At 36.6% G+C, this 72,089-nt stretch overlaps 7 protein-coding genes and 1 pseudogene across 7 annotated transcripts; 4 read left to right on the top strand and 4 right to left on the bottom strand.

Annotated features, from left to right (window-relative positions):
• Positions 1-1,780: 1,780 nt before the first annotated feature.
• On the bottom strand, positions 1,781-3,697 carry LOC109008406 (UPF0481 protein At3g47200-like). The gene has a single exon (XM_018988488.2). The coding sequence runs from the start codon at positions 3,552-3,554 to the stop codon at positions 2,055-2,057; it is 1,500 nt and encodes a 499-aa protein (XP_018844033.1). The 5' UTR covers positions 3,555-3,697; the 3' UTR covers positions 1,781-2,054.
• Positions 3,698-16,906: 13,209 nt separating this feature from the next.
• LOC109004543 (putative methyltransferase DDB_G0268948) lies at positions 16,907-18,237 on the top strand. Its single transcript, XM_035689388.1, has 2 exons — positions 16,907-17,118; positions 17,390-18,237. The coding sequence occupies exons 1-2, from the start codon at positions 16,969-16,971 to the stop codon at positions 18,032-18,034; spliced, it is 795 nt and encodes a 264-aa protein (XP_035545281.1). The 5' UTR covers positions 16,907-16,968; the 3' UTR covers positions 18,035-18,237.
• Positions 18,238-29,342: 11,105 nt separating this feature from the next.
• Positions 29,343-30,827, bottom strand: LOC108981185 (UPF0481 protein At3g47200-like). The gene has a single exon (XM_035689295.1). The coding sequence runs from the start codon at positions 30,825-30,827 to the stop codon at positions 29,343-29,345; it is 1,485 nt and encodes a 494-aa protein (XP_035545188.1).
• A 16,076-nt stretch (positions 30,828-46,903) lies between these two features.
• Positions 46,904-48,004, bottom strand: LOC108999337. The gene is made up of 2 exons (XM_018976223.2): positions 47,956-48,004; positions 46,904-47,854 (listed from the first exon to the last, which is right to left on the bottom strand). Exon 2 carries the CDS (start codon positions 47,597-47,599, stop codon positions 46,904-46,906), a length of 696 nt encoding a protein of 231 aa, XP_018831768.1. The 5' UTR covers positions 47,600-47,854; positions 47,956-48,004.
• Positions 48,005-50,512: 2,508 nt separating this feature from the next.
• Positions 50,513-51,931, bottom strand: LOC108980531 (UPF0481 protein At3g47200-like). Its single transcript, XM_018951472.2, has one exon. The coding sequence runs from the start codon at positions 51,929-51,931 to the stop codon at positions 50,513-50,515; it is 1,419 nt and encodes a 472-aa protein (XP_018807017.2).
• Positions 51,932-56,354: 4,423 nt separating this feature from the next.
• On the top strand, positions 56,355-57,733 carry LOC108980530 (putative methyltransferase DDB_G0268948). The gene is made up of 2 exons (XM_018951471.2): positions 56,355-56,613; positions 56,888-57,733. Exons 1-2 carry the CDS (start codon positions 56,464-56,466, stop codon positions 57,530-57,532), a joined length of 795 nt encoding a protein of 264 aa, XP_018807016.2. The 5' UTR covers positions 56,355-56,463; the 3' UTR covers positions 57,533-57,733.
• A 1,652-nt stretch (positions 57,734-59,385) lies between these two features.
• On the top strand, positions 59,386-61,390 carry LOC108999327 (annotated as a pseudogene).
• Positions 61,391-65,024: 3,634 nt separating this feature from the next.
• LOC109020637 (UPF0481 protein At3g47200-like) lies at positions 65,025-66,437 on the top strand. The gene has a single exon (XM_019003145.2). It carries the CDS (start codon positions 65,025-65,027, stop codon positions 66,435-66,437), a length of 1,413 nt encoding a protein of 470 aa, XP_018858690.2.
• Positions 66,438-72,089: the final 5,652 nt, after the last annotated feature.

Here is a 72,089-nt window from a genome sequence, read left to right as displayed (position 1 = left end):
TGGCTCATAGTACTTGACAAAATGTTTGTGATCTCGGAGCAAGAATATAACCTTCTGTATTTTTGGTGTTTTTGATCTTCGGACTTCATTCTCCTTCTTCTCAAACATTTTAAACCCTTCCTCTCTGCTTAAACCGCTCTGCGTCTGTGCCTCCTGATCAACGGAAATGACAAGTTGGTCGCGGCCTTGGCTTGTTTCACCAACTTCTATTTTGATCACACCTTTCTTCAAAGGCAACTCCAGGACCTTGGAAACAACAGGCTTCGATTCGGCCATTGCAAGTAGCAACGCAGTACTTCAATCTGGTAATTAATATTAATTGCTGTTCTATAGTTCTTAATTTGGCAGTAGCACTTTTGGAAACCTTAGTTCGAGAAATTTGGGAATGTTGGCTTAATAAAGCTCGGAATATTTTCATGACTTGAGAAACAAGTCAAGTTTGGAATATTATACAGCACTTTTGGAAAACTTGAGTTTGATAAATATATAAATGTTGCTTTTACTCGAAATTAAAGCATGGAATCATATGCACACATCACTGAAGCAACTATTGTATTTCATGGCTTGACAAACTTAGCAAGCTAGGAATATAATTTACTATAGTATTGCATGGCTCCATATATACCAACATTGCCGAAATTAGATTATAGATTTCATCCATTAAATGAATTTATATACATGATCAAGATATCTCAAGTACTTGCTCAATCTTGAGTGCTTTAAGTGGAAGACAGATATACACACAAAATGAGTCATCATACAATACTTATTATTGTCCATTTAGATTTAATACAAATATATTATTGATATATATTTGTAAACAAGGAGAAATTAAATTTTAAAAATATAGGCTAAATTACTTTGTCGGTTTATAGTTTTGGGTTTGTGGCGTTATAGGAACTTTTAAAATAAGAGTACTGCTAGATAAGATCCTAAGGTGGGCAAGTCATTGGAATTTTATTTGAAAAAAGTGACTAAATATTAGATCTAATACCCACATAAAAGTTATTTTTTTTAATAATAGACTTCACTTTTTTCAAAATAAATGTGCGAGACTTACACACCCTAAGACTGTATCTAGCATTACTCTTAATAAATTATATAACTTTGCCTTAATTATTTATTTAGTTTTTCTTTATTTTCCTTCACAAAGTGACATTATCACCCAAAAGATTGTGAATTTCACAACATGAAAATACTGGTGAGATTTCATCATGCATCCTCTAAGTTCATTACATTTTCAAAGAATTAGAGATTTCAAGCATCTTATTTTTGGAACATGGATGTCTAAAAAATATATTAGATTCTTTAAAAATAAGTCCTCATTTGGGTAATCTACTAATATTTATCATTTTGACATTAATATTTACCAAATATAATTGAATTTGAATTTTGAAAGAAACGAAATGTTGGTGTTGCAAAATAAATGATCATTAATTACAACTGATAGCCATGGTTGGAATTTCCCGAAATATACATGATATGTTTGTTGGGACAGACACACACTAACGAGGACAAACAAAGCAATGATCAAGCAATCACACAATATATAATTTATGTGGTTTAGTAATGTGTCTACGCCTACAGAATTGTAGAAATTTTATTAATAAAAAAAGATTACAATAATACAATCTCATGATGATACATTGGGGGAGAGAGAGAGAAGCATGTCTATGGTTACACGATTAAATTACAAATAGTAATATTAAATTACAAAAATAGTTTTACAACATCTCTAAATAAATAAATAAGAAAAAAACAGAATGAGACATACTGACTAAAACATTGATCATATTTTCAACTTAATTTACAATACCCAGCTTTCATAATATCTCGCACACATTTCATCACATTTATAAGATTATTAAACACACACTATTAAATCTAATCCACTCCGCAAAAAAAATAAAAAATAAATCTAATCCCACTCCCAATTATTTAAGACTGACTTCACATTATACCAAAGTTACAGATCATTTCAAAAGTAAAAATTATAAGTCAAATGAAATGACAATTAGCTGATGGCCGAGCATGCAGAACCTTTGATTGATACCCTACTTTTGCTTCTTATTTTCATCACCTTTGACTGCGTAGAAAGCCTGTACGGCAGATAGACCAAGTCCTAATATTGCAGCAATAAAAGCCAGGATCGTCCAGGGGCTGCTGAAATGTTCGTGTATGGCTTGAGTAATCCAGACCTTCAACTGATTGCGGTAGTGACTCTGAATCTTCTTTTTGACATCTCCATATGCTGCGGAGTCGGGCACCAAGTCGGTGCCTATCTCGTTGAAGAGTTGAGCCACTTCTTCATCGCTGCCGAGCAGGTTGTAGAGTATGCCCGCATTCCTTAGCTCCTTCACGTCCCCAGGATTATCGATGAGTGAATCCAGGAAGGCTACGTATGAGGTGATCCCGTAGTCATTGTCAAAATCCGAACACATCTCGTAGGCTATCAAGTTGAAAAACTTGGGCCCCGTTGCGTCATCAACTGTTATTAGAGGCAGCTGGAGGTATCCCGCAAAGAATTTGAGGGATCTATCGAAACTTATCTTCGTCAACAAGCTAGTTTGAGCTGGCTTCACATATATTCCTGCTGCTCTGAGTTCCTGCACGTTGCGAAACGACTGCTCCTGTTCGCCGCCGCTTTTGCTTTTGCATGGGATCAGATCGGCAAAAATCGTCATTAGTTTCTTGAAAGAATTGATCAATCCATTCGACCTGCCTTTGTTCTCCGTAGTACTTTTGCCTACGAGTTTTGTCCGGAGGAGATCGAGAAGATGGATCGGCGTTCCATTGGTTTCTCCAGCTTTGCCAACGTATTCTCCCCTTTCATGCGCCATTCGACTCATGAAAGTTTCGATCGATTCCTTCAAATCTTCTTTCTTTGCGCTGGAATCCATTAAAACCAAGAGGAGTTGATAAGGAAGTTGGTTCTCCAACAAGAACAAATCCTGTTGCGCAAAGCCCATCTGATCATTTTTTATCTTTAACTTTTTTATGATCTCTTGATGAACTACAGAGTGTATGGATTGCAACACTGCACACCCGTCCACAAACAGCATCCAGGCGAGGGTCTCATCATCATACTTCTCGGCCACCTTCTCATCGAAGTACTGCTTGAGTTGCTTGATGTTCTCCGCAATTTTCCCGAGCAAAACCTCACCCGACTTGCCACTGTCCTCGACGAATTTGCATGCCATTCCAAGCTTGAAGTCCTCTGCTGCCTGGTATTCCTTCTTCCCATGATGGATAGGACCGAGTGATACCACCCTTGGCTCAAAGTACTTTTTGAAATTTCTGTGTCCTCGCAGTAAGGCCGGAACCTCTTGTATTTTTGGCGTAGTCTTCGGATCATCTGGATTTCGCGTAATCTTGGGCCCTGCTTCTTTTAGTTTCTCAAGATTTGCTTTCCTAATCTTGGACGTGGAACTCGCTTCCTCTTCGATTTCAATGCTCTGCCTCCGTCTGCTTGTTTCACCAGCTTCTTCTCTGACAAAACTAACCTTCTTGGAGAGTGACTCCTCCATGGATATAACATGCTCTGTTCCGGCCATCGCAAGATTGTACGCGCCAAAAAACAAGTACAGTAGTGTTATGAAAACTTAAACATTAACGTTCTTGTAATAGGATCACCTGAACAGATAAGTGACCCCCGACATTTATAAATGTCCTAATAAATTTATGAGGCAAGTAAGTGTTGTAAGACTGATCACTTTACTTTATGTTTCTACATCATGTCTCTCGCTCCAAACTTTATTATTCAGACTTTATAAAATCTAACTTCCTTGTAGTATACTCCATAGTGTACATTGGTATTACGTACTAGCTAGGCAAGCTTGGAAACTTTAGCCTGAGGAATTTTGTATTTCTGAACTTTATTCGTAATACCACGACGAACAGGAATCAAATCGTAGTCGCTTTTGTAAAGCATGCAGTAACTTGTTTTACACTACCAGTTTATGAAGCTGCATGGGCTGTACAAATTGGAGGAACCGAACTAATTTACTAATAAGCTATCGGTTGAATGTCCGATATTTATAGAGAAACTAACATAGTGGCAGATTTTCCGGCGAAGGAGGATGCAAAGGGTAGGAGTGTAGAGTTTCAGGATGTGGAATTTGGGGGGAGACATTTTCGTGATCTTGTACGTATTGATAAATGAGGCCTTCCCTCTATTAAGCGCTAATGTCTTTTTATATTTGTATCGATGACTTTCCTCCTCTTAGTGAGATTTTTCAATGAAATGTGGGGCTTCTGCCTCTTATATAAATAAAATAAAATACAAAAAAATTAAAGCTATCGGTTGACCCTACTCCACCGTGCATCTGCCTTTACGCAGCAAGCAAGCTTGGAACATGTTATTTTTTTTTCAAGAAAGGAGAAAAGATGTTACGAGGAGTCTTGCTTCAAACGATCAAGAACTATATAATATGTATAATGCATGGTGATGCACGTGAAATATTAGTACTTTATTAATACGGAAAGTAGTTTAGTTTTGAACTGATCATTTGCTAATTAATTAACACCTTTTAGTTATGATTCTATCCATCATAGATCAAGATCATCCTCCGTCAAGCCTGGTACGTTTCAGATATATCTGCGCATATTGTTGTCGATCGATTATAAAGTGGAAAACTCCATTGTACAAATATTTTTCGCGGCCAAGGTTTCTTTTCCGAGGAAAAGGTAAAAAGATACGATGCATGCTAACCGTTTTAATTAACATAATTACACCAGAAATAATAGTACTATATACTACACTTACATGATCTTAATATTTCTTGATTTCATCTCACTTTATAAATATGACACTTTTTTATTATCTTTGAATTATCTCTTAATTTATTGATAAAATAATTCAAGAGTTGATGGAGAATGCAGCTAGTTTAGCATATAAAACAAGATTGAGTTTTCACGCTGACGTGGCAGGGAGATTTTCGTTCTGCTAGGGTTTTCATTTTTTGAGGGATTCGATTGGGTTTTTGCGGTCATGGCCGCGCCGCCTCCGGTTGGCTCTGTTGCCGGAGGGTCAAGGGAAGGTGGGGAAGGTGATCAGATTGCAGGGGGTGGTTCGGGTGAGGCTTGGATGGGAGGACGATCGTTTGCTCAAGCTTTGAAGAGGCCAATTCCAGCAGCGAAGTTCAAAATACCTCTACGGAAACCGGAATTGATTAATGGGGAGTTGGGTTTTGTGTTTACGGAAGTGGAGATGGAAAGGGCTGCTGAGGATTTGAAGTTTGCTTTGGTACTTAAATTCCTCTCTGCAAGGCCGTCTATTGACGTTCTTCGGAGGCAGATTATTCAATCTTGGGGCTTATCGGAGGTTCCAATGATTAGTTTTATGGATAACTATCATGTGTTGTTGCATTTGGCAAATGAAAAAGACTACGTTCATGCGTGGGCAAGAGAAGGATGTCTAGTGGCTGGGTGTCAGTTTAGAATGTTCAACTGGTCCGTGAATTTTGATGTCAACAAGGAGCCTTCGATTGCGCCACAGTGGATATATTTGCCAGGTTTGCCTTTACAGTTATATAGATTGGATTGTTTACAGAGTTTTGCAAACAGATTTGGTAAATTTTTGGGTACGGATAATGCCACTTTATATCGCACAAGAGCCACTGGTGCTCGATTGTGTGTTGAGGTAGATTTGCAAAACGACCCTGTTGAGGGTTTTCCATTGGTAGTAGGACAAAAACAGAGTTGGCAAAAGGTTATATATGAGAAGAGGGGTTTCTATTGCAAGAAATGTTGTAGGCAATGGCATACAGAAGTGGTTTGCCGTGTTGGAGTGATGGTTAAAAGGAAGGAAGGCGTGAGGAAGGAGGGAGAAGGGTTAGTATGGAAAGAAGTGGGTAGAAAAGAAACTGAGGTAGTGGAAAAGGAGGGCCAGGTTTTGAGCATTCAGGGGCAGGGGGAGGTGGATAAACAGAATGAGGAGGTGAAAGGTTCTTGGATTTTTAATGAAAAAAATAAAGAAGTAGCTACGGTGGTTAGTGAGGAAATTAATTTTAGAAGGGAGGAAGTCGAATGTGGTAATGAACCTGGTTCAGGGTTTCTAAGTGTGTAGGTTGAGGTGGGAGGTTGTTCTAATTTGGCTCAGGAAAATGGAGATGCGAAAAGTATGGAAAGAGAGGAGGTTATCGTGGAGGATGGGTCAGAGATGGAGGGGGAAGAGGAGGGTGAGGTGGAAAAAATTAATTATGAGGTGTTATCTGAGGGAGATGTGGAGGTGGGTTTAGATCATCAAAAAGATTACTGTTCAGATCCAGGTATAGTGCAGGTGGGTGTATTGGAAGGAAGTAACAGACTTGATGTGCCAGTGAGAAGATCTAAGAGGGCGAAGGCTCTGCCTCAAAAATTGAAAATATGATTGATAATATCATGTATTGGAATGTTAGGGGGTTGGGTACGTCAAAGAAAAAATTAAAGCAAATGGTGAAAGAGTTTAAAGTTTCTATGTTGGCTGTTGCAGAACCTTTTCAAGATGTGGAGAGGTTAAGAAGATGGGCGGGGTTTTTGCAATTTTCAAACTTTTGTGATAATGTGGTGGATGGTGGAAAGTTATGGCTATTCTGGAGAGATGAGATGCAGGTAGATGTTGTGGGTAGTTCAAATCAATGCTTGACAATCTTATTAACAGAGGATAGAAGCTCGTTGCTTCTTACTTTTGTTTATGCTAAATGCTCGCCAATTGAGAGGAGGGAGTTGTGGGAATAGATTCAAGGCATTTCCAGTTTTGAGGTACCGTGGGTAGTTATGGGAGATTTTAATGTAATTAGATCGGATGCTGAAAGGGTGGGAGGAAGACCTCGATTGGGTTCCGCTATGGCTGATTTTAATAGATGTATTGATGGCTGTGGATTGTTGGAGCTCAGATTAGAAGGAGGAAATTTTTCTTGGTGTAATGGACACCAAGGTTTAGCGAGATGTTGGGCAAAGCTGGATAGGGTGTTGGTTAACAATGTTTTTGCTGAGAAACACAGTGAAGCTAAGGCATCCTTGTTGAAAAGAATTACGTTAGATCATTCTCCGATCCTGATAACAAACCTTTGGTCGTGTTGGTCCAAGAGTTGGAGGAAAGGGTGGAAAGATATGAGACTTTACTTCAACCTGAGTTTTCTGAAGCAGTTGAAGAGGAGTTACTTATTTCTAAGGCTGAATTGGAACTATGGTATAAAAGGGAAGAGAAGAGATTAGCGCAGCTAGCTAAAATAAAATGGGTATTTGAGGGTGACCAAAACTCAAAATTCTTCCATGCGGTGGTGGCACAAAGAAGACGGAATTCATGTGTGAGATCCATGACGATGCCTGATGGGTCTTTATTGGAAAATATGGAAATGGTTCACAATGGTGCTGTTAATTATTTTGAACAGTTTTTAGGCCAGGATAATACGGTGCAGAGGTCCATTTTGAGTAGTATTATTCAGCCAGTGATTTCTGAGGTTTCTAAAGCAAAGCTGATGGAGGAACCAACTGAGGAGGAGGTATTTGAAGCTGTTTTGTCTATTTCAGTGGACAGTAGTCCGGGCCCGGATGGTTTTGGATCTGCTTTCTATAGAACCTGTTGGAAGATTGTTAAAGATGATGTGATGGCAGCAGTGCGCGAATTCTTTACAGGTGAGCTGTTGCCTCGTTTCTTTTGTTCCTCATATATTGTCCTTATTCCTAAGGTAAAGGAACCTCAGTTTTTCGATAAGTTTCGGCCGATAAGTCTTTGCAATGTCATATACAAAATTTTCTCTAAAATTCTGGTGGGTAAGCTATCTTTGGTGATTAATGATTTAATATCACCTGAGCAAGGAGCTTTTGTGAAAGGTAGGAGTATTTTTGATAATGTAACGCTTACTCAAGAGATGTTGAAATTGTTACATAGACGGGTGAGGGGTGGTAATATTATGTTAAAAATTGACATGAGTAAAGCATATGATAGAGTGGAGTGGAGGGTGGTAGATCAGATTCTGCATGCTTTTGGATTTCCAGAGTGCTTCTGTAAGTTGATTCAGAACTGCATTGCTACTCCTTGGTTTTCTGTTATGATGCATGGTACCTATAGGGGTTTTTTCAAGTCTAAAAGGGGATTGAGGCAGGGGGATCCGCTGTCTCCGTATATTTTTATTATCATGGAAGAAATTATTTCTAGATTAATTAACAAGAAGATGCAAGAGAAGTGTATTTTACCGTTTGCACATCCGACTGGTGCTCCTATTATTTCTCATTTATTATATGCAGACAATATCGTTATTTTTGCAAATGCGTGCAAAAAATCTGTTAGAAACTTAATGGAGGTGCTAAGAGAGTATGAAAGCTGGACTGGTCAAAGGGTGAACAAGGACAAATCAGCCATTTTTTTCTCTAAGAAGTTGGGAGCTCAAAGGAAGGGGGAGTTATTGTCGGAGACTGGCTATACCGAAGGTAAGTTTCCTTTTACGTATTTGGGCGTGCCAATAGTGGATGGTAAATTGAAGTGTTGTCATTTTGAACTGTTGATTCAGAAAATAGGTCAGAAAATTGAGGGTTGGAAAAGTAAACTTTTGTCTCAAGGTGGCCGTGTAGTGTTGTTGAGACATGTGCTGTCAAGTATGACATTGCATTTGTTAGCAGTGTTAAATGCACTTATGTTGGTTATAAAAAAGATTCAGAGTATGTTTGCCACTTTTTTCTGGGGAGTAAATGAGGGGAAGGGTAAAATGAAATGGAAGGCTTGGAGAAAATTGTGTACGCCTGTGGAGGAAGGGGGTATAGGTGTTAGGGACATTTCAGAAGTTCAAAGGTCTTTATTTATGAAGTTTGGTTGGCAATTATTAACTCAGAATTCATTATGGGTGAGATTTTTTAGAGCAAAATATGTAAAAGGAGGACATATTGTTCTTTGTAAGGTAAGTGGATCAGTTTCTTCATTTTGGAGGAAAATTCTGCAGTGTATGCCTGAGTTATTGAGCAAATCAAAGTGGAAGATTAGAGAAGGAGAAGTTAGTTTGTGGTATGATAAATTTTTGGATTCAGGTCCCCTGTTTTCAGAATTTCCAGAAGGTGAACTTTCTAATATAAGATTAAAAGAGTTGGTTATTAATAACTCGTGGGATGTGGAAAAGCTTCAAAGGCTACTGGGTTTCATTAAAGCTGAGGAAGTTATGGAAATAATTGGTTCTCTTGGTAGCTCATTGGATATTCTATTATGGCTTCCTGAAAAAAATGGTTCCTTTTCTACAAAATCTGCATGGGATGTGATCAGATTCAAAGCACCAAGGTTTGAATGGGCTAAGTGGGTATGGAACAAATGGCTGCCTAAGAAAATGGCTGTATGTATGTGGAAAGCAGCTTTTGAGTGTTTAGGTGTGGACGAGAATGTGAGAAGGGTAGGGGTGTCTATTGCATCTGCATGTGATTGCTGCCAGTTGAGAAAAACTGAAGATTTGGAACATGTCTTGAATAAAGGAGAGTTTGCTACTGAGGTATGGAGGAAAGTTTCGGTGGAAGTAGGGGTGCCATTTCTTAGACAACAAAACTGGAAAGAAAGAGTGCAGATGTGGTTCAATAGGGCTTCAAGATTCTCTCAATTGGGGATTTTGATGGGGTTGATCCCTTGCTTGGTAGTGTGGAGATTGTGGAGAAGGAGATGCGTGGCGAGAATGGAGGGGAAAGTGGAGAGTAGTGTAGATGTTTGGCTGTCCATTAAACATTGGGTGGGGGTGCTGAGCCAAAATATAGCTAAGGTGAAACATTTAAATGAGGTTGATGTTCGGGTTTTGCAGAATCTGGAAGTGAAGATTGCTGAAACAAAAAGAAAAACTGTGGAGGTAGTGCACTGGACAAAACCGAGGCAGGGGCGTGTGAAACTCAATGTGGATGGGAGTAGCTTGGGGAATCCAGGGCCGGCTGGTGGAGGTGGAATACTTAGAGACTGTACAGGTTTGCTTATCTTTGGTTTTTCCAAATATTTTGGTTTTTGTTCTAACAATGAAGCTGAACTGAGAGTGGTGTTGGAAGGTATAAAGTTTTGTAAACAAATGGGATACTTTAGAATAGATATTGAATGTGATTTGAAGATTGTAGTGGATTGGATTAGATCTCGTAAATGCTCTTTATGGTATTTGTGGGACTTTTGGGAGGAGCTGAATGGCTTATTAGTGGGAGTAGAATTTTCTATAAATCACTTGTATAGGGAAGGAAATATGGTGGCAGACGCGTTGGCTAGGCAGGGTGCATTGGGGAGAATTAATTTGTTTACAAATAGTGTTCAGCTTCCTAGAGTTATCAAAGGGTTGTATAGATTGGATAAAATGGGTACTGCTTATATTAGGCATGGTTAACTGGTTTATTTTGGAGGTTAGTGGGAGTGTTTTTTGGTTTTTAGTTTGGGTGGTTTTTTGTAATTATCAAGTTTTTCTTTGTTACGAAGGTTTTTTCCTCGGCCAAAAGTGAGGGATGATGAATAAAATTGGGACGGATCTGCTTTGGGTGGCTACCGGCTCTTCTTAAAAATATATATATATATATATATATATAAAACAAGATTTAACTATACCCATTGAAAGAAAATTTGTTTCTTTTTCAATTATTATTGTTGTGGAGAATGTAAAACAATTTATGATCATGATTGCCATTACACTTACACACAGTTTAAGGTACAAACTAGAAATGTGAGACAAGCCTTTTAATATCGCACACGTACACCGGATTCAACATTTTGGAGATTTTCCTTTTCCTTTACTTTTACAAAAATTCTACTTGTACATGGGAGGGGTACCTCCGCATATCTGGGAGCCGGGAGTCCACGTGGGATTATTAAAACGGTGTGGTTTTAATAATCACTTCTGTCTTTCTTGCGTTTAGCTCCCAGAAATAGCACAGAAAGGCCTTTTGAAATTAGACTCTGGTCGATCATGAAATAAGGCTCCTAGTTCACTTGAACGCGAGTTTCACTTCAACAAGAAGACCATGGAACCCCAACGAAGACGATTCACGCGGCTTAGCTGGATGAAAAACATGCATGTATGTGCACGTTCATAAGAACCTATTCTTTGGATGAAAAACAGATGCTATGTGACGGAGGCTCACCGAGAGGAGTTGCGATGGGCTGGACGGATGCGGTGGTTGCGACAGCAAGGTGAGTGGCTGAGCACTGGTAAGAGAGAGAGGGAGAGAGAGAGAGACTGAAAATGGAGAGAATGGCTTGACGTGGCTTACCAGGAGGGACACGGCAGACCTGGAGCTGCGTGGAGTGACCGTCGAAGTTTTCTGTGCCGGTGGTAACAACGTGGAGGACCTAGCACCGAGAGGTGTCTCTGAACAGGTGAACCCAGGGCTGTAGATGCTTTGTTTTCGGTGTGAAAAACAGGGTTCTTCATGTCCCAAGACTTATCGGTGGCTGGGCATGGAGGTGCAGGGCAGCATGGTGGCAGCTATGTTGCACGATGGCTTTATGGCTGAGGAAAACGGTGACCCCGGTGCTGCGCTTGCGCTCGCTGGAGAGAACTCGGAGGCACTGGTTGTGAAACACGTGTTTCTCCATGGCATGGCCTCGGCTGAGCTGTAGCTGTAGCTGTAGTGGGATTGTCCAACGGTGGTGCAGCGGCTTAGCTGTGGAGGAGGAGTTGTGTATGGTGGTTCAGGAGTTCATGGTGAAGATGGGCTACGCTGGACTCATCAGGTGTTGTGGCGTGGGTCTTCGTAGGGTTGGGTTTCTTCGGGTGCGGTGGTGAGAAGCCATGCGACATGGGGGCCGATTGTCTACGTGCGACGTTTTTTAAGGAGCACGAGGTGGCTCCAGTACTCTAAGTGTTGCAGAATCGCCGTTCGTGACAGGTACGTGTGCTTCCGGCTTGGGGTGTGTAACATTTCGGGTGGCCTGCTGGACGTGCATGTAGGTTAGTGTTTCGTGCAGTGGCTGGCGGCAGCAACATGCCTTGGGTAGTTTCTCTCTATGTGCGTGTATAGAGAGAAATCAATTTGGCGCTCTAAAATCTGAAATTTCTGGGTTTCAAGTGGGTTTCTGGTTTGTTTTTGGTTTCTGAAATCTGAAATCAGAAATCAATTTGGCGCTAAGAAATCGGCTCCTTTCTGGTTTTTTTTTTTTTCTAATATAATATAAAGCTGACATGGCTAATGCCACAGCAGCAATTCCACAACGGGTACCCGAGGACGGGTACCTGTAACAGAATTGTTTATTACTTTAAATAGGCGGTCGTGAAGAATGATAAGTTGAAATGAAATTGAGAGAGAACAATTTGTATTTTTTTTTATATTAAAATGTACATTAAAAGACCCTATTTATAGAATCATGAAACCTGTGAAAGAAGGAAATAATTACAATAAATTAAATATACTAATTGATTTATACAATAAACTGAATATGGTAGAAAATAAGTCATATTATTATACGTATGCTAGATTAATATTATGAATATATTTTATCATAAGTATGGTACCATTCTAATTAACATCCCCTCCAACTCAAAAGGATGATGAAGACGTCATCTTGAGTTTGGAAATAAGATTACGTTGACAAATAGGTGGATGAGACTTAGTGAAGATGTTAGCCAATTGATCTTCTGATGAGACAAAATCTAAAAATAAGGTGCCTTACTAAAGATGATCATATCAGATGAAGTGACTATGAATCTCGATATGCTTGGCTCACCAAATTCAGTTTTGTAATCTCTGAGAAAGGTTTACTACCCTAATGCACATGAACTGTCTTGTTTGTCCGCAAGATTGTTGCCAATACTATTTTTCTCTTGCTATGTGTGGACAACATGATCATCACCGATGATGATATCACAAGCATACACAATCTTCAACATTTTCTTAGCCAAAACTTTGAGACGAAGGACTTGTGCCAACTCAATTATCTTATTGACCTTGAAGTTACTTCTAGTTCATATGGTATTATCTCTCTCAAGCTAATTATTTTCTCTAATACCGTGTGAAATAACCACTTGTCTCAAATGCTTAAATTGATAGAAAGATGTAGATTTAATTATTTGTATAATATTCTTAACACTTTCCCTCACATGTGGGTCATATGCCCCCTCAATGAATAGGTCTAACACGTTGAATATTTAATTACATGGGGTAAAAATCAAGAAGATAATATTTCTCCGCAAGACAACATGAAATATCATCAATATTAAAATATTTATTAACATCATTTGGATCCAAAGCTAAGCTAAGTGTCAAAAGTTCAATCACTCCTTCACCAAATCTACTATCAATATCTTGCAATTGAAGGTCTATAATAGTATTAAATATGTCAAAATGATAATGATACTCTATTGTAATATGATCTCATTGGTGATGACCACGACTTTGTACATAACAAGTGCTCAAATTTGGAATGTCAATATCAAATTGATTGGAGAAAGAGATAGCATTCTCAAACAAATTTTCTCAACCTTCATCTTTCAACTTTTGAATGAGTGTTTTTATGGTAGAAACCATATCATGGCATTCAAAATGTCTTGAGACTTTTGCAGCAAAACTTGATAAAAAAAAATACCATTAATGCCCATGATTTTCATAATTAAATACAAAATAAATAGAAATTGGAATGATATAATCATTTTATAAGCAGCATTTGCATCCCTGCGATGAGAGTAAGATGATCATTCTTTTATTATGCTTTCAAATACTGAGCGAGCAACTCCAAATATTCGTAGTAGACTAAAAATAGAATAAAAATGAGAACCCCAACGAGAATCACCAGCTCACTAGACAATGCCAATTTGGTTAACTCATTTTCCACTTTTAAGTTCATCAATTGCTCGCAAATGTGCAATTTGTGTTGCTTGAGCAACTTGTAGCTCATCATGATGTTTACATGAAGCACCAACTACTTTGATAATAAAATTCAAATTTGAGAAAAACTCATGAACATGAACCACCTCTCTAGATGCAGCTACTAATGCTAACTATAATTGGTAAGCAAAATAATGAACATATTATGCATATGAGCTATTTTTAAGAAATAATGCTTTAAATCATTTCCATTCACCACACATATTAAATGATTTGATGGAGAATACTCAAGCCAAGATGCAGATTATATGAACCAAGAAGCTTGAAAGCGATGAGGATGCTTTTCTGAACTAGAAAATGTGTATTTCAAGAGTCATATTTGATATGGACCCATTTTCAAATAAGTCATTTTTTCATCACGTTGATTGATTGGATAGTCCCAAATAGGAGGACGTAATCCTGGATCCCGTTGTAGAGAATATATATCAACCTCTTTAGAATCAAGCGTTGAAAATGTAAAATGAATCTCTTAGGACTCCACCATTGAAGAGTTAAGAGGATTTTCATCGGGTTCAACTTAGAGTTTAAAAAAAATAACCTAGAATGACAACTTCTTTTCTTTTGAAAAATGAGTCGATAGTTTTTAATTTGGACATAGTTCATAAACCTAAATTTAAAGTCTAGTTATAACCACTAAATAAATAATCATTCAATAGATTTAATCATAGTTGGAAGGGATATTCTCTTCCCCCCCCTCCCCCTCGGGCCCACTAGGTTGGGCCTGGGCCAGATACTAAGGCCCTTTTCAGACTGGAACATCCCCCCCCCTCCCCCGACCCAAGAATCATCAAAAGGGTCTGGCCCACAAACTGTGTTAGCAAAATGGGAATGCTTTGCGCTGGAAATAAGTGGAATGGGAAAGACGGGACATGTCAACTCTGACACTCGCCTATGATAACCAGCATTAAAGGATCTACGCTGGTAAGCAAATGGAAAGCATGGGCAACCCTCCATTCTCTAACGATGGCCGATGGGAACAAGAAGTGACCGCGTTGATCGCTAAAAGTCGAGATACTACCCGAGAAGTCACGCCGCATTAATGACGCTATCTCAAACACCACACCCCATTAAAGGCAGTGACTAACACAACTGTTGACTTGACACAAACTCCTTACACAAGAAACGAGAATGTCCCCGAAATCTTGTATAAAAACCATGATCCAAGTACAAATGAATGTCTCTAAACTCTACGTTTCTCCATCAATTCTCTCAAAAGAACTATTAACTTTAGTATCAGAGGCTTCTCGGACCACCATTGAGCACATCTTTGTCTTTATGATCGTAGGTAGAAACATCCCAACCTTGGTTGTAGGAACTCAGCCTAGGCATACCGAATTACATCCTTAATAATAGCCAAATCAAGTACTAGAGGTAGCAAGACAAGATATATTAGGACTTAATATCATAAATAAATTTATGAAGTTTTCTATATACAAAACTATTACAAAAATACAAGGGATGGATATTTTTTTTATATAAATAAAATAATGTATATTTTCTTGTTAAACAAAAGTAGATAAGATTGATGTTATGAACCTGATGCGGTGCCGTTTTGATTTGGAAGTCCTTCATCCATACGATGTCTTTCGATGCTATGTGGTGTTGTTTTATTTTTATTAAAGCCTTGAGTTTTGCTGTTAGAAGAGTTCTTACTTATTTGTACTCATATAAATAGAGGATGACGAGAGGAGAGAATTCATTCTGGTTTGTTGTCTCTAGAACTTTCCTTTTCTTTACATTTCTGCTACTTAATTAATGAGATCCATAACAATTCGAAGTATGTTGCATCGATATATGAAAGAAGGGAAAAAAGAAAGAAAGCCAAACCTTGTAGGCTGCCTTGTACGTTGTTCCACATTTATTCTAAGTAGGTTCCACCTTTGTCAATGTAGGTTGTAGTTTTCTCCAAAAAGTGAATGAAAGAATCGTAATGAGTAGACGGCACGGCAGAAAAAATGTCCCAGCGACCCAACTACACCAATTTACAAAGACAAAAATCACGTACCTAAATTCTTCTATTCGTCTTTAGCGGTAGATAAAATGTGTCGTCATCGTATAGCTAATTTTATTTTATCTTTTTTGTTTCATGTCCAACAATAAATTTGGTAATTTATATTTAAAGTAATTTTAAAAGGTAATATTAATATATTTAATGCTATTTAAAATTTTAAAGATTAGGCTACGTTTAGTTGTTTAGATACATAAATTAAATTAAGTTGTAAACAATAATATTTTATGAGTCTCATTAATATGAATTTAACTTTTTTATAAAAAATTAAAAAATATAATATAAATCATCGATAATTGATTTGAGATGTATGGAAACGTCTACTTCTTTATCATATATCTCATTATCATCATCTTTCATCTATATTTAATCTTTATCAATTTATCATTAATAGTTACTCAACAAATCAGTCGCGTAAGTGAGTGAGTTTACAAATCGAAGTGAATGACTTCCAAGTTGCAAGTCCAACTCATGGAGTCGCCGATCGGTCTCGGCCCCACTCATCGTTCAGAGCCAGAGCCAACCAAAAAGAAGCAGAAGAAAAGCCGCTTACTGCCATCTGACATGCATGCTGCATCTTCTGTTTCCACAAGCCAAGTCAAACCCCCCCTTCTGCGGTCCAAATCCCCTCTATTACAATGGTTTCGACAATGGTTTTTTTTTTTTTTTTAATATAAAATAATGTTTTCTCGCACTTTTATATATTTAAGTAGTTATATATCAAAGATCTAGTCGAGAACAGACCACGAACAGAGAAATTAGATCCGTCTCTTCAAATATTTAAATCCGAAAACAGTTCCTCACTCCCCAGTAGATTGGATTTTGCTACTAGTGATCTCGATGGAATAATATCTAAAATTTATATTTAACTTAATTTTTTCCTAATCTTTCATTAAAGTTTAAGTAGCGGACTGTACAAATTTCGTGTAGTCTTTTTTCAACCCAAAAAAAAAAAAAAAAAAAGAAGAAAAAGAAAAGAAAAGAAAAGAAGAACTATAAATTTTTGGTCAATAATGTCTGCATTATTGCCGTAAACGAAACTACCACGATCGATGCTTTCCCACCCCATGCAGATAGCCCTGCTCCCCATTTATATATAAAGATAGCTAAGATTGAATATATCTGACCTGAAGGCTTGGAGAAACACAAGCACAGACACACAGATGGCAGAATTGTTCATTAAACAGGCGGCACAGTATGCGGAGGGTCGGCCTAGCTACCCTTCAGAATTGTTTGAATTCATTGCTTCCAAGGCACCGTGTCAAGACCAGGCATGGGACGTGGGCACCGGGAACGGCCAGGCTGCTCGACATGTAAGTTTGCGGCCTTTTCCCTTTCCTCCCTCTAGAAGTTGCAACATCTTGTTGCCCTGAGAAAGTTGTGATGATCCTTTGTATGATCGTGTCGGAATAAAAATTAGATTATTATTTCGAATTAAGTTTTCCATGTAACTGATTGGCAAATGTAACAATAGTCATTTGAGAGAAAGGCAGAAGCTAACAACTAGAGACATTGAATTCCATTTTAATAATTTGCATTTTGGAGACTTTTAATCTCATGCAACCACATCTCTTTGTTTTCCAGCTAGCTGGGATCTTCAAGAATGTCATAGCCACAGACACAAGCCCAAAACAGTTGGCATTCGGACCAAGGCTACCCAATATAAGATACCAACAGACCCCTCAAACCATGTCTGCAGCCGAGCTTGAACTCGATATTGCATCTCAATCAAGCATCGATGTTGTGACTATTGCACAGGCCATCCACTGGTTTGATCTCCCCATTTTCTACCAACAAGTGAAATGGGTACTCAAAAAACCTCATGGTGTCATAGCTGCATGGTGCTACACCAGTCCAGAAGTCAATGACTCAGTTGATGCAGTCTTTCAACCATATTATACCATCGCTGCAGGCCCTTATTGGGAGCCACCACGTAGATTCGTGGATGAGAAGTACAAGACCATTGATTTTCCATTCGAGCCTGTGGATGGAGCTGATGACACAGGGCCATTTGATCAGTTTGTAATCGAGAGATTGATGGATTTAGATAACTATTTTACATACTTAAGATCATGGTCTGCGTATCAAACAGCGAGGGAGAAGGGTGTGGAGCTTTTGAGCGATGATGTGATTGAGGAATTTACGCGTGCTTGGACTGAAGATGGACAAGACCAGAAGGTTGTGAAGTTTCCAATTTATCTGAGGATTGGAAGAGTGGGGAATATTTAAAAAACCAAATGGCTAAACCATTTTGTTTCAGAGGTATTATGAATCCGTTTCCCATGTCAATAAGTGTGGCGGCTTTCAGCCACGACAGAGGGCTCACTATAGTTCATCTGTTGGACTGCTTCAAAACTCGCATTTATAGCGAGTCCTAATTTCTTGATTTGTTGGTCAATAAAATATGAGATCGGATTAACTTATTTGCGCCATTCTCAATTGTTTTTCTTTTCATACAGCATAATTACTATTATTGAAGCATCTAAAATTTATCGCTTAGATAATCCTCTTTACGTAGCACCACCACATAATATCACGTGTTTAATTAAAAAATAGAAAAAAAATTATTCAAATCAAAAGACCGTATGTCCAAAAATACAAAAGGAAAAAAATTGAAATTCTAAATTACCTCTACCTTTTTTGATTTATTTTTTAATAAACTACATGGTATTACATGATAGTGTCACAATAATCCAACCATTAGTGTAACACCCGGACCCAATATTAGTATAGTTGGACTTTAGATTTTTTACTTATTTATTTATTTTTTTATAACTTGATTGTTTATTTAAGTTCTTAATTTACGATTTTGAGTAGCGTTTTTGTTTTCTTTTAATTTGGAGTTCTTGGCAGTTTATTTTATTTTTTCCCGCATGGTTCAATTTTTTTAATTCTTTCTCTTTCCGTCTATTTTAATTTTTTCGCACGGCTTATTTTTTTTCCGTCGCACAGCATGCATACACGCACGCTTTCGTTCACGGCATGCTTGCACACACACGTCCCTCATGCGCGTTCCGTATCCGTTTGGTTTTCGTCTAGGGTTTTCTTTTCATGTTCAATCATCTATTTATATGCTTACGAAGAAAGCTCGCGCCGCTGCCTTCCCACGCGAAACCGTAAGCCAGACCACCGTGAACCACTCCCTCTGCCAAGCCTTTCCACGCTGCAACCGCACGACTGGCCCCTCACACGGCGGAAAACACTAGCCTGAGGTAGGATCAACCACAGCAAGTCTCCACCGGCAGCCTCACGTCGCGCATCTGAACCCCGAAAGAAGCCAGGACTGCTCTGTTTTTGGCATCAAGAAACAGAGTACTTCCTTGCCAGACCCTCCTTCCCAGGCACGCGTTCAGCCACTGTCCTCAACGGAAACAACCATAACCTGGTCTTGCTAGCTACGCCCTGCACCACCTTACGACGCTGCCGCCGACTCAAACCACCACCCTCTCTCTCGGTAACACCTCCATGCACACGCCGTGTACCATCTCTATTGCATGAATTTTGTCCCTCTCTCACCGTGTTTCTCTCTCTCTCTCTCTCTCTCTCTCTCTCTCTCTCTCTCTCTCACAGTGCCTCACCACCGTGACCTTCTTCGCCGCGTCGCGCGCAGCTCTTCCCTTGGCGGTGAGTGCCTCGCGCCCCTGTCCTTATGGTGTTTGCACCGAGTCTACGTGATTTCACATTTGCAGTTTCCGTAACTTACATTTTTGCATGGTATTTGAAAATGAATTACGGTTTTACCCTTAGTTTTAGAATGTGTTCAAGTTGTTATGTTTGGTCTGTTTTTATGTGGTTTATACGGGTGGTACAAGAAAAGTTTGCATACAATAAATAGGATTTTCAAATTGTACTTTGGTAGTAAATTATTTTAGTAATTGTGAAATTTTATTTTAAACTTTTAAATTACGATTAAAGCTTTTTGTTTATTATTAATTAACGAAATTGTCACTTGTACTTACCTTAAATCGTTTAAGTATTTTAGCATGTTATTAAGTAAATGTTTATTTTAAGAGTAAACAATATTGGTGTTTTTTTTTTTTTTTTAGATAATGGTGGTATTATAGGAATTTTTAGGATTCTAGGTTTTGAGGATTTAAATAGGTTCTTAGGTTCAAATACGAAATACGTGATTGATTGAGAATTTACGGGAATTGCTTGATTATTTTATAGGTGACGATTAATTATTGTCCGACGTTTTGAGGAATTTTCGAAAAAGCTAAGAAGTTCAGGTAAGCGGGGTTCCTATGCTAGAATTTGCATTAAATAAAATGAACTGAGGTCCTTTTTGGAAAATGTGCTTGTTCTATTATGAAAAGAAATTTGAAAACAACTTCAGATATTTGTTCTGCATTACTCATGAGATTCTGTTTAAGAAGAACGTATTTTCTGTCATGACTGGTGTAAACATGAGCTTATTTTTGATATTTTATTTCTGAACTTTGAAAATGAGAGCGAATATGAAATTTGTGCATAAATTATGTTGTGATATGATTTTGTTCTGTTCCGAAGATTTTTGTTCAGTACACTGTTTGTAAAAGACGTGATTTCTGAAAACTTTTGGCATGACTCTCTGATTCTGAATTTGATTCTGTTTCTGTTCTGTTCAGTTACGGCCCTGTCACGGGTGATAATAGTGGCATACGGCCCAACCACGGGTTATAATAGTGGATACGGCCCAACCACGGGTTATAATAGTGGATACGGCCCAACCACGGGTAATAATAATGGATACGGCCCTACCACGGGTTATAGTAGTGGTCTCTATTTTGAGTGCACACCTTGGTGACAGAGTGTTTTATGTTCTGCTTGACTATCCGCAGATGCACAACCCTACCACGGGGGTTATACATGGCCTCTGTTCTGTTATGATGTTTTGATGATGACGATGATCATTTATGCTATGCCAAAGAATATTTTGAATGAAATTACTTCTAAATCTTCGCTCTGATATTTTAATAACATGTTCTGCTTCCGCACTCTGAAAATGAAAATGTTTTGTTCTGCATTCTGATTTCTGTAAATGCTCATGTTTATACACTGGTATATGTTCTCTGCTTACTGAGTTGTTGATAACTCACCCCCCTTATCTCCATAATATTTCAGATGACATTGATGGTTCAGCTGAGGATCAGTATTAAAGTCTATGGAGAAGATTAGCATTGATTTATTGTTGGGTATCTCATGATATTAGTGTTGGTGTTAGAGGTTATTTATCTTTCTTAAGTTTGCTTCAATGGATTTAGACGGTTTATGGAGACTATGTTAATGTTTTATTGTTTCTAGTTGTTATTTGAGACATGAAGAAGAGTTGATTTTATTTGGATTGTTGGATTGAATATTGGATAAATGAGTTTATTTGATTTATTTAGTTGAAGTATTTACGTTCGATTTGAGGTTTGGTAAAATGGATATATTCTTGAATTTGGAAGTACTCTAGCCTTGTTAGAGTTGTTTATCAGGTGTTATGAGTTAACTCTCCGGACCCTCGGGGTCGGGGCGTTACAATTAGTTTTAAATGACCAAATAACATTATTTAATATTATAAATATAAATATGAGATATTTGTTTAGGGTCTCTCACTTCCTCTTATTTTCTATCTTAATTCTTTTTCAAATGAAATCCTACTTACAGAATATAAAAAAACAAAAAAACAGTAATGCTAAAGTATGTCAAAAACTTTTGACAGACCTGACTGTTAGTCCTTCGGTTGGAGTGGTGAGCAATGACAAGTGCTTGTCATTGGAGTTATTTTGGCAATCGCGCATTCGTCTTTTACGAGAGAATGGGAGAAGGGCCGTTCCCAAGTTGAATAGATCCAACTTTTAGCCGAGGTTGAAGATCAGCCAACCCAGAAAATTTGTTGAGAGAGAGAGAGAGAGAGAGAGAGAGAGAGAGAGATGGCAGAATTGTCCATCAAGCAGGCAGGGCTGTACGCGGAGGCTCGGCCCAGCTACCCTCCATAATTATTTGAATTTGAATTCAATACTTCTAAAACACCCTGTCAAGACCTTGCATGGGACGTGGGCACCGGAAGCGGAAGCAGTACAAGTTTGTAGAGATGAAACTTCTAGCTCAGCAAAGGGATCTTCAGGCACTCTTATTGAATTTTAGCCGCAAATGATATGGGCACTCGAGTTTCATGTTTTTATTCTCTAATATTTGGAGTGAGTAATTCTTTGATGTATCATAGTTGAATAATTGGTTTTTGCCAATTATGTATAATATTCCAATGTTTATGTAAGTTTTGTTCTAAGTATTGCAAATGTAGGTATAGTGGGTTACACCTTTGCTGGTTCAATTGCAGGTATATTGCATACTCGATACATAATCTATATGCTGAACAAATTATATCATATACACTTGACAGTATTTTTATTCATATTTAGGTGGGGGAGGTGTTAGATTCAAGGCCACCTACGAAGTGTTGATTCTATATTTATTTGGTTGTGGTAGATACAACTTACTGTAGTCATCTATTGGAGTTGGATGTAAGATGAAAGATGTGAAAAGGTCGGTAGCTAGCAGACTGAAGGTATATACACACATGTACGCTTGTATTGCTTAGTGTCTAAACATATTCATGAATTTTAGGGAGGCAATTTTCACATTAATCTCATAGGAAGCCTTTCTTTCATCATTTTTACTCTTAAATGGTGTCACCAGTTTTATCTTTTATCATATTTTACCAATTTTTTAATATAAAAAAATACACATACATATTTTAATTTGTTGAACAACTTTTTAGTTTTTACAATCTTTAATATATAATCTGGAATTTCCCCAAATCAGGAGATCTTTGGTGAGGGGTGCCTCGGTGGAATTATCAACAAGGTACCACTTAATAATTTTTCACACTCTACTTATTTCAACTAACTCTCAATTATCTTGGTGGCTATTCAAAGTCTTGAGTAGTCTTGGGTAGTAGATTCTGAATAAAAAAACACTCCTGAGCTTACCAAACAAAATGTTCTGCTTCCTTTGGCTATGATAAGTTTGGATGAGATGTCTGATCTTGGCACTTGATAATTGAGATTCTGACATGCTTTTCCTTATAGTACCTTTACTAAATGGCAGCTAGAATGTTACCAAACTTAATATAGTTTGCTTTTTTTTCCCTTCTAGTTTCACAACATAGTTGGGGTCTTTGTATGTACAGATTCTTTGTCAAGTGCTTTCTTTGGCATGTCTGATGTTTTGTTCTTTTGATTCTTTTAAAATTGCAGCCCCTTGAGTGTTAGAGTAGTTGGGGCTGGTTTTGTTGTTCCCACAACTCAAGCTGGATGTAAGCTAATGACTGAGGTCTTCAATTTTGTTGTGCTATTTTGCATAAATGAGTTATACACTTTACAGTTTAGGAACTTTATTTTATAGCATTTATTTTGTTCTAATACAAAGTTTTTTTTTTTTAATTTTGTAGAAGAGTATATCTTATAGTGCAAATGCATGCATATGGACCCAAATCCTAATTGAAAATTTATGAATGATCTCGTGAAGAACATAGGAAGCCTATAATATGAATGTGTATTGTATTTTTCATGCATCCTGTTTAGTGTAATTTTTTTAAATTTTTTAAGAGACTATTTCCGGTGACAATAATTTGCCTGAAATATTTTTTTAGACTATGTGCCTAATTATGGCGATACAATATCACCGAAAATAGTTATTTGCGTCACTAGATATAGATGCAAAAAACCGCGCTTTATATCACGACAAATGTCTATTTACTACCAAAATAATCACTAGAAAAAGTCATCCGGCGATGTAATGTGTTTTTGCAGTGAAATTTAGGCCTTATCTGGCAACACAATATCGTCGAAAAAACTCAATATTTTACTGCCTAGCAAAACGTCAGAAATTTGTATTTTAGACTCAACAGAGACGACGTTCCAACAATGGAAAAATGGCCAAAAATATCTATTTGCAGAAAAAGCCCTTTTCTTGTAGAATTTCGATGTATGATCAGACATAAAATATGTGGACGTGTGATTCCAAATTTGTATCAACAATGATCGTAAACTCCTATACTAATTATTAAAGCAGTAGAACTTTTTTTTTTTTAATAGAAGGAACTTCAATCATAGATAAACTCAAATTACACATGAGAATTGTCCAACCAGACGTATTGAGCAACAAAATAAGGAACATAATGCATCCATATCTCCACATCTTGTACTCTCCAAGCATGTCTTGCTAAGAAGTGAGCCACTTGATTCCCCATGTGTGGAACATGTTATATCCGATATTCTTTGAATTACTTTAGCATATTCTTCACCTCAGAGATGAGATTACCTAGCACTGTTAAGGATTTCCCAGCTGCTTGTAAAGTCTCGACTAAGATCAAGCGATCACTTTCTAATATGATCTTTGTTGTTCCCAGTTGAGAGCTAAACTGCAATCTTCTAAACATTGCCAATAATTCCACTGATTCAGCTTCCAACACCTCATGTTCTGATTTGCAAACTGCCATGACAACCTGACCATTCTCATCCCTTACTACAGCCCCCACACTTGCCTTTTGATAATCAAAGAACATTGCCCCAATCAATATTTAGTTTAAAGAAACCTGTTGGAGGAGCATTCCAACATGGAATAGGTTTCAAGCAGTAAAGCTAATTTCCATGCATTGTTACGTGCCTGTAAAGTGCATGTTTGAGTAGTAGAATACTAATCATGAAATAATTGCTAGGAACATTTTTTTATTTTTTATTTTGTAGAAGAGTATATCTTATAGTGCTAATGCATGCAAATATTAAGTTTATAAAATGTTGGTAGAAATCCTCGATGGATCTACAATTTCAAATTTATAAGATTGTTAAACACACACTATTAAATCTAATCCACTCCCAATTATTTAAGACTGACTTCACATTATACCAAAGTTAGAGATTTCAAAAGTAAAAATTACAAGTAAAATGAAATGACAATGAACTGAGGACCAATGAATGCAGATCAAACCTTTGATTCATTCCTTACTTTTGCTTCTAATTACATTCATCACATTTGATTGCGTAGAAAGCATGTACGGCAGATATTAGATCAAGTCCTAATATTATTGCAAGTAATCGATACACCCATTCACATTAAACTAGCTGGGTAAAAAACAAAAAATTATTTATCTTTTATGAATGTGAGTTTCAAAATAAATCATGGTGTGCTGACACAAAAACCTAGCTAACGCACTGCTCATTTCTTAAAGAAAAAGAGAAAGACATAGCATATATGCTTCAAACGATTAGATCAATTTCATATATGATACACGTTGGAGTAATTTAATTAATTAATTATTGATAAGTACGTTGGGGCCTTTATTAACACAGCAAGTTTGGCATTAAGACTTTGAGGAAAGAAAAAAAAAAAAGAAATAGTCGGGCAGCAAGCACATGCTAAGGGGTTGTTTGGGAGATGGATGGTTTTATCTCTTCATATCTTATTTCATCTCAATTCATCCAATTTCTTTTCCAAAAATCATTCAAAGAGTACAAACAATTTTCATTTTAAATCTTTAATTTTTTTTATCTAATCATTACCTATTTATTATAACTTTCAAACAAAACATTAAAATTAATTCAACTTTTTTAAATTATAAAACAAAAATAATATTAAAACAATATTTTAATTTTATAATTTTTTTATTCAACTTTTTCTCACTCATGATTTTCTAAAATCCCATAAAATATCACAATTCAAACTATTCATTATTATTCACAAATTCTCCATCTCATCTCATAATTCCCTAAACATCTCTTAAATGGGATAGTGTGTGCTATGATTCCATTGTACAAATATTCTTAGCCAAGATTCCTTTATCCCGAAAAAGGTATTAAGATATTAAGCCAATCGTTCATATGAAGATAGATGTTTTTTTAAAAAAAGTATATGACGATAGATGTTAAATGATAGCAATTTCATCATTCTTCTAGCTAGCACTCGATCAACTTTTATGTTACGTGGAAGTACTACTACTACTACTTTAATGAGGCGAATAAATTATTATTTCACTTTTTTTTTTAAATAATATTAATTTTTTTCACCCTTTTGTTAAAGCAATCTTGCATGGTATTCAACATACAAATATATATATAATATATGATCTTATGCAATATTACTTTGAATATATACATATATTTAGACGTACGAGCCTTTAATTATTTGGACAACTATTGTTTCTAAATTCAACGACAGGCCGGATTCGTTGCATGACATTAATAAATTCTATATCTAAAATTGGTGATCTTCTGATTATTTATCCTACGTACCATCAATATTTCAGTAATTGGGACGGCTAAAAAGAATCACCAGATAGATTATAATTGTAAAGAAATTCAGTTATAAAACTTGCTGAAAAAAATAGTGACAAAAAAAAGTTAGGAGACTTATGATTCAAATTTCACATCAGATCAAGTGGCTCAACTGGGTTGAAGAATTTTAGGTCTAGACTGGAAAAACAAACCGGACCGGACCGAATCAAAAATTCTTGTGGTCAGTTTCGGTCTATCATTTGTGGGACCGAATGAGGGGTTCGGTCTGTTCTCGGGGTCTATGATTTTTGGACCGGACCAGGCCGAAATCGACCGAATTAGTATATATTTTAAAAATATTTATATATAGTATATTATTTTATATAATAGTTGTACAAGTCAATTATGTAATTTTCATCTAATATATTATCATTGACCATATAAAATGTTAAATAATATATGCTATCAATTAATAATGTATTATAAATCATATGATAATACGTGTAAATACATAATATATTCATATAAACTTTACTATTTACACTTAATTAAAGTAATTAGGTAATTGTTTTTAAAATACCTAAATTGCAAGCAAGCATGAATAATATATGTACAATGAAATTATTAGATATTCATTAACCATATATAAAATGCCAGAATTTTAATAATATATTACATTATTAAGAATTATGCACATTAAAGTCTAAGTTTGTAAGTAGTAACTATCAACAGCATAAATATAATTATAATTAAATATTTTTTAATGAGTTAGTTACATAATCCACATTACTAATTTACTCCTTCTAAAAACTCCTTCCAGACCGGACCGAATTCACTCCTAGATTCGACTTAAAATTACAATCCAAATGATATAACGACCCCAAAAGAACGAATTAAGGAGAGAACTAATTATAAATAGAATATTTATTGCAATTGCAAATTGACGTGGAGGAGACATTCATCACATTATTATTGTGGCCATTATATCTCTAACACTTATACTCTTACTTGTATTATATTCTTTATACTTTTAATGATAAATGAGATAAGTAAAATATTTAATTAAATCTAAGTATACCACTTTCAGAGGAATTAAAGATTAATTGTATATGGATCGAGAAATATAAATAATTGGAAGAATAGTTATTTATCCAAGGCAGGAAAAAGTCCTCATTAAGGCTGTATTGCAAGCTCTTCCAACATACATTAGGAGTGTTTTTAAACTTCCTAAGTGGCTTTATCATGAGATTTCAGCTATGTTGGCAAAATTCTGGTAACTAGGGAAGTAATCAAGATAATAAAGGTATCAATTGGAAGAGTTGGAGTTATTTGGGGGGTTCAAAGAGTGTTGGAGGATTGGGGTTTAGAGACATGAAAAGTTCTAATTTAATTTTATTAGCCAAATGGCAAACACACTTGGAGGTTCTTACATGATCCTTTATCTCTTGTAGCAAGATTTTATAAAGGAAAATATTTTAGAGACAAAAATGTATTGGAAGCTAAACTTGGCTCTTCTCCATCACTAATTTGGAGAAGTGTGCGGTTGGCCACAAATTTAATGAAAGAACACTTGATATGGCGTGTAGGGAATGGAAGGAAGATTAATATATGGGAACACAAATGGCTGCCAATGCCAACAACCTACTGTGTTCAATCTCCTGTCTCTTCCCTGGGATCAGAAGCAAAATTGAGTGAGCTATTAATAAAAGAGTCGAAAGTTTGGAATGAAGAGCTAATAAGAGATGCCTTTAATAGTGAGGAAGCTGATCTGATATGTAGACTGCCTACTATTAACAGAGGTGCAGAAGACAAACTTATATGGAACTACAGCAAAAATGGTAAATTTTCAGTTCGAAGTGCTTATCAAGTGGCCCAAGCTAGAAGAAGAAGTTTAATGGGAGAGAGCTCCAGAGTAGACAAAGCTGAAGAGAGATGGAAGAAGATATGGTGAATGAGAGTTTTTGGTGCAACTAAGCATTTTTTGTTGAGGGCAGGTAATGAATCTCTTCCTATCAAATCGTTACTTTTCAAAAGAAAGATTGTAGAAAATTTTAACTGTCTTATCTGCCTAAGGAAAGAAGAAATTATAATTCATGCTATGTGGAAATGTCCAGTTGTGAATGATGTGTGGGCTGAGACAGGAAGGTTAGCGCAAAAATGGGGAATTATGGAAGATGACTTTATGGAGTTATGGGATAAATTGAGAAGGAAAAATTAGAGGAAACTGTTTCCATCTTTAGAGGCTTTTGGCATTGAAGAAATAGAGTAGTTTTTTAGAACCTGTTTGAAAATCCAACACAGGTGATAAAAAATGTTTTAGCAAGCTTGAAAGAGTATAAGGAGGTTCAGGAGAAGAAAGAATGGAAGTAGAGAAGAGAGGGAATAAGAAGAGAAAAACAAAAATAGAAAAAACCAGTGGAGGACTTTCTTAAGGCCAATTTTGATGCAGCAATTAATGCAGAGAATCAGAAAGTGGGTTTAGGCATTATAATCCGAAATAGTGAGGGTGAAATTATGGCTTCCTATTGTGACAAAATTTCAATGGTGGCTCAACCAGTTATTACAGAAAGCTTAGCTCTCTGGAAAGCAGTAGAGTTTTGGATAGGTTTGGGTTTCAACAAAGTTATGTTTGAAGGGGATGCACAAGTGGTCATAAAGGCAGTCAAAAATTCAAAAGAAGATTGGGTAGAGGATGAACCAGAGGCTATATATCTAGAATGGTTGTATCTGAAATGTTATGTAATGATTGAATGTTTGATTATTAAATGTATTATGTTTATTTAAAAATAATAATAATAAAAATAAGATAGAGTGTATAGTCAAATTAATTGTAACTCAAGGCTTCTTATTCCATATAAAGTTACCACTTATCTCAAAAAATTAAATTTTATAAATTTTTAAGAAAAAAATTTCGTCGGTAAATTGGTGCATAGGAAACAGAGTTTCAATTTGAAATTCAAACTTCTAGACTTCTTTCTCAAAGTAACTGATCCAGTTAACATCCTGATCCCAGATATGCTGACCACTCATCACCCCAAAATATATCAGAATCATAATTATTTCATCTCAAACACATTACATCAAAACCAAAACAAACAGATCAATACAATAACATGGTCTTACGAGGAACGACCTTCTGTGAAATGATGACAGACAAGTGCAGAACTCCAATGGTTGTTTTATTAATCGGAAACAACCGCCCGAGGCAAAGAAGCCATTTTTAGATAAGATGATGATAGATGCAAAAGAAAACCACGAACAAATTAATTATCAGTACCTTCGATATTCGATCATTCCTTTCATAAGTTTTTATTGAATTTCTCGCAGAACTTATCGCAGGGGCCCGGGGGAGAATCCACTGCATACCAAGTCTGAGTGGCACTCAGAGCAAGCGCGAATAATGCACCAAGAAAAGCAAGCAACGTCCAGGGGCTGCTGAAATGATTGTGGAAGAATTCGGCCACCCATGTCACCCAAGTTTTGTCGTAGTATTCCTGAATCTGAGTCCTGACTTTCCTATACTTATCGCGGTCAGGCACCAAGTCGGTCCCTATATTATTGAAGAGCTGAGCCACTTCTTCGTCGCTGCCGAGGAGATTGAAGAGAACGTGTGCTTTCCTTAGTTCCTTGACGTCGTTGGCTTCATCGATGAGTGAATCGAGGAAGGATACGTAAGAGGTGATGCCGAAGTCGTTTTTGAAGTCCAGACACATTTCATAGGCTATTAAGTTCAAGAGCTTTGGCCCCGTTGAGTCATCCACTATTAGTGGGGGAAGCGAGAGGAATCCCGGGTAGAAGTTGAGCCTTCTACTAAAAGATATGCCTCCCAAGGATTTAGCTTCACTTCGCTTCACATGGATTCCGGCTGCTTTAAGCTCCTGCACGTTGCGATACGATTGCCAATCGTAGCTCTGATTTCGGTCCCTATTTGTACGGCCATTTGATGATTGGGTTGTCGTCTCATCATTGCCCAAGAGACTTGACCTCAGAAGGTCGAGAAGATGGGTCGGTTTTCTTTTTCCGTTTTCTTCTTGTGGATTCTCTGGTACTGGACCATTAGTATTTTCTCCTTGTTGCTTATCCCATAGTACCGCGTAGTGGTTTTTTTTAATGAAATTTTGAACCGAATTCCTCAACTCGTTTTTCGCATTGCTCAAGCTCATCAACAACTCGAGGAGATCATATGGAACTTGATTCTCCAGCAAGAACAAATCCTGTTGACAAAAGGCTACACTGTCTGGTTTTATATTCAACTCTTTTAACTTGTCTAGAACAGCAAGGTATATGTATTGCAAGATTGCGCAGCCGTCGACGACCAATATCCAGGCGAGGTCAACATCATTATATTTCTTCGTCACCTCCTCCTCGAAGCACTCCCTGAGCTCCTTAATCTTCCCATCAATAGCTTCGCATATTTCTTTAATAGTCTTGCCGCTACTTTTGACAAATTCTCTTGCCAGTATCAGCTTGAACTTCTCAGCAAGCTGGTACCTTTCTTTTCCATGATGGATAGGACCCAATGATACCACTCTTGGCTCATAGTACTTGACGAAATGTTTGTGATCTCGGTGCAAGAATATAACCTTCTGTATTTTTGGTGTTTTGGATATTTGGACTTCATTCTCCTCCTCCTCAAACATTTTATACCTTTCCTCTCTGCTTAAACCGCTCTGCGTCTGTGCCTCCTGATCGCGGCCTTGGCTTGTTTCACCATCTTCTATTCTGATCACACCTTTCTTCAAAGGCAACTCCACCTTGGAAACAACAGGCTTCGATTCGGCCATTGCAAGTAGCAACGCAGCAGTACTTCAATCTGGTAATTAATATTAATTGCTGTTCTATAGTTCTTAATTTGGCAGCAGTACTTTTGGAAACCTTAGTTCGAGAAATTTGGGAATCATGTTAGCTTAATAAAGCTCGGAATATTTTTCATGACTTGAGAAACAAGATAGCCAGTTTGGAATATTATACAGCACTTTTGGAAAACTTGAGTTTGATAAATATAGAAATGTTGCTTTTACTCGAAATTAAAGCTTGGAATCATATGCGCACACATCACTGAAGCAACTGTTGTATTTCATGGCTTGACAAACTTAGCAAGCTAGGAATATAATTTACTATAGTATATCGCATGGCTCCATATATACCAACATTGCCGAAATTAGATTATAGATTTCATCCATTAAATGAATTTATATACATCAAGATATCTCAAGTTCTTGCTCAAACTTAGAGCGCTTTAAGTGGAAGACAGATATAAACACAAAATGAGTCGTCATACAATACTTATTATATCTCTATCTTTTCTCATTTAATATCTCAAGTTGGAGCAATAATCCAAAGAGATTTTTTTGGATTTTCATTTATCAATATATATAATAATCAATTCTCAGAAATTACGTTACTGGCCTTTTTCAGTCGTGGCGTGTGAACTCAAGCAATTAGGTAAATCGATTAAGGATGGCAATTTCAGGAATAGTATTCTAGTGCTCAACACTATACAGCACGTACGTAATAATGCAAGGAAATTAGCGCGCATAACTGTATGGAGATTAGATATACTGCTTTAATAATTAGTTGAGGAGTACCGTTACAAGAAAAATGAGTATTTTCAACTCTATAATTGATTGCAAAAGGTATCTATACTCGCCGCAAATATACTTTTTCATCGATTTCTCATTCGACACACGTTGGATGCCAAAGAAGGGTTACAACTGTTTTTTTAGCAACGATTTGCAATAACAGTTGGAAGATTCTTGACACCTGCAGTATTCATGAACAAATAAACCAACTAGCAAGCTATTGGTTCATGTTTATTGTAAAGATTCCTATGCAACGTACCCAACCAAACCGAGAAATAGCTTCCCAGAATATTGAACAACATTCAGCCTGCCTTACAAGAACACTCCCCTGCAGTATTCAGCAAATGTGGCAGCAAAATGATTCTTAATATTTGAATATATATTGCCAGCCAGGATATACTTGAAAAAAACCCTCACATGTTTATGATCAATGGCTATTGAAAAAAAAAAAACATGATACAATAAAAAGCAATTGGTCACCATATATTATGGTCACAGTCTGTGTCAAACCAAACACGGACAAATGGTCACTCAGGAGGGACAGTCAACATTAAAAAGCAATAAGATGTTATTAAGGTGATTTTTGGCCACCCTGCCACAATCAATTGGTCACTCAGTGATAAAAGGAAACAAAAGAACTCAGCTTTCCCATCAAAATGCAGACAATGTAAAAGAGCACAATGTTTGAAAACTAAAAATAGAAAGCTTGATAACAAGGTTAAGTGATAATATGAACATCGTTAAATTGTAAAAGCTACCAAAAGGCAAACCTAATACCGCCATCACCAAAAGGAAAACAGAGTAATAAATCCTCCATCATGACATTATGCATTGCCATCCCTCAAGCCAACATCATCAGCATCAGTTTCCAGCTTTGCTGCATCAACAAGAGCATGCAGGTGAAAGTTTGAGTTAACTATGTGCCACCATATATTCTCCATTATGGCTTCATGATTCTAAATGAACATGCTTTTCTTTTTCACATGGCAGAAAAAAGGTAGGGGATAGGAGGTGAAGATGTGATACCGGATGGAATAGTGATTATTCTGCAAGCTAGTTTCAACAAATAATTCAAAGGAAAGAAGATAAGAGAATTGCCAAAAAACACAGAGAAACGATTCAGATGTTCAATTCAAAATTATCAAAATTCAAGAATCGTTCTGTCAACCCACAAGTTGGGCTGTAACAGCTAAAAATCGACCGTATCATAATTTACCAAAAATAGCGAAATCTCAATAATCATACCAAAACCAAATTCGTAATAAAAGAAAATTTTGCCAAAAATCTGGCCAAAATCAAGTTCAGAATCACTTCCTAAATAGTAAATGAAATATTACAATAAAATGTAAAAAATAACTAAAAATAAGAATTCAAAGGGAAAAATAGTGAAATTTGGCATTAAGAATAGCTCGGTACCCACGATGTGCGTGCCGAAAAAAGTTTTTCGAATTGGGGTCATATGCACAGTTCTGATACTCGTAACTAAAGTTATAACAAAAATACCGAAATGTGCTCAAAACTACTCTAATCAAGGAAAGATCACGATTTCCTGTCATCTTTGATTCTTTGCGCTGATCTGCCACCTCAAGATATTTCAGCGCATTCAACATACAATCTGATAACTCAATATCATCTGATTTGGATCCTCCGCATCAAGATGGCACTCAAGCTCCATTGGATACTTGAACCTCTGTTTAGACAAATGCCACTACACTCACCCTACCTTACTAGGTCAAAAACAACTACAGAAGGGTAAATATAGGTTTGGGAGGTGAGATGAGAATTTTATGTTTTATTTTAGTGTTTAAAATATTTTGTTTTAGTATTATTATTGTTATATTTTCAGCCTCTCACAATTAAATGCTCAAACAAGAACCAATTAACGTAGTTGTAATATGCAATTTAATATTGAATATTAGACAACCAAATCCAAGAAAATATGTACTCATGCAAGATCAGAAATAAAAACAACAAGAATAATAAAAGAAGTGCAAAATCAACACAGGAAATTACATGGTTCGACCCTAATGGTCTACATCCACGGCAGGAACAGTCTAGGAGTCTTTATTATTGAAGAATGCATCAAAGAACTTGAGTTTTTGATCACTTACAATCATAGATCACTGTACAAAATATTCACTGGCTTCCTCGTATTAAACTCTAACGAAACCATACCATCTTGTATACTTGATCATCTCCTCAAGCTTCAAAGTTGATCTTGAAAAACTAGGGTTTGGAAAAAATCCCTTCGTTTCTCTCCAGAACAGCGTGCGGCGTCGAATGAAAGGTAAAGTTCTTTTTCCTTCTGCTTTTCGTTTTCATCCCGTAGGCTATAGCCTTTTATATATAAACTCAAATATTACAAGTTTGCCATCACTCAATATTACAACTTTGCCATCACTCAATATTACAACTTTGCCATTAATCAATTTACAAAAAATGCAATTAATGAAAATACAAACATAAAACTTGACACATCTTCAACAAATCTCCACCTTGACAAGTCTTTTATCCTTGCAAAATGATCTTCTTCTTCCTCTAGACTGTTCCTACAAAGTAATCCGAGCTCTAATAGCTCCCCATATTAATCAAATTTAGGCAATGCCTAAACTTGGTAGCTGGTAGGGATTTTGTCATCATATCAGAAGGGTTTTTCTCAGTTGGAACCTTTTCTACTTTAACCTCTCCAGAAGCTATTACATCTCTCACAAAATGAAGTCGAATGTCTATATGTTTAGACCTTTCATGGTATACTGAATTCTTGGCAAGATGTATAGTGCTTTGGTTATCACAGTGAACTGTGATAGCCCCTTTAAATATTCCTAACTCATGTGAAAAACCTTTTAACCACATAGCTTCCTTTATTGCTTCTGTCATAGCAATATATTCAGCTTCAGTTGTTGATAAAGCAACTACAGATTGTAAATTAGCTTTCCAACTAATAGCCCCTCCAAATGCTGTAAATACATACCCAGTCAAAGACTTTCTGGTATCCAAATTAACAGCATAGTTAGAATCCACAAATCCCTCTAACTCATTCCCATGTTGCACATCCCCTCCAAACCTCAAACCTAGACACTGAGTTCCAATTAAATACTGTAATACCCACTTCATAGCATGCCAATGAGGCTTCTCAGGGTTACTCATAAACCTACTTACCATGCTAACAGCATAGGTTAAATCAGGTCTAGAGCACACCATAGCATACATGATGCTTCCCACCATGCTTGCATAGGGTATATCTTGCATATATCTTGATTTATGGACAGTTTTGAATGTTGTCCTATTGGAGTGCTAACAGATTTTAAATTAGACATGCCAAACCTGTTGAGGATCTTGGTGATATAGTTTTTCTGAGATAGATAGAGAAGTCTTCTTTTCCTATCTCTAACTATTTCCATACCTAATATCATCTTAGCTGGTCCAAGTTCCTTCATCTCAAATTCTGTTTTCAGTATACACTTGACTTCCTCAATTAGATCGGCATCCCTACATGCTATAAGCATATCATCTACATACAAGAGTAAGTAGATAATGTGGTCCCCGGAATGCCTAAAGTACACACAACTATCATAATGACTCCTTTTAAAACCATTGTCCAACATATGAGAGTCAAATCTTTTGTACCATTGCCTTGGGGACTGCTTAAGTCCATACAATGATTTTTTAAGTAAACAGACATGATCAATGTTGGACTCATTTACATAACCCTCAGGGGGTTGCATGTAAATAGTCTCATCTAGTTCACCGTGCAAGAAAGCTGTTTTCACATCTAATTGCTCCAAATGTAAATCTTCATAAGCAGTATAGGATAGAATTAACCTTATTGAACTGTGTTTAACAACAGGTGAAAAAATTTCATTAAAATCTATCCCTTCCCTTTGAGTGAAACCCTTTGCTACCAACCTAGCTTTATACCTAGGACCCTCAACTCCCGGTATGCCTTCTTTCCTTTTGTAGATCCATTTAGACCCTACCAGCTTAGCCTTTTCAGGCTTAACAACCATTTCCCAAGTATATTCTTTTTCAAAGAATCCATTTCCTCATCCATGGCCTGTACCCATCTATGAGACTCAATACTTTCCATGGCTTCCTTGTAGGATCTAGGATCCATTTCTATAACTTCATTAGCTACGGTCAAAGCATAAACAGTCATTTCAGCTTGACCATACCTCTTTGGGGGTTTTATAACCCTCCTTTTTCTATCCCTGACCAAGTTGTAAGAACTAACTCCACCTTGGTCCTCATCACCTAAAGTGGAAGTTTGAGTCTCAGCATCCTGGCCTTCTAATTTTCTCAAATTATTGTCAGGTTGCTCCACCTCAAGATCTATCTTCTCTGGGTTAGTATTCTGAGTGGGTTCAAGTCTTTTAGTTTTAACCCGAGCCATTTCATGTTCATTAAAGATCACATCTCTACTAATGATACACTTTTGTATCCCTGGCTCATCAATCCATAACTTGTACCCTTTTACTCCCTCAGGGTACCCTACAAAGATACACTTCATAGCTCTTGGTTCCAGTTTGTCAGTTCAGGTGTGAGCATACGCAACACACCCAAACACCCTCAAGTAGTCATAGTTAGAAGGTTTTCCAGTCCATATTTCTTGAGGAGTCTTAAACCCTATGGCTGAAGAAGGACTCCTATTAATTAAATGGACTGCAGTTGTGGCAGCTTCAGCCCAAAAAAACTTAGGAAGTCCTGAGTTTGACAGTAAACATCTAACCCTCTCCAATATGGTCCTATTCATCCTCTCGGCTAGACCATTCTGTTGAGAGGTTTCCCTTACTGTTTTATGCCTAGCCATACCCTCCTTCTTACAAAACTGATTGAATTCACTTGAGAGATACTCAAGCCCATTATCAGTTCTTAATTTCTTAACCTTCCTTCCTACTTGAGTTTCTACCAATTTCTTCCATTCCTTGAACTTTTCAAAAGTGTCACTCTTATTTTTAAGAATGTACAGCCACACTTTTCTGGAATAGTCATCAATTATAGAGAGGAAATAACTTCCCCCTCCATGTGAGTTGACCCTAGCTGGACCCCAAAGGTCCGAGTGCACATAATCCAGGATTTGTTTTGTAGTATGAGTGGCTGTTTTAAAGCTTACCCTTTTGGCTTTCCCAAGAATACAATCCTCACAAAAAGGTAAATTTTCCAACTTTTTCTCACCTAGCAACCCCTGTTTATGGAGTTCTAAAAGTCCCTTGTGACTCACGTGACCTAACCTTTTGTGCCAAAGAACAACTCTGTCCTCACCCTTCTCAAGGATAGATGAAACCTCACCTATAACAGTATTCCCAATGAGGGTATATAAGCCATTTTTAATGACTCCTTTCATCACGATAAGTGAACCCTTAGCAACTCTCAAAGATCCAGATTCAGATCTAAAGGTGTACCCGGATTGGTCTAACACACCTAGTGAGATTAGGTTCCTTTTTAATTCAGGTATGTATCTAACCTCAGTTAAGAGTCTTTCAATACCATCATGGAGCCTTAGTCTCACCGACCCTATACCCTGGATTTTACAAGACTTATTGTTGCCAAGCATCACAAACCCCCCATCTAAACTAGTAAAAGTTTCAAACCATGTTTTATTAGGACACATGTGAAAAGAACATCCTGAGTCAAGGACCCATTCTTTTCCTGAATCAATCTCAGACACGTTTAGAACCTCGGCACTCTCATACCCATCACTTACAACCGAGGCATCCCCCTCCTCCTTAGACCCATTTCCTGTGTAAGGTCTCTTATTGGGGCAATCTCTTTTGAAATGTCCCTCTTTGTGACATAAGAAGCATTTTAATTGCTTCCCTTTAGACTTAGACCTACCCCTCACATTGTTTTTACTATTCTTTCCCTTTTGACCTCTTTTTTCAGCTCTCCCTCTCACAGTCAAGCCCTCCCCAGCTTCAAATTTTATTTCAGACATGGCTTGTAATTCCCTAGAGTGTAATACGGCCTGAACCTCATCTAAGGTCAGTGTTTCCCTCCCATACATCATGGTCTCTTTCAAACTAGCATAAGAATTATCCAGAGAACTCAATAATAAAATTGCTTGATCTTCATCGTCAATTTTAATATCAATATTAGCCAAATCTAAAATAATTTTATTGAAAGCATCGAGATGATCAGAAATCGATATACCTGCGGACATCTTGAATGTGTAGAGTTTTGTTTTCTTGTACAATCGGTTGGCCAGAGATTTTGTCATGTAGAGGCTCTCTAATTTCAGCCAGATTCCAGCAGCGGTGTCTTCGTTGGCTACCTCCCTCAGAACTTTGTCTCCGAGAGAAAGAATGAGTGTGCTGTGAGCCTTCCTCAAGATTTCTCTCTTATCCTTCTCTTCAACAGTTTCCATTTTCTTTTCTCCAAGAAGAGCTTCTTGGAGACCCTGTTGAGTGAGAAGGGCTTTCATCTTGATCCTCCACAGCCCAAAGTCATTTTTTCCATCGAACTTTTCGATATCGAACCTTGCAGTCCCCATCGAACCAAAGCTCTTGATACCACTTGTTATATTTTCAGCCTCTCACAATTAAATGCTCAAACAAGAACCAATTAACGTAGTTGTAATATGCAATTTAATATTGAATATTAGACAACCAAATCCAAGAAAATATGTACTCATGCAAGATCAGAAATAAAAACAACAAGAATAATAAAAGAAGTGCAAAATCAACACAGGAAATTACGTGGTTCGACCCTAATGGTCTACATCCACGGCAGGAACAGTCTAGGAGTCTTTATTATTGAAGAATGCATCAAAGAACTTGAGTTTTTGATCACTTACAATCATAGATCACTGTACAAAATATTCACTGGCTTCCTCGTATTAAACTCTAACGAAACCATACCATCTTGTATACTTGATCATCTCCTCAAGCTTCAAAGTTGATCTTGAAAAACTAGGGTTTGGAAAAAATCCCTTCGTTTCTCTCCAGAACAGCGTGCGGCGTCGAATGAAAGGTAAAGTTCTTTTTCCTTCTGCTTTTCGTTTTCATCCCGTAGGCTATAGCCTTTTATATATAAACTCAAATATTACAAGTTTGCCATCACTCAATATTACAACTTTGCCATTAATCAATTTACAAAAAATGCAATTAATGAAAATACAAACATAAAACTTGACACATCTTCAACAATTATTATGTTAAAATTTGAAAAAGTTAAATTGAGATTTAAAAAAGTTAAATTATTTATTATATTTTGTATGGAAATTTAAAAAATATGTAATGATGAGATGAGATGAGATGAAAATTTTATGTCTCATCCCACCCCCTAACCTGCCCTAAGCCTTTTCACTAATTATTATTAACGAGCATATCCTAAGCTGAGCAGTCTAAGAGCATCATGTACGATCTACTAATAACTCACTAGGGCCACTACCACTGAGAAAGTTGTAATTTACCCAATAATGCTCTGCCTACATGCTGCAGATATTAACAAGGGGGCTACTGATGTGATTTTAATAAACCGAATATGCATTTTAATAAAATGCAATACTTCAAAAATCAATTTAATTAAAAATGCACTTACGAAGACTCGGAACAATGTCCTGCCTTCCCAAAGGATGCGCTTGCTGACTACTAAATTAGACACATATTCTTTAATCTTAAAGTGAAATATCATGATATTTAAACCAGTAACTACCGGTTGAAAAATTACAACCTCCCATCTTCTTCAATTTTCTTCAACACGTTCATCTTCTTCAAGCTTTACGGTTGCCGCTCCACCTCCCATCCTTCACACAGCCATCGTCAACTCACCTCGCACCACTAGCCGGAGCACCACCCCCACACATGGCAGTTCACGTTAGGGAGCCATGAGGCTGAAGCTCTACTCGACCACCACCCAAGTACACGGCAACAACCCTGTTTTCTCATTCCAAAACAGAGCACTCTAGCTTTCTCTACCACGCCGTAAGCCACCACGGGGAGCCACCACAAATTACGCCGCCAACCACAGAAACCGACGACGTCACTCCACGTCAGCCTCGCGCCACCACGTTCTCAGCCGCCCAGCTCGCCGGTGTCTTCATCTCCGCCCCAGATCCGCAGTGTATCCTCCATCTCGAAGCCTCTGTCGCCAACAAGTTGCTCCAGTCGCTGTGGTCCTCGGCCACGTCTCCTCCACCTCGAGGTTTCGACACCATCAACCTCCAATCACCACCGTGAATATCGGCACAGTCACCTAAGCTCCGTCGCGCCCTGCCTTCTTCCGCACAGTGCCCTCTGTTTCCTTGGGTGAGCCTCTGCCGCACACTACCCTTTTCTCTCTCATATGCTTGTCGCTCTCAAGTGAAAAGGAGTCTCATATATTCCATAACCTAGTGTTTTACATGAGGGTAGACCTTATTTTTTATTACATTTATATCCTAGTGTAATCTCACGACTTTTCATCTCCAATGGTTTTGACCTTATGTGATTTCATAAGCATTTTCTTATGTTTTAGGTCGAAGTATCTCATTTTATTTTATTATTATAATTTTTTTAAATTTTTATATAAAATATAATAAATAATTTAATTTTTTAAATCTTAAAATAATAATAATATTAAAAAATAATAATATAATAATATTTTCGTTAACTTTTATGTAAAATAATCTTATCTCATTGATGCTAAACAGAGACTTAAAACTATTTTTAGTGTTATTATATTGCTGCCTTGGGATGTAAGCCATAACAGATTATGTATTGGACTTGGCTGAACTTGGTTTTTAATTGTACTTATATTTAGAGTTAAGTTTAAGTTGAAAGGATACTAATTTAGACTTGAATCTTATCTTCAGCTTAAATTTTATGTTGAGCTTGGTTTTTATATATTTCAGAAAACTATTAAAATATGTTAAGTTGGATTTAGTTTTAATTGAATAAATATATTAGCCTAGAAACTCGATTTTATAGAAAATATTTAAGAAATTTTAAATTAAATTAGTAAGCATTAAATTATGAATAAATTATAATAATAGTTTACAAGAATTTTAATAAGTATTAAGTTTATTTTATGAGCTAAATATTTCTACTGTTATTTTATAGATTTAGATAAAAATATATATATTTCTTATTAGATTATATTTGAAAGACTAGATATGATTTTATTGTTTAAATAATTATATGATATTAGTAGCTATTAATTTTAATATATAATTGATTATTTTATTAGATTAAATTCTCTAGTATGTATTTAATTAAGTAGAATGTCCAACACATTTTTCTAGAAGTGCTAATGACGTTTAGTATTATTTATAAGCGGCGAGTTACGAAGTGAGATTCAGGAGGCAATGTAGTGAGGTAAGTAATTTGATCACTAATTAGGATCATCATAGTTCAGCTTATATAGATTATTATTAGTACCAATTTTTTAACAACCATTTTTATGTACCACTCATGTCATATGCAAACATGTTATCCAACATAACATACAATCATGTCATTCCACATCATTTTTAGATTCAGAAATTATAATTATGTATATATCATATCATGCATCTCATGCGCATAAGACACGTAAGTTGTCTTAAGTTTAAGTGTAAGATAAGATCAGATCATTTAATCAAATGGTCATTTAGATGCATGGTACCAATGTAATTCAGATCAGGATGGATGTATAAACCACGGACTCAAGTATGGTCCACCATAATATGTTAGAATACTATTAGCGGCTCCCCTTGCTGCAGTGGAACGTGGGGTTGGTGCATAACCTTACACACAAGGTTAAGTGTGTTGGCCAGTCTGCAAAAGTGTGTTGGCCAGTCAGCACAGTCAGTTAAGTCTGATCAGTCAGTTAATTTAGATAAGTCAAGACACGTCATGCATAGCATAAGCATTAGTATGTTCAATCATGATTTTAAGCTCTCAGCATAAAACTTTTATGAAAACCTTATGTTTATTATATTTACGTTGTGATGGATTTCTTAATGAGTCTTCGACTCATTTTAATTTTATTTCATGTTTTTAACCATTCAGGTGATGATGATTAGTACGAGCAGGCAGGCCAGGCTTAGATGGAGCCTTTGAATTTAATGTTAGGCCTTAATTATTTTATTTAGTTTGGAACTATTTAAATATGATATCTCTTGCCAGGTTTTATTTATGTAAGTACGTGACATCCCTAATCTATGGAAAAAGGGGTGTTATAGGTAAAATCCCAAATCCAACAACCATAACCCTATCAACTCATAAAACAAGCCACCAAACCAGATAAAACCATGACAGATGCAAAAATGGACTACAACCATGACCACCTATCCATCGATCATTAACTTCAATCAGTGTTAACTAAAGAGAAAAAAAGATGAAGGAGAGAGAAACACACACAAAAGGATAGAGAGAAGAGGAGAGACGGAGGAGAGAGAGACTCACCAGCTAGGCGAGGTGGCGACAGGCGCGGTAGCAGGCGCATGACGATGGCATGAGCGACAAGAAACTCAGAGAAGAGAAAAAGATTATCGAGAGAGAGAGAGAGAGAGAGAGAGAGAGAGCACATCAGTGGTTGGGGGGAAACTGAGAAAAAGCAAGGGGAAAAGGTTTTAGGATAAGATTTAAACCGGGCTTTTTTCGACTGTTTTATATCATCGTAAAAAGACTAAAGTCAAGTGGCGATTTTTGTTTTCTGTCTTTTGCAGCGGTTTTGTATCGCCGCCAAAACTAAAATAAGGAAAATGAGATATGTTTTGTTTGCGGCAATCATGAAACTACCACAAAAATGCGTTGCTATTTTCCCTCTCTTACAAGCATGTGCTTTTGCGGCGAGAAAAATTCATTGCAAAACTCATATTTACGGCATTTTCCCTTTATTGGCGCAAAGAAAACTCATCAACAGTAAAGCTTCACTTTTTGGGACTAAATTTCCATCACTAGAAATGATTTTAGTTGTAAATACACTTAGATCATCACAAAAGAACAAAAAATCGCCGCTACAAGTGTGGGAACTGTTCACCCCAAAATAAAAACCAAAATTGTTATGGCGACTTTGCTTCCGCTACAATAAAGGAGTATTAGCAACGACTTCTTTTGCAAGTGAATATAAAATCGCTGGAAATGATGATTTTCTTGTAGTGAGTTTTCAATGATTGTTTAGATACAAGTTTGGAATCAGATCATGTCCACATATTTTATGTCTGATCATACATGAACAGAAGTTTGATGAGGCCAAGACAATATTCTCGCCTTTTATAAAAGCTACAATTTAACTACAAATATCATTTTTCAATATAATATGATCATGATATATATATATATATAATAATCGTTTCATTTTATAATTAGTAGCAAGATGATTTTGGACGTACAAAGATTGTTCTTATGGTCCTATCTTATTAGTTATTTTAATAGTTTTTTTGTTGAATTGTCTATATTGTAATTATTTAGAATCTAATTGCTCTAGTCGAACTTGTGAATGGAATTTTAAGAATCATTGTTTACAGTTGTGAATAGTTTAGAGATTGTGTATTTGATATATATTTGTAAACAATGAGAAAGTTTTAAGAATATAGACTTAACTCTATCCGTTTATAGTTTTGGATTTGGAGTGTTACATGAGTTTTTAAAAAAAGAGCACTACTAGGTAAGATCCTAAGATGCATGGGCAAGTCCCCACTCTCTTTGAAAATAGTAACTAAATAGATGGATCCACATAAAAAAAAATATTTTTTTAATGATGGACGGCCTCATTTCTATCAAAATAAATATGAGAAGCTTCCACATCCTGAAACTATATTATCTATCATTACTCTTAAAGAAATTAAACAACTTCACCTTTATTTATTTAATTTTTCTTTATTTTCCTTCACAAAGTGACATTATCTCCCAAATGATTGTGAATTTCACAACATGAAAATACTGGTGAGATTTCATCATGCATCCTCTTATAAGTTGATTACATTTTCAAAGAATTAGAGATATTCAAGCATATTAATTTTGGAACATGGATGTCGAAAACAATATAATTAGATTCTTTAAAAATAAGTCATCATTTGGGTAATCTACTAATTAGTCGATTTTGCTAAATCCCAACCGTACGTTATTCTCAAATTCGATCGCTAATAGGCCTATAATTAAGTTTGTCCAATAAGTATTTATTATTATAATTGCTTGAAAACTCAAATATTTATCAGTTTGACAATGATGTTTACCAAATAAATTTGAATTTGAATTTTGAAAGAAACAAAATCATGTTGGTGTGGCAAAATAAATGATCATTAATTACATGAATTGATAGCAATGGTTGGAATTTCACGAAATATATATACATGGTGATCATACGTTACCCTAAAAAATCTACTACAGCACTTTGATCCTTAAAACCTATACATACATATATACACATATTAAGTTTGCAGCACTTAAGTCGTGTTTACTAATATTGTCTTGTTAAAGAAGAGCTTATAATATGAAAAGACTTGGTTAGAAAGAGATATATAAATTAAATTCTCTTAAAAATCAAATTCTGTCGGTACGTAGGCATTCTTCATTGGCAGCTTAATTTACAAGAAAAGGAACTAATATATATACAAAAATTCTACTCGCAACTAGTTTGGGGAACCGGTGCGAAACCGTGTCCTACGTGGCAAGTAGGAAACGGCGTCGTCCTCATTTTCATTATCAGCTACGACGAAACTCGTGGCCCTTTCCCTCATTTTTCATTTTCACAAGAAAAGAGAGAGTTCTCCCACTCGATCTAGTATCTTCTCCCCATCGTCTTCCCCCACGAACCCTCAAACCCACGAAGAACCACTTGGTCGGCTCCCCACTTGGTCTTCTTCACCGAACCACGGAGCCCCCACTTGGTCTTCTGCACCAAACCACGGATCCCCCACTTGGTGTTCTTCACCGAACCACCGAGCCCCCACTTGGTCTTCTGCACCGAACCACCGAGCCCTGTGAACCAATTGGTCTTCTGCACCGAACCATGAACCACGGAGCCCTGTCGTCTTTACCGAACGACGAACCCACCAAGCTCTGTCCTCTTCAAACACCAGATCTGAAATGTGAAGCCCTAACCCTAAACTGAAATCTGAAGCCCTAGCCCTAACCCTAACCTGAAATGTGAAGCCTTAACCCTTACCCTAACCCTAACCCTAATCCTAACCCAAAACCCTAATCATCAATCGGGCCGAGTTCCAAAATCAGGTTAGTTCTCTGATTCGATGTGTGATCTTTTATATTTTTGAGCTCCGATTAAGAACTTGACTTTGAATCCCTGTGCAGAGAAGCAAGTTGAGGACTACCAGTCCAGATGGAAGGCTTTGGAGGAGAATTTTAGAAAAGTTGGTGAGTTGGAGAAATCTTCCACTATATTTCTCGACATTTTTTGCTTTGAAACATGCATTTCCTAAAATTAAATTACCTAGTTGATTTCCTCAATTAAATTCTATCAGTTATTGCGTTCCTATTTTCACTCTGTTCTCAAGACTTCCATGTGGTTTTATTTCTATATTTTATTCTCTCTGTTGCAAACATTAATCTCATAGTGCAGGCAAGTAATCTTAGGAAGATGATAGAAAATAGATTAATTTGTTTCGAATGATGTTTTCTAATTTATTATTATATACTGTAACCTGAGTCCTGAGCAAATGCTTTATGAGTTAAAATGGTATGACTTGCAGTTTTCTTTTTCGTTCTTTTAAATAGATATCATTGTATAAATTATTTGAAATTCTTTGAATTGCCATTGAGAATTTGATATAAGCTTCTCCATGCTTCCATGCACGCATATGTGAATGACTTGCAGTTTTCTTTTTCGTTCTTTTAAATAGATATCATTGTATAAATTATTTGAAATTCTTTGAATTGCCATTGAGAATTTGATATAAGCTTCTCCATGCTTCCATGCACGCATATGTAAATACATGCATTCATACTTAGATGTGTGTGTGTGAGAGAGAGAGAGAGAGAGATGAAGCATTTAAGAGGTGACTTTCATATATGTTAAATGTTAAGTTATTTATTTCTTGCAAGTTTTAGTCATTATGAGCTAATCTTGAATGAGAAATAAAAGAATTTTGGATAAATTTTTGGGTAGCCTCTTTCTCAAGAGGAAATTGAAGACTTTAGTTCTTAAAGAGGAATTTGCATAATTTGGGTTAGGTTTGGTTCTGCAAGGCATAATTGGATATTGTAGGAAGCTTACGGTTGGGCAATGGGTCAGGGTTGGCATATACTATTAATTGTTCTAGCCCCTAGGCAATAGCAGACAGCATCATATGTCAGTATGTTTGCTCGTATGTATACATGTACATGAATATATATAGATTTGAGTGAGTATAATTTGTATGCATATTTATGGTTTCCACATTTGTTTTAATTCCGGTGTCAACTGTGGATTTGTTCCTACCAAGTACGACTCTGAGCATCATTTATTGAATGGAAAGGTTATGCTTCACCTTTCACTATTTGAGCAATATGCCAATTTGTTATTGATATAGCCATGATCCTTGAAAATTTGGCAAATATACTGTATGGATATATCTATTTCAAGTCAAACACATCCTGTTTTTCTTTCCCAAAAAACACATCCTGAAAAAAAAAAATTGTAGATCCATTCCCTTAAGAGTCTCTCTTTTATTTTAGTTATTTTTCCTAATGCTGTTTTCCTATTGCAGATGCAAGTTAAAAAAAGTTAACTCTGCTTTCATGATTCACCTTGCCCCAAAACTGAAGTGAGGGATTTTTAACAATGGTAATATCGATTATTTCAATGTAGTTGAGTTGCATAAATGTCGATGTATTTGGCATATTCACCCATAACATAGGTAGAATGTATATTGTATGGCAGGAAAATTGAAGCATATTATTTTTTGAAGCAGCAAATGATGCATAAACATTAACATTACATGCAATGTTTAAATATTTGAGCCTTCAAGTGTCGGGTGTCTATTCTTGACCCCTGCCCCTTCATGTAAGGTGAAGGTTGGGACTGTATGAAACTAAGCACCATGCTGTACTTTTTTTTTCTTTTTCTTTTTTTCATTTTTCTAAACCTGGCAGTATTTGTATGGATGAGATCTCAGCTTTTGTTTCCACTGTTTTATCTGGTTTGCATTCTTAAGACCACGTGGCATTCTTAAGACATCAGTTTGCTTACCAATTTTTACCTTCATGGTTAGACTAATAGAAGGGATCATCAAGTTGTTTGCTACGTGGGTCTGCCCAGAATATATTTTTTAACCTCCCTTCATCATCTAAGTCCATTAGTGCAAAGAACCCCAGATTTTTAAACTGTATCCGTAAAAAGTAATCTTGAAGTGCTCCAGCACGACCTGCGCCCAATCGTAGATGTCATGCCTTGTCGATATAGTTACGACAATCCTTTTCCAAAAACGGGAGGTTCTCAAAACCTCCCGCACCAACAACAAGAATCCCGAAACTCTTATTCATCTTGATGCCGGCCAAATCATTCGTATCTAGGACCCTTTTAACAGATCCACTCACTTCTCTATTACATCGAAAGAAGCGAGATTTCTTTGGATTGAAACCGTGGTTGTGGATATTGTGAATTGTAGTCAGTCGAAACTTTCCATCAGCAACTTTTAAGGCATTAATTTTTGCCTTACATTCCGTCTTTCCTGTCGGACGTGGGTTGGCGACATTTATAGTCCTATTCCAGGCCTTCCCTCCACGGGCACAGGCAAGGGTGACATATCTAACAGTCTGATCATCTCCCCTCTCACTCCTTTTTGTCATCACCTCAAACCCACGTTTCTTACCATATTCCTTATAGTAACTTATTAAATCTTCTAAGGAATTAAACTTCATCCCCGAAACTGGATCATCATCACCATCCATTTGCACTTTCTCTGATGTTCCGGCACTACCACACTCGATTTCTTCTGCATCTGGGCTATCAGGATGAATTTCTTCAACTCCAGAAGATGTAGCTGGCGATTCAGTTTGCCCAACTGAGGGTCTATTATCCTCCAAACCAATAAATCTGCTTGTAATGGAGGTATTACTGAGAGAAAACTGGCCTTTCATGCCATGTTGAAATGGGTAACTAGTATTTTGTCAAAAAAACAAAAATTCCAATTAAACTCTTCAAAAAAACCAACTGCAATTCAACTCTTCAAAAAAACTAACTTATTATAACTAAACGGAAAACATGATTTTCACCACATGTACATTGCTTGGATATTAGTTGACGGCGGGAAATGGGAGAAAACCCGGTGACCACGCATGCATTGGTCCATAGTAACCGTACATTGGGATGTTTGGAGAAGTTGATGGTATGTCCTGAAATGTTTTATTGGATAAATTATTGATGTGTTGAGAAATTAAATATCAACTAATCTCGAATATAATATCATTGATATATTGCAAATCTAATAACATACCGCGGATGGGGGTCCTGCATTGTAACCGTGCATTGGGATGTATGGAGAAGTTGATGGTATGTCATGAAATGTTATTGTATAAATTATTGATGGGAAAATAAATATCAATTAATCTAGAATCTAATGTTATTGATATATTGCAAATATAATAACATACAGCGGATGGGGGATTTGAGCTAGATGGTCTTAAGGTAGATGGATGTTCTTTTCCTTTTTCCATGCTGAGAGGGAGACAAAAATCTAATATCAATAGCAATATTGTATAACTCCAACTACATTAAAATCTATGAACTGGTACAATGGATCTCATTTCAAATAAATGTTTAATATTTATTCATTCATGAGCGTGTGGCGATGGAAATATGGTTGCCAAATGGGGGGCCAAATGCACCATTATAAATTTTTGGACACTGACTCTGTTCATTTATGTATCCACCCATTAGTTTGGCAAAAATAAACTATCCAATTAATAGCAAGAAACCGATAAATGCACGGCTTGAATTAAAGGCCAAGTGCACTTACCTGTGACTTCACCTTTTTTTTGGACACATGGTATCACATTTCATGGACCTTCTAATGTTCATTTTATTATCATGATTAGCAGGCAGAAGAGGTTCAAGGCTATGATATTACAGCTTTCAGAAGACTTGCGAGTACGTAGAATTATTTGTAGAACAATTATATTTTTCTCATGGTGGGTCAGTTTTGACTGAATTGATATATATGAACGAGAAGAGAGAGAGAGAGAGAGAGAGAGAGGTGGGGGGACCATTCCACGACCATTCTATATTATTAGGCTATCAGCTGCAACCTTTTACTATCTTTCACTAAGAATAGGATAAGGCGCCTATTCTTTGGCCCTTTCCAGTGTTTGTATGTTGTTGTTCTCTTTTGCTTCTTCCCAACTAAGATTGCTTGCTATGCTTTGCTATTTCCCCTTAATTTCTTTCTCATGTGTTGTCTGTCAGTCAGTCAGTCTGGACTACAAGCAAGCAAGTTGACACCACTCCCTTGCTCTACCACTTCTCCCATTCTCTGTCAGTATATCATGGACTGTAAATCCTAAGATTTCTGCTTATACTTTTCATCACTTCCTTTCTCTGCTTGCATTTTTCTTTAACTACGTACTCCTCTCTCTTTCTCAATCTCATGTTATAATTCATATTCGAAACTTTTCTCTCAAGGACTTCCAAATTAAGGTTTTGTCATGTGTTTCAATCTGCACATGTTTGTGTGAGATTATTGTCGTTGATTTTCCAACTAATCAATGATTTGAGTTGTTAAGGAGGTCTCTCTCTCTCTCTCTCTCTCTCTCTCTCTACAACACAAAATATGATTTAGCCAAAATAAAGATGATTAATCAATTTTTTGCACTGAAAACATGCGAGACTAGAGGAATAGAATGAAGGGTACCACAAATCTTCCTAAGATGGTTTTTCATTCCAGTTCAAACTTCATTATACGTTCTGCTCCAGTGTTGATTGCTAGTATTTCTTTCATGCATCTTATCAAACAGGTAAAATGCAAGAGCTCGGGTATTTATTTTTTGGGTCATCGAGATTGCATTAAACTTATAAAACAGATACAAAAGGAGTGTGTCAAGCTTCAACAAACATTAATAACATTCTTTGACGCACAGTGTGATTTCGGAAACAAACAATGCAGTGCAAAACAGAAAATCCAAGTCGGAGAAATGAACCTTTGCTCACCTCCTCACTTAGTGACCAGTGTGCTTTCAGAGCCATAAAGAAGCCGATGGAGCCGTGAAGAAGGCGAAGGGGGCGAGATCGGTTTGGTCCACGGCGGCGACCACAAACTCTTGGTTCAGAGAAAACGAATCGGATGGTCACTTTTTGTTTTTTCTTTCCCTCCATTTCTCCCGCATATTTGACTCACTCGGTTTGAATTTTTTTTTTTTTTAATTAAATTATCAGCTGACGTAGCAGTGCCACGTCAGCCAGTTCCGCACCGATTCCGCAACGGCGGTTGCAAGCAGAAGAACTGATATATATATATATATAGCAACATTGGTATATACACTGGAGAGAGAGAGAGAGAGAGACTAGAGATCAGGTATGTATATATCTATGTATGGTTACACGATTAAATTACAAAAATAAATAGTAATATTAAATTATAAAAATAGTTTTACGTACAACATCTCTAAATAAATAAACAAGAATAAATTAACAGAATAAAAGGTAGGAGATATAGCGATTAAAACATTAATTATCATATTTTCAACTTTATTTACAATATTCCCTGTAAAGGCTAGCATGCATGCACCGTGGCACAGGCCCAGCTTTCATAATATCTCACAAACATTTCATCAAATTTATAAGATTATTAAACACACACTATTAAATCTAATCGGTCCACTCCCAATTATTTAAGACTGACTTGATCACATGATACCAAAGTTAGAGATTTCAAAAGTAAAAATTACAAGTAAAATGAAATGAGCTGATGATCAGGACCAATGAATGCATGCGAGTTCATCATGAGTACTATATATATTGTCGAGCATGCAGAACCTTTTATTCATACCCTACTTCTTCTAACTTTCATCACCTTTGATTGCGTAGAAAGCTTGTACGGCAGATAGACCAAGTCCTAATATTACACCAATAAAAGCCACGATCGTCCAGGGGCTGCTGAAATGTTCGTGTATGACTTGAGCAAACCAGGTCATCCACTGATTGCGGTAGTAACTCTGAATCTCCTTTTTGACATCGCCATATGCTGCGGAGTCGGGCACCAAGTCGGTGCCTATCTCGTTGAAGAGTTCAGCCACTTCTTCATCGCTGCCGAGCAGGTTGTGGAGTATGCCCGCATTCCTTAGCAACTTCACGTCCCCAGGATTATCGATGAGTGAATCCAGGAAGGCTATGTATGAGGTGATCCCGCAGTCATTGTCAAAATCTGAACACATCTCGTAGGCTATCAAGTTGAAAAACTTGGGCCCCGTTGAGTCATCAACTGTTATTAGAGGCAGCCGGAGGAATCCCGGGAAGAAGTTGAGGAATCCATATTCGAAACTTATCCTTGTCAACAAACTAGTTTGAGCTGGCTTCACATATATTCCTGCTGCTCTGAGTTCCTGCACGTTGCGATACGACTGGGGGTCCTGTTCGCCGCCTCTTTTGGCCGCCGTAGTACTTTTGCCTACGAGTCTTGTCCGGAGGAGATCGAGAAGATGGATCGGCGTTACATTGGTTTCTCCAGCTTTACCAACGTCTTTTACCCTATCATGCGCCATTCGACGCACGAAAGTTTGGATCGAATTCTCCAAATCTTTTTTCTTTGCGCTGGAATCCATTAAATCCGAGAGGAGTTTATAAGGAAGTTGGTTCTCCAACAAGAACAAATCCTGTTGCGCAAAGGCCACCTGGTCGTTTTTTATCTTCAACTTTTTGATCAATTCTTGGTTAACTACACAGTGTATGGATTGCAACACTGCACACCCATCCACAAACAGCATCCAGGCGAGGGTCTCATCATCATACTTCTCGGCCACCTTGTCATTGAAGAGCAGCTTCAGTTGCTTGATATTCCTCGCAATTTTCCAGTGCAAAACTTCAGCCGACTTGCCACTGTCCTCCACGAATTTGCATGTCATTCCAAGCTTGAAGTCCTCTGCTGCCTGGTATTCCTTCTTCCCATGATGGATAGGACCGAGTGATACCACCCTTGGCTCAAAGTACTTTTTGAAATTTTGGTGTCCACGCAGCAAGGCCGGAACCTCTTGTATTTTTGGCGTAGTGTTCGGATCATCTGGATTTCGCGTAATCTTGGTCCCTGCTTCCTTTAGTTTCTCAAGATTTGCTTTCCTAATCTTGGATGTGGAACTCGCTTCCTCTTCGATTTGAATCATGCGCTGCCCCGGTCTGCTTGTTTCAACAGCTTCTTTTCTGACAAAACCAACCTTCCTGGAGAGTGACTCCTCCATGGATATGACATGCTCTGTTCCGGCCATCGCAAGATTGTAAGCGCCAAAACAAGTTCAGTAGTGTTATGAAAACTTAAACATTAACGTTCTTGTAATAGGACCCCTGAACAGATAAGTGAACCCCGACATCCACAAATGTCCTAATAAATTTATGAGGCAAGTGTGTGCTGTAAGACTCACTTTACTTTATGTTTCTATATCATGTCTCTCGCTCCAAACTTTATTATTCAGACTTTAAAAAATCTAACTTCCTTGTAGTATACTCCATATATAGTACATTGGTATTACGTACTAGCTAGGCAAGCTTGGAAACTTTAGCCTGAGGAATTTTGTATTTCAGAACTTTATTCATAATACCACGACGAATAGGAATCAAATCGAACTCGCTTTTGTGAAGCAGTAACTTGTAATTTTACACTACCAGTTTATGAAGCTGCATGGGCTGTAATACAAATTAGAAATTGTACTTGAAAAGTTTAAAACCCTTCCAATAAGCTATCGATCGGGTGACCCTACTCCTCCGTGCATCTGTCTTTATGCGGCAAGCAAGCTTGGTACATGTTCTGTTTTTTTCTAAAAACATGTTACACGAGGAGTCTTGCTTGAAACGATCAAGAACTATATATGTGATGCACGAGAAATATATAGTACTTCATTAATACGGAAAGTAGTTTTGTTTTGAACTCATTTGCTTAATTAACACCTTTTAATTATGATTCTATCCATCATAGATCATCCTCCGTCAAGCCGGCCGGTACGTTTCAGATATATTTGCGCATATTATTGTACAAATCATTTCCATTCACCACGTATATTGCTTGCACAATCATATCCTTATCCACGAATATTTTGAATATCAAGACAATGAAGAGAAAGAACTGTAACACGAATATTTTGAATATCAAGACAATGATGAGAAATAACTGTAAATATCTTATTCGTTATATTCAATACCGATGTATCTTTAACATGTATATGATCAAAAAAACGTCATGTATAAAACCATAATTATCAACAAATCTCAAAATTATAGCAATTTGCTCCCTCCTAGACTCATTTTGCGCCTAATCAACAATAATGAAAAAATTAGAATTCCCAATATATATATATATATATATATATTCACAAATTTTATTTCACACAATCTTTGCAAGAACTTCCAAAATTTCTTTTTGAATTTTGGATGAAATATACTTTGATGATTTCGGAGCATTTTCCAAAATAAGTTTTACAACTTTATTATTATATGAAACCAAGAGTTTAAGCATCTCAAGAAAATTACCTCAATTTTTTTAATCAAGGGTATGTCTCATCATGACCTCTATTGGCACATCCTTGAAATACAAGTCATCAACAATATCAATAGATGTTTTTACTCAATATGATTAAAAATGCACAATTTTTTGCATCATTGATTTTTTTTCCAACTTCTAAATCCCATAATAGTAAATACATCTCATTCAGATGTCAAAGTGTTTTCATTGTAAATAGATAATATGGTAAATAATATGCAAAATCATTTGATGGAGAATACTCAAGCCAAGATGCAAATTATATGAACCAAGAAGCTTGAAAGCGATAAGAATGCTTTTCTGGACTATAAAATGTGTATTTCAATAGTCATATTTGATATGGACGCATTTTCAAATAAGTTGCTTTTTCATCACGTTGATTGATTGGATAGTCCCAAATAGGAGGACGTAATCCTGGATCCCGTTGTACAGAAGATATATCAACATCTTTAGAATCAAGCGTTCAAAATGTAAAATGAATCTCTTAGGACTCCACCATTGAAGAGTTAAGAGGTTTTTCATCGGGTTCAACTTAGAGTTTTAAAAAAATACCCTGGAATGACAACTTCTTTTCTTTTGAAAAAAGAATCGATAGTTTTTAATTTGGACATAGTTCATAAACCTAAATTTAAAGTCAAATTATAACCACAAAATAAATAATCATTCAATAGATCCCTGCCGGCAGACCAAGAATCATCGAAAGGGTTTGGCCCACAAACTGTGTTAGCAAAAAGTGAATGCTTTGCGCGGGAAACAAGGGGAATGGGAAAGACGGGACATGTCGACTTTGACATTCACCTGTGATAACCAGCATTAAAAGATCTACGCTGGCAAGCAAACGGAAAGTACGGGCAACCCTCCATTCTCTAACGATGGGAACAATAAGTGACCGTGCCGATCACTAAACGTCGAGATACTACCTGAGAAGCCACGCCGTATTAATGATGCCACCTCAGACGCCACACCCCATTAAAGGCAGTGACTAAGGCAACTGTGGGCGTGACACAAACCCCTGACACAATAAACGAGAATGTCCCCGAAACCTTGTATAAAAAGTCATATTCGAGTATAAATGAATCTCTCTAAACTCTACGATTCTCCATTAATTCTCTCAAAAAAACTATTAACTTTGGTATCGGATGCTTCCCAGAACACCACTAAGCACATCTTTGTCTTTATGATCAGATGTAGAAACATCCCAACCTTGGTCGTAGGAACTCAGCCTAGGCATACCGAAATACGTCCTTAATAATAGCCAATTAAACCAAGTACTAGAGGTAGCAAGACAAGATATATTAGGACTTAATATCATAAATAAATTTATGAAGTTTTCTATTTGTATAACTAATACAAAAATACAAGGGATGAATATTTTTTTTATAAATAAAATAATGTATATTTTCCTGTTAAAAAAAAAGTAGATAAGATTGATGTTATGAACCTGATGCGGTGCCGTTTTGATTTGGAAGTCCTTCAAACATACAATGCCGTTCGATGCGATGTAGTGTTGTTTTATTTTTATTAAAGCCTTGCGTTTTGCTGTTAGAAGAGTTCTTACTTATTTGTACTCGTATAAATAGAGGAGGACGAGAGGAGAGAATTCATTCTGATTTGTTGTCTCTAGAACTTTCCTTTGGAGGTTTGGGAATTGCCTCGAATTAATTCCCGGAGCTTATGATCAATGTATGAGCTCAGTGAATTAATAAGATTACAACCCATTTTCCTTACAATCGTTCTCTTCTTTACATTTCTGCTACTTAATTACTGAGAACCATAACAATTGAACTCATTTTATATATATATGAAAGAAGGAAAAAAAATCACAAAATATATGAAAGAAAGAAAGAAAGAAAGAAAGCCAAACCTTGTAGGCTGCCCTCCAATTAACAAAGACCAAAATCACCTAAATTCTTCTACTATTCGTCTTTAGCGGTAGATTAAATGTGTCATCATCGTATATCTAATTTTATTTTTATCTTTTTTGTTTCATGTGAGATTGGACTAAATATAAATCACCAAATGTCCAACAAATTTGGTAATTTATATTTAAAAAGTAATTTGAAAATGTAATATTAATATATTTAATGCTATTTTAAATTTTAAATATTAAAAAATGTTTAGATAAGTTAAGTTGAGTTATAAATAATAATATTTTGTGAATTGAGTTTATTTTTTTCTTTTATAAGAAGTTGGAAAAAATAGTATAGATCTGATCAATAATTGACTTAAGATGAGTGCATCCCACACCATACACGTCCACTTCTTTATCATATATCTCATCTATATTTAATCTATTATCAACTTATCATTAATAATTAGTAAATGATAAATCAGACACGTGAGTGAGTTTACAAATCGAAGTGAATGACTTCCAAGTTGCAAGTCCAAATAATGGAGTCGTCGATCGGTCTCACCCCCACACATCGTTCAGAGCTCAGAGCCAACCAAAAAGAAGCAGAAGAAAAGCCGCTTACTGCCATCTGACATGCATGCTGCATCTTCTGTCTCCACAAGCCAAGTCAAACCCACCCTTCAGCGGTCCAAATCCGCTCCATGACAATGGTTTCGACAATGGTTTTTTTTTTTTTAATATAAAATAATGTTTTCTCGCACCAAGCTTTTATATATTTAAGTAGTTATATATCAAAGATCAAGTCGAAGTGGTAAAACTTCAACGTCTGAGGCCTCTTTCTTTATCAGCCATATATATATATATATATATATATATATGCGTCTGCGTATTCTGCAGTAATTATCGAGAACAGACTACGAACAGAGAAATTAGATCCGTCTCTTCAAATATTTAAATCCGAAAACAGTTCCTCACTCCCCAGTAGATTGGATTTTGTTACTAGTGATCTCGATGGAATAAAATCTAAAATTTTTATTCAACTTAATTTTTTTCTAATCTTTCATTAAAGTTCGAGTAGCGGACTGTAGAAATTTCGTGTAGTCTAAAAGTAGAACAAGCTTTATATAAAAAAAAAAAAATTAATTTTTTCACGATAATTTTATTTTTGATTTTCAAAAGGATTACGGATACTTTATATATCTGTGCACAAAGACGTAAATAGCATTTCTTAGAATAATTAGCCTCGGCTCGTGAAATTTTTGGTCAATAATGTCTGCATAATTGCCGTAAACGAAACTATCACGATCGATGCTTCCCCACCACAGATAGCCCTGCTCCCCATATATATATAAAGATAGCTAGGGTTGAATATATCTGACCTGAACGCTTGGAGAAACATAAACACAGAGACACAGATGGCAGAGTTGTTCATTAAACAGGCGGCACAGTATGCGGAGGGTCGGCCTAGCTACCCTTCAGAATTGTTTGAATTCATTGCTTCCAAGACACCGTGTCAAGACCAGGCATGGGACGTGGGCACCGGGAGCGGCCAGGCTGCTCGACATGTAAGTTTGCGGCCTTTTCCCTTTCCTCCCTCTAGAAGTTGCAACATCTTGTTGCCCTGAGAAAGTTGTCATGATGATCCTTTGTATGATCATGTCAGAATAAAAATTAGATTATTATTTCGAATTAAGTTTTCCGAGTAACTGATTAGTAAATGTAAAAATAGTCATTTAAGAGAAAGGCAGAAGCTAACAACTAGAGACATTGAATTCCATTTTAATAATTTGAATTTAGGAGACTTTTGATCTCATGCAACCACATCTCTTTGTTTTCCAGCTAGCTGGGATCTTCAAGAATGTCATAGCCACAGACACAAGCCCAAAACAGTTGGCATTCGGACCAAGGCTACCCAATATAAGATACCAACAGACCCCTCAAACCATGTCTGCAGCCGAGCTTGAACGCGATATTGCATCTCAATCAAGCATCGATCTTGTGACTATTGCACAGGCCATCCACTGGTTTGATCTCCCCATTTTCTACCAACAAGTGAAATGGGTACTCAAAAAACCTCATGGTGTCATAGCTGCATGGTGCTACACCACTCCAGAAGTCAATGACTTAGTTGATGCAGTCTTCCAACCATATTATACCATCACTGCAGGCCCTTATTGGGAGCCACCACGTATATTGGTGGATGAGAAGTACAAGACCATTGATTTTCCATTCGAGCCTGTGGATGGAGATGATGACACGGGGCCATTTGATCAGTTTGTAATCGAGAGATTGATGGATTTAGATAACTATTTTACATACTTAAGATCCTGGTCTGCGTATCAAATAGCGAGGGAGAAGGGTGTGGAGCTTTTGAGCGATGATGTGATTGAGGAGTTTACGCGTGCTTGGACTGAAGATGGACAAGACCAGAAGGTTGTGAAGTTTCCAATTTATCTGAGGATTGGAAGAGTGGGGAATATGTAAAAATCAAATGGCTAAACCATTTTGTTTCAGAGGAATTATGAATCCGTTTCCCATGTCAATAAGTGTGGTGGCTTTCAGCCACGACAGAGGGCTCACTATATATAGTACTTCATCTGTTGGACTGCTTCAAAACTCGCATTTATAGCGAAGTCCTAATTTATGGATTTGTTGGTCAATAAAATATGAGATCGAATTAACTTATTTGCACCATTCTCATTTGTTTTTCTTTTCATGCAACATCATTACTATAAGAGTACTGTAAAACAGAGAAGAAAAACAGAGAAGGCAAAGTAGAAGAAGCAAATTTCAAGATTCGTAACTTTCTTGATTTCTTGATGTATGTATATTTGTAAAATAGAATTGAGATGAGATGTATTTTCAAATAAGTTGAGATGAAAATTTTAAGATGAGATGTATTTCCAAAAAAGTCAACAAATGTCAAGTGTCAACATCTCATTCTTTAGAGTCAATACCGATATATTTTTAACATGTACAAGATCAAAAAAAGGTTCTTGTATAAAACAATAATTATCAACAAATCTCAAAATTATAGCTATTTGCTCTCTCTTAGACTCATCTCGTGTCTCATCAACAATAATGTAAAATTTAGAATTCCCAATATATTCACAAATTTTATTTCGCACAATCTTTGCAAGAACTTCCAAATTCTTTTTTTAAATTTTGGGTAAAATATACTTTAAAGATCTAAGAGTATTTTCCAAAATAAGTTTTACAAGTTTATCATTTTATAAAGCCAAGAGTTTAACTGTTTAAGCACATCCTTAAAATGCGAGTCATCAAATAATATCAATAGATGTTTTTACTCAATATGATTCAGAAATGCACAATGTTTTGCATCATTGATTTTTTTTTTCCAACTTCAAAGTCCCATAATACTAAATACATCTCATCCAGGATGTCAAAATGCTTGCAATGTAAAAAGATAATATGATAAATGATATGCAAAATCATTTGATGGAGAATACTCGTGCCAATATGCAAATTATATGAAACAAGAAGCTTGAAAGCGATGAGGATGTTTTTCTGAACTAGAAAATGTGTTTCAAGAGTCATATTTGATATGTACCCATTTTCTAATAAGTCATTTTTCATCATGTTGATTAATCGGATAGTCCCAAATATAAGGATGTAAACCGTTGTAAAGAATATATATCAACCTCTTTAGAATCGAGCATTGAAGATCCAAAATGAATCTCTTAGGACTCCACCATTGAAGAGTTAAGAGGATTTTCATCAGGTTCAACTAAGAGTTTTAAAAGAATACTCTGGAATGACAACTTCTTTTCTTTTGAAAAATGAGTCGATAATTTTTAATTTAGACATAATTCATAAACCTAAATTTAAAGTCTTACAACCACAAAATAAATAATCATTCAATAAATGTAATCATAGTTAGAAGGGATATTCTCCTCCCCCCCTGCCCAGTAAGTTGGGCCTGGGCTAGATACTAAGGCCCCTTTCAAACTGGAACATCCCCCTCCCCCACAACCCAAGAATCATCAAAAGGGTTTGCCCACAAACTTTGTTAACAGAAAGGAAATGCTTCGAGCGGGAAACAAGTGGAATGGGACAGACGAGACGCGTCAACTCTGACACTCACCTGTGATGACCAGCATTAAAGGATCCACACTGGCAAGCAAACGGAAAGCACAGACAACCCTTCATTCTCTAACAATGGGGACAAGAAGTGATCGCGCCAATCACCAACCGTCGAGACATCGCTCCAGAAGCCACACCGCATTAATGATGCCACCTCAGACGCCACACCCCATTAAAGGCAGTGACTGAGGCAACTGTGGGCGTGACACAAACCCCGGACACAAGGTACGAGAATGTCCTTCAAAACCTTGTACAAAAGCCATGATCCAAGTATGAATGAATCTCTCTGAACTCTATGATTTTCTAACAATTCTCTCAGAAGAACTATTAACTTTGGTATTAAAGGCTCTCCAGACCATCACCGAGCACATCTTTGTTTTTATGATCACAAGTAGAAACATTCTGACCCTGGTTGTAGGAACTCAGCCCAAGCGTACGAAACATGTCCTTACAATAGCCAAACCAAGTACTAGCTTGAGGTAGCAAGACGAGATATATTAGGACTTAATATCATAAATAAATTTATGAAATTTTCTATTTACATAACTATAACAAAAATACAAGGGATGAATATTTTTCTATAAATAAAATAATGTATGTTTTCTTGTTAAAAATACTAGACACGCATGAAGTATGTTGCATCTATATATGAAAGAAGGAAAGAAAGAAAGCCAAACCTTGTAGGCTGCCTTGTACGTTGTCCCACAATTTATTGATGCTACATACTTCATGTAGACAAAGAATCAGAATGAGTAGACGACGTTCCACCTTTGTCAATGTAAGTTTTAGCCAAGTTTTCTCCAGAAAGTGAAAGAAAGAATCGGAATGAGTAGACGGCAGAAGCAGAAAAAATGTCCTAGCGCCCTCACTACCCTCCAATTGACAGATAAAAATACCTAAATTCTTCTATTCGTCTTTTATAAAAACTTAAAAAGATAATAGATTCTATCAATAATTGATTTGAGATGAATGATCCCACACCATACACGTCCATTTCTTTCTCATATATCTCATTATCTTCATCTTTCATCTATGTTTAAATTCAGAATTGTTTGAATTCATTGCTTCCAAGGCACCGTGTCAAGACCTGGCATGGGACGTGGGCACCGGGAACGGCCAGGCTGCTCGACATGTAAGTTTGCGGCCTTTTCCCTTTCCTCCCTCAAGAAGTTGCAACATCTTGTTGCCCTGAGAAAAATGTGATGATCATTTGTATGATCATGTCAGAATAAAAATTAGATTATTATTTCGAATTAAGTTTTCCGAGTAACTGATTAGCAAATGTAAAAATAGTCATTTGAGAGAAAGGCAGAAGCTAGCAATTACTAGAGACATTGAATTCCATTTTAATAATTTGCATTTTGGAGACTTTTGATCTCATGCAACCACATCTCTTTGTTTTCCAGCTAGCTGGGATCTTCTAGAATGTCATAGCCACAGACACAAGCCCAAAACAGTTGGCATTCGGACCAAGGCTACCCAATATAAGATACCAACAGACCCCTCAAACCATGTCTGCAGCCGAGCTTGAACGCGATATTGCATCTCAATCAAGCATCGATGTTGTGACTATTGCACAGGCCATCCACTGGTTTGATCTCCCCATTTTCTACCAACAAGTGAAATGGGTACTCAAAAAACCTCATGGTGTCATAGCTGCATGGTGCTACACCACTCCAGAAGTCAATGACTCAGTCAACCATATTATACCATCGCTGCAGGCCCTTATTTGGAGCCACCAATTAGATTGGTGGATGAAAAGTACAAGACAATTGATTTTCCATTCGAGCCTGTGAATGGAGCTGATGAAACAGGGCCATTTGATCAGTTTGTAATCGAGAGATTGATGGATTTAGATAACTATTTTACATACTTAAGATCATGGTCTGCGTATCAAACAGCGAGGGAGAAGGGTGTGGAGCTTTTGAGTGATGATGTGATTGAGGAATTTACGCGTGCTTGGACTGAAGATGGACAAGACCAGAAGGTTGTGAAGTTTCCAATTTATCTGAGGATTGGAAGAGTGGGGAATATTTAAAAAACCAAATGGCTAAACCATTTTGTTTCAGAGGTATTATGAATCCGTTTCCCATGTCAATAAGTGTGGCTTTCAGCCACGACAGAGGGCTCACTATAGTTCATCTGTTGGACTGCTTCAAAACTCGCATTTATAGCGAGTCCTAATTTCTTGATTTGTTGGTCAATAAAATATGAGATCGGATTAACTTATTTGCGCCATTCTCAATTGTTTTTCTTTTCATGCAGCATAATTACTATTATTGAACCATCTAAAACTTATCTCTCAGATAATCCTCTTTACGTAGCACCACCACATAATATCACATGTGTTTAATTAAAAATTAGAAAAAAAATATATATTCAAATCAAAAGACCGTATGTCAAAAAATACAAAAAGAAAAAAAAAATTGAAATTCTAAATTACCTCTACCCTTTTTGATTTATTTTTTAATAAACTACATGGTATTACATGATAGTGTCACGTCAAGAGAATAATCCAAACATTAGTTTTTTATGACCAAATAACATTATTTAATATTATAAATATAAATATGAGATATTAGTTTAGGGTCTCTCACTTCCTCTTATTTTCTATCTTAATTCTTTTTCAAATGAAATCCTACTTACAGAATATAAAAAAACAAAAAACAGTAATGCTAAACAGTAATTCTTCAGGCACTCTTATTGAATTTTAGCTGCAAATGATATGGGCACTCGAGTTTCATGTTTTTATTCTCTAATATTTGGAGTGAGTAATTCTCTTATGTATCATAGTTGAATAATTGGTTTTTGCCCAATTATGTATAATGTTCCAATGTTTATGTAAGTTTTGCATGTTCCAAGTATTGCAAATGTAGGTATAGAGGGTTAAACCTTTGCTGGTTCAATTGCAGGTATATTGCATACTCTATACATAATCTATATGCTGAACAAATTATATCATATACACTTGACAGTATTTTTATTCTTATTTATGTGGGGGAGGTCTTAGATTCAAGGCCACTTACGAAGTGTTGATTCTATATTTACTTGGTTGTGGTGGCTAACATCTTTTGAATGCTTTTTTTCTTTAACTTTCTCTTTCACAGATACAACTTACTGTAGTCATCTATTAGAGTTGGATGTAAGATGAAAGATGTGAATAGGTCGGTAGCTAGCGGACTGAAGTTTTATACACACATGTACACTTGTATTGCTTAGTGTCTAAACATATTCATAAATTTTAGGGAGGCAATTTTCAAGAATTTTATGAACAAGGTACCACTTAATAATTTTTCACACTCTCTACTTATTTCAACTAACTCTCAATTATCTTGGTGGCTATTCAAAGTCTTGAGCAGTCTTGGGTAGTAGACGTTGAATAAAAAAATACTCATGAGCTTACCAAACAAAATGTTCTTCCTCTTTTTGTTATGATAAGTTTGGATGAGATGTCTGATCTTGGCACTTGATAATTGAGATTCTGACATGCTTTTGTTTATAATACCTTTACTAAATGGCTGCTAGAATGTTATCAAATTTAATATAGTTTGCTGTTTTTTTCTTTCTAGTTTCACAACATAGTTGGGGTTTTTGTATATACAGATTATTTGTCAAGTGCTTTCTTTGACATGTTTGATGTTATGTTCTTTTGATTCTTTTAAAATTGCAGTCCCTTGAGTGAAAGTGTTAAGAGTAGTTGGGGATGGTTTTGTTGTTCCCACAACTCAAGTTCAATGTAAGCCAATAACTAAGGTCTTCAAATCTGTTGCGCTATTTTGCATGAATGGGTTATACACTTTACAGTTTACAAACTTTATTTTATAGCATTTATTTTGCTCAAGTACAAAGTTTTTTTTTTTTTAATTTTATAGGAAGCCTATAATATGAATGTGTATTGTATTTTTCATGCATCCTGTTTAGTGTAATTTTTTTTTTAATTTTTTAATAGACTATTTCCGGCAACAATAATTTGCCGGAAATATTTTTTTAGACTATGTGCCTAATTCTGGCGATACAACATCCCCGAAAATAGTTATTTGCATCACTAGATATAGACGCAAAAATCCGCAATTTATATCGCGGCAAATGTCTATTTGCTGCTAAAATAATCTCCAGAAAAAGTCATCTGGCAACGTAATGTGTTTTTGCAGCGAAATTTATGCCTTATTTGGCAACACAATATCGCCCAAAAAACTCAATATTTTACTGCCCAACAAAACGTCAGAAATTCATATTCTAGACTCGACGACGACGACAACATTCCGGCAATGGAAAAATGGCCAGAAATATCTATTTACGAAAAAAGCCCTTTTTCTTGTAGAATTTCAATGTATGATCAGACATAAAATATGTGGACGTGTGATTCCAAACTTGTATCTAAACAATGATCGTGAACTCCTATACTAATTATTAAAGCAGTAGAACTTTTTTTTTTATTATTTTATAGAAGGAACGTCATTCATAGATAAACTCAAATTACACATGAGAATTGTCCAACCAGACGTATTGAGCAACAAAATAAAGAACAGAACACATCCACATCTCCACATCTTGTACTCTCCAAGCATGTTTTGCTAAGAAGTGAGCCATGACTTGATCCTCCATGAGTGGAACATGTTGTATCCGATATTCTTGGAATTGCTTTAGCATATTCTTCACCTCAGAGATGAGATTACCTAGCACTGATAAGGATTTCCCAGCTGCCTGTAAAGTCTCGACTAAGATCAAGCTGTCACTTTCTAATATGATCTTTGTCATTCCCAGTTGAGAGCTAAACTGCAATCCTCTATATATTGCCAATAATTCCAATGATTCAGCTTCCAATTACACCTCATGTTCTTATTTGCAAACTGCAATGACAACCTGACCATTCTCATCCCTTACTACAGTGCCCCCCTGCCTTTTGATAATCAAAGAACACTGCCCCCATCAAAATTTAGTTTAAAGAAACCTGTTGGATGAGCATTCCAGCATGGAATAGGTTTCATGCAGTAAAGCTAATTTTCATGCATTGTTACGTGCCTGTAAAGTGCATGTTTGAGTAGTAGATAAATACTAATCATGAAATAATAGCTAGTGCATGTACCATTAATTTATTTCACTTGTTTGAGTTCATGAAGTGCATCTTATGACATTTATTGAATATTTAATACTTTATAAAAAAAAAAACCTATATGGATAATAACAAATGTTGTAAAATTGTTGGACTCAGTACTTTATATATATGGTATATAGGTATATCTGTCTCCCACTTAAAAAACACTTGAGTAAGAACTTGAGGATACGTTGATATATAGAAATTATTATGGATGAAATCTATAATATAATTTCTCGTTCACCATTCCTAGTAAATAGTCCGTATACGTGGGTCCACCAACAACTTTCAAAGTGTAAATTAAAGTATATATTCATAGGCGCTATTAATAAAATTGGGATAGTGTACTCCATCTTTTAAAAAATAAAAAGGTATTGAAACCTTATGACTAATAAATTAAAGATCAGTTTATCCACTTGCAATGATGTATATGGTATGGAGCCATGCATGCGATATCACTAGTTGTAGATTATATTCCAAGCTTGCTATGTTTGAAATACATTTGCTCCAGTGGAGTGAGTGCATATGATTCCAAGCTTTAGTTTCGAGTAAAAGCGACAGTTTTCCAAAAACTGCTGTAATATTCCAAGACTGCTATGTTTGTAAAGACATTAATTTGTACGTACTGTGCATTTGATTCCAAGCTTATTAAGCAATTAATTGACATTCCCAAATTTCTCAAACCAGGGACGTTTACAAAAGTACTGTCCAATTAAGAACTACAGGCAGCAATTAATATTACTAGATTTTAACTGCGTTGTTGGGAGCGAACTTGCAATGGCCGAATCCGCACATGAGGCGCAAAGCGATGCAGTCCCAACCCCTACCGTGGAGGAAAGGTTATTTGAAATGTTCGAGGATACGAAGAATCAAACCCAAACGGACGGACCACCAAAAATACAGAAGGTTATATTCTTGCTCCGAGATCACAAACATTTCGTCAAGCACTACGAGCCAAGAGTGGTATCTCTGGGTCCTATCCATCATGGTAATAAGAAGTACCAGCTATCAGAGAAGTTCAAGCTTAGATTGGCAAGAGAATTTGTCAAAAGGAGCGGCAATAGTATAAAAGATATATTCATGGCGATTAAAAAGAAAATTACGGAACTCAGGGACTGCTACGAGGTGGAGGTGAACGAAAAATACAAAAATGATGTTGTCCTCACCTGGATATTGGTCATTGACGGCTCTGCAATCCTGCAATACATATGCTCTGCTGTTGCAGACGAGTTCAAAAAGTTTAAAATAAAAGCCGACAGTGTAGCCTTCTGTCAACAGGATTTGTTCTTGCTGGAGAACCAAGTTCCCTATCGTCTTCTCGAGGAGTTAATGAGCCTGAGCGAGATGAAAGAAAAGTTAGAGAAATCGATTGATGAATTCATTAAAAGAAACCTGAATATGAGAATAATGAATCAGCAATCGAGCCAAGAACAAGCTGGAGAATCAGGAAAAAGTAAAAAGCCAACCCATCTTCTCGACCTTCTGAGGACAAGTCTCTTGGGCCCGGCAAGAAAACCAAAGGAAGGAGAACAGAGCTCACGAAAGCAGCAAAAGAACAAAACAAAGAACGACCGAGATTGGCAATCGTATCGCAACATGCAGGAGCTTATAGCAGCAGGAATCCATGTGAAGCGAAGTGAAGATAATTCCTTGAGAGGCATATCTTTTAGTAGAAAATTCAACTTCTACCCGGGATTCCTCTCGCTTCCTCCACTAATTGTGGATGACTCGACGGGGCCTAAGTTCTTGAACTTAATAGCCTACGAAATGTGTCTGGACTTCCAAAATGACTTCGGCATCACCTCGTACATATCCTTCCTCGATTCACTCATCGATGAAGCCAACGACGTCAAGGAACTAAGGAAAGCACGCGTGCTCTTCAACCTCCTCGGCAGCGACGAAGAAGTGGCTCGGCTCTTCAATGAGATTGGCACCGACTTAGTGCCTAACATCGACGAGTATGACGATGTCAAGTGGCAGATTCAGGAATACTATGACAAAACTTGGGTGACATGGGTGGCCGAATTCTTCCACAATCATTTCAGCAGCCCGTGGACGCTGCTTGCTTTTTTTGGCGCATTATTCGCGCTTGCTCTGAGTGCCACTCAGACTTGGTACGCAGTGGACTCTCCCCCCAGCCCCTGCGATAAGTTCTGCGAGAAATTCAATCAAAACTTACGAAAGGGATGATAGAAGGTACTCAAAATAATTAATTTGTTCGTGGTTTTCTTTTGCATCTATTATCATCTTATCTAAAGGAAATGGCTTCTTTGCCTCGATAGGGCGGTTGTTTCCGATTAATAAACGAACCGTAAGAGTTCTGCATTTGTCATGATTTCGCATTAAGGTCATTCCCCCCAAGACCATGTTAGTGTATTGATTTGTTTGTTTTGGTTGTGTAACGTGTTTGAGATGAAATAAAATATGATTCAGATCATATATATAAATATATATATATATATTGTGTAGGGTATTCATCTTTCTCATCTCTATATTATATTTTCTTATGAACATAACATCTTTATTTCTTTTTCAATTTTCAGGATAAAGGAAGTCTTACTAAGAATTTTTTTTTTTTTAACAAGAGAATGACAACTCATTTTATTGATTACCTTCACTTGTGGCAGAAGAAAATTATAGTTACAACAAGACACCTAGAGAATACAAATAAGCAAAAAACCAAAACCTAGACATCAAAATTGCTAAGACATCCAGATACAGAACAAACTATCAATGAAGTACAGGGTAAAACCAAAACTAGACATTAGAGAACCAACCTTAGACAAAAACAAATAAAACTTGCAAGAAAAGATACATACAAATAAGAATAAGAAAAACAAATAAACCAAAAAATAACTTACTAGGAACAGCACTACGAGATCCGTAAATAAGGAAGACCAATTATGTCCAGAGAAGACCTCTAAGACAATCTGAATTTAAACCACCAGCTCTCTACTTGACAAGAAAATCAGCCACGACATTACCTTGTCGAAAAACATGGCTCACTCTATATTTCATGCAATTAAAATAAACATGTAATTCATCCCAAAATCCTCTAAATACCATATATTATAGTCACCCTTGGTAAGTTAATTAACCAGGAGATGTGAATCACAATCTCAATCCCAACCCGAGAGAATCCCAATTGATAGCACCTACGAACACCTTCCAACAAACTTCTCATTTCAGCAAAATTATTAGTACCCGGGTCCAAAACCATAGAATAAGCCGCAAGTAACCTACCACAGTCATCACGAATAACACCCCCAGCTCTTGATGGCTCAGGATTACCAAAACTACTACCATCAGTATTAAATTTCACCCAACCCTGATGAGGCTAAATCCACCTCACCACACAAACCTTCTTTGGTCTAGGTAATAAGACCGGAATATTCAGTGTATGTAAAATAGCAACATCTTTAGTAGAAATTCTAGAAACTTTCATGATCAGGTCTATAATACGGCAAAGCCATAATTTAATAACATGTCTAACCAACTCAACCATGTCAACCTTATCTTCATAACGGACCTTACAACATCTATCTCAAAGCTTCCAAGAAACAATAGACGGGAAAAGACCAAATATAATCCACACCTATTAAAGATGAATATTTGTACAATGGAATCATATACAGCAAGCACTTTCTCTTTAGTATGTTTGCCACCCTGCGTTTTTTTTTCCCCTCAAAGTTTTGATACCAAACTTGCATTGTAAATGAAGACTCTAGCGTGTATCACATGATCCGCATTTCTATTCGGTCTTTTCTCTTCTTCTTCTTTTTCGAATTTATGGCTCATCAAACTAACATCTAAATAACCATCTTGAATTCCTCAAGCTAAAGCTAGTTTCCATGAGTTGTTACATGTTAGGCGTAAATCTTAGTACTAGTTAGAATGATAATGAAATTGCTATATATATATATATATATATATCTTTTATTAATTAACTATATATCTTGTTTGTGTCCACGTACACTTGATTCTTTTTACTCGTAAGTTGACGTAGATAACATATATATCTTTGAGCTGATATGTTATAAGTGTCTGTCTGGATGATATATCTTTTATATTAACTTATAAATTAATTTTTTTATTGGTGGATTCGTACAATGAACCAACCATTATATTATCAAGACTGAAAACACTGATCGGCATGAAATCAAGAATTTTGAAATCCCAAATTAAGCTGATTTGAAATCTGTCCTATATTTTGGACCAAGAGAGTTTGATGGATAAAGTGGATTTGATACCTATCTTGCTTGATGGATAAAGCCATGATACACTCATCATTGATAACTTTATTCAGAAAAGTGTACGTACTGCACTCGGGTAATTAAGCTCTCATGTACAGGTTTCATCAATTCGCAGTACTTTTAAATAAATATCTCCCAATATTTCTAGATTTTTAAATTATAATATTGTTATCGAATTTTGTTATTCATCATCTTCATAGGTAATATACTATAATTTTTTTTTATTCTTCTTAAATTTATTAAATTCACACATTTAATAAGAAAAAAAAATATAGTGTGATATATAGAGATAATGAATAAAATTTTTCTTCCTCCCTTTAGAAATTGCAACATCTTCATGTTGCCGATGGGATGTCCCGTTTAATGTGAATGTGTGGTAAAAACGTTACCAGCTTTGAGCTTATGCCACAATTGGAGCAACAGATCCCTGATCAACATCTCCAAAAATTCAAGGCATTGGTTTTACATTATCTACTTTGCATTTTCTGCAGATTACAGCATTCCACCAGCCCAAATTGCCCGGAGAAAGTTGTGATCAACTTTTGTATGATAAACTGCATAAACTAATCGGACAATATAGGTTCAAAAAACAATGAATAGGAAAAAATAGACCTAGTCCTGGGTTGTGGAACCCCAAATCTCAAATGGTATTGGACCACACGAACATGTTACAAGAAACATGGCCTTTTCCAGCATCTAAATTTGCCCCAAATAACCATAAAAATCGCTGCTAATAATTACTTGCAACGAATTTTGCTGCGCCGACAGAAGATTTTAACATTTTGCGGTGGTTTAATTCGCCGCAATTATCATTAAAATCGCTGTAAAAGTAAAAATAATATTTACGTCGAAACTTTTCGTCGCAATTAGTATTAAAATCGCCGCAAAAGATCGAGAAAAAAAAAGGTTTGGGTTGAAAGCCGCGTCGACCAAGAAATTGCCGTGAATAATGACTTATTGCGACGATATTAATTCCAGCAGACCAAAAATCACCACAATAGAGCCATTTTCTTGTAGTAACATGAAGTTTTGACTGTAATGTACCCACAAAAGAAATTATGAAGGGAAAGTGTTTCATTATATTGTGAAGACCTTCCCTTTTTTTTTTTTTTAAGAAAATGACGGTATCTCAATTTTATTGATAGCCCTCACTTTTGGCAGAGTAAAATCGTAATTACAACCAGATATCTGTAGGTTACAAATAAGCATAAAGACCAAGATTCAGGTATCAAAAACCAAAAAGGACAAACCTTAAAAAGACAAAAAATAAAAGGTTCTGTTTGCCTATTCGTATCAACTAGAGAGGCGCTAAACGTTTGCATTTTGTAGACTATTGTTCTAACACTTTTTTTTTCCCTTTTAGCTGACTGGTGTTAAATAACAGAGTAAAGAAAGAAATAAACACAGCAACGGAATGTAGGAAACTTTTCCTTGGTATGATAACAGTTACACAGTGGTCTATATAAAGACTTTTACAAGAGAATCACAGAATAAAAGTTTGTTACATCACAGCAGAGACCAACCATCTACTCTGCAGTGCGAGGAAATCTGTTTTGCAGTGTATGGTTTACAATTTGTTGTGCCTCTGCAGTAGCTGTTGTGCTGTGTGTACTGTTATGCCGTGTGACATTATTTATACTGGATGTATGTATGTTAATATGCCCCCTTGAGTCCAAGGGGGTGTCAACTCGTTTGAGATGAGATTTGAAGTTGTTGAATTTTTCTGCTACAATTGGCTTGGTCAAAACATCGGTTATTTGCTCTTTTGAGCTGCAAAATGCAATCTTGAAAGTGTTGGCTGCAACTCTATCAAGAACAAAGTGATAATCTATATTCATGTGTTTTGTTTTGGAATGATAAACAGGATTAGCACATAAGTAGGTAGCTCCAAGGTTATCACACCAAAGTGTTGGTGCTTGATGCAAGGTTAATCCAAGTTCTCGAATAAGGGTCTGAAGCCAAAGTAACTCTACTGCTGTGGATGCTAAGGACTTGTACTCAGCTTCAGTGGAAGACCTTGCAACAGTCTTCTATTTCTTGGAGCTCCAAGATATGAGATGCTTGCCAAGAAAAATACATAAACCCCCAGTGGATTTCCTATCGTCGGGACAACCTCTCCAATCCACATCTGAGTATGCATGAAGTGTAAAACTGGAAGGAGATGCAAAAAGGAGACCTTGATTTAAGGTACCTTTAAGATACCTCAGGATTCTTTTCAAAGCAATCCAGTAAGTGAGTTTGGGTGTGTGCATGAACTGACAGATTTTATTCACTGCAAAGGCTATATCGGGTTTGGTTAGTGACAGATATTGGAGGCCACCAACTAAACTACGATATAAGGTCGGGTCATCAAAATCAGGAGAGTCAAACTTTGAGAGTTTGATAGAAGAGGCCATTGGAGAGGTTACGGGCTTGGACTGCAGCATGTTGCTGGGTGTGAGAAGCTGTTTGATATATTTCCTTTGAGAAAGTAGGAGACCACCAGAAGTATAGTCAATTTCGAGTTCAAGGACAAATGAGAGTTTTCTGAGGTCACGGACTGGAAAGGCAAGGCTTATATCATGGATCAATGTATTAATGGCAAAGGACTGTGAGGCAATGATAACTATGTCATCTACATACACAAGTAGAAACATACAGATAGCACCATGATTGAAAATAAAAAGTGAGGGATCAGCTTTAGAGGCCAAGAAACCATACTCAGTTAACCATGAGCTGAGCTGAGCAAACCAGGCCCTTGGTGCTTGTTTGAGTCCATAGATAGCCTTTATGAGTTTGCACACATAGTTGGGATTAGTTGAATTTACAAATCCTTGAGGCTACTACATGAAAACTTCATCAGTGAGTGTACCATGTAGAAAGGCATTTTCTATGTCTAGCTAACGCAGGGACCAGCCGTGAGAGACAGCAATGGAAAGGATAATCCGAATTGTTGTTGGCTTAACAACTGGGCTGAAGGTCTCGTGATAGTCTATGTCAGGCTGTTGATGAAAGCCTTTGGCAACTAATCTGGCTTTTCTCCTTTGAAAAGAGCCATCGGCATTTGTTTTAGTTCTAAAAACCCATCGACAATCGAGAATGTTGGAATTTGGAGAGGGAGGAACCAAAATCCAAGTATTGTTTTTAAGCAAGGCAACATACTCTATTTCCATTGCTTGACGCCAATCGAAGAACTTGGAAGCTACTAAATAGCTTGATGGGTCATCGGGAACCGAGGCACTAGTAGTGAGACACTGTCGAGAAGGGTAGGGCACGGTTCCATCAGTGAAAACTTTGGGACGGGAAGAATGAGTTTGAGCTCTAGTGATGATGGGGGATCTAGGCGAGATAAGGATTGTTGACGACGCGGGAGGACTGGATGTGGTTAAGATGTTGGATGAATCTGGGGCGCGAGAGGTTGACGAAGACAATGAGGAAGTATTCTGGGGGAAATTAGATGGACCAGGGCCTAAGAGAGAGGGTGTGCACTGAGTAGATGTTAGATCGGGTTGGGAGGAAGTTGGGTGTGGGCCTAAAATGGATGTATTAAAAAATGGAAGCAGAGTGTGAGATTGGGAAGAATTGAGAGATGGGCTGGTGGGCTTTGTCC

Source organism: Juglans regia, chromosome 4 (assembly GCF_001411555.2).
Source record: "Juglans regia cultivar Chandler chromosome 4, Walnut 2.0, whole genome shotgun sequence".
NCBI classification, from domain to species: domain Eukaryota; kingdom Viridiplantae; phylum Streptophyta; class Magnoliopsida; order Fagales; family Juglandaceae; genus Juglans; species Juglans regia.
Note: the sequence above shows the minus strand (reverse complement) of the source record. Positions and strands in the feature narration are given on the sequence as shown.

What these genes read in the sequence shown, in the direction of transcription:
- LOC109008406 (XM_018988488.2), bottom strand. Translation starts at nt 3,554, where the DNA reads ATGGCCGGAACAGAGCATGTTATATCCATGGAGGAGTCACTCTCCAAG.
- LOC109004543 (XM_035689388.1), top strand. Translation starts at nt 16,969, where the DNA reads ATGGCAGAATTGTTCATTAAACAGGCGGCACAGTATGCGGAGGGTCGG. An exon ending in ACGGCCAGGCTGCTCGACAT is followed by an intron (nt 17,119 to 17,389) that starts GTAAGTTTGCGG and finishes TTTGTTTTCCAG; the next exon opens with CTAGCTGGGATCTTCAAGAA.
- LOC108981185 (XM_035689295.1), bottom strand. Translation starts at nt 30,827, where the DNA reads ATGGCCGAATCGAAGCCTGTTGTTTCCAAGGTGGAGTTGCCTTTGAAG.
- LOC108999337 (XM_018976223.2), bottom strand. Translation starts at nt 47,599, where the DNA reads ATGAAAGGCCAGTTTTCTCTCAGTAATACCTCCATTACAAGCAGATTT.
- LOC108980531 (XM_018951472.2), bottom strand. Translation starts at nt 51,931, where the DNA reads ATGGCCGGAACAGAGCATGTCATATCCATGGAGGAGTCACTCTCCAGG.
- LOC108980530 (XM_018951471.2), top strand. Translation starts at nt 56,464, where the DNA reads ATGGCAGAGTTGTTCATTAAACAGGCGGCACAGTATGCGGAGGGTCGG. An exon ending in GCGGCCAGGCTGCTCGACAT is followed by an intron (nt 56,614 to 56,887) that starts GTAAGTTTGCGG and finishes TTTGTTTTCCAG; the next exon opens with CTAGCTGGGATCTTCAAGAA.
- LOC109020637 (XM_019003145.2), top strand. Translation starts at nt 65,025, where the DNA reads ATGGCCGAATCCGCACATGAGGCGCAAAGCGATGCAGTCCCAACCCCT.